The sequence below is a fragment of the Plecotus auritus genome, assembly GCF_963455305.1.
Source record: "Plecotus auritus genome assembly, chromosome: 10".
NCBI lineage: Eukaryota > Metazoa > Chordata > Mammalia > Chiroptera > Vespertilionidae > Plecotus > Plecotus auritus.
The window spans coordinates 54,190,752-54,255,415 of record NC_137785.1 but is presented as its reverse complement, the minus strand read 5'-3'; the positions used below and the strand labels follow the sequence as shown (position 1 = coordinate 54,255,415).

Here is a 64,664-nt window from a genome sequence, read left to right as displayed (position 1 = left end):
TAAAGGAACGCTACTGGGACTGCTAGGGAAATCTGAATAGGGGATATACGTTACGTAACAGTATTGTTCCAGGTTGTGAGGGTGAGGAATGTACTGTGGTTACGCAGGAGAATCTCTTGATGTGAGAAGTTACATGCCGGGTGTTTAGGGAAGAAGTGCCATCGGCTCTACAGCTTACTCTCCAGTGGTTCTCCGGAAACACATGGGCTCCTGGAGCAACCAGGAGACATGTCAGCCATTGGAGAATTCGGTTGGACCACAGGAGCTTGTGATATTTCGGCAGATTTGACCATTTTGAAAATAAAAACTGGAAGAAAATTAAGCATTTGTGAAATAAGTGGACTTTGGAATTTAATTCCCAAACCTGCAGACCTCCGTAAATCTCTGTCACACAGAAAGACACAAACACTCTCAATCTCTTTTTTAAATATTTGTTTACTTATTTTGAAAGAGAGAGAGAGAGAGAGAGAGAGAGAGAGAGAGAGAGACCCATTTGTTATTTCACTTATCTCTGCATTCATTGGTTGGTTCTTGTGCCCTGACCAGGGATCTGTGTATCAGGACTGTGGATGCTCTACTCAACTGAGCTGCCCCAGGGCCATTCTCAACCTCTTAACACAGCCTTAGGATTTCTTCCTGACAAGTTTTTGCAAACTAGTCAAGACCAGTTCTTCTTCTTCTTCTTCTTTTTTTAATCTTTACTGTTGAAAGTATTACATATGTCCCCTTCCCCCCTCCCCCATTGACCCCTTCCAGCCCACCTCCGCCCCCACCCAAGGCCTCCACCCTATTGTCTGTGTCCATAGTTTATGCATATATGCATACAAGTTCTTTGGTTGATCTCCTCCCACCCACCCTCCCCCACCTTCCTTTTGAGGCTCAACAGTCTTTCATCTGGAATCCTTGTATGAACTTTTTGGGTTCCAGAAACCCCCAACACTATGTGCAAAATTTATGTGTTGTGTGTGTGTGTGTGTGTGTGTGTGTGAGCGCACGCATGCACACACATATTCTTTCCTTAGCATCCATGACATTCTCAAAGGAGCCATGACCTAAAAATGGTTGCAAACCACTGGTCTAACCACCAGGTCCACCCCAACTGGGGCCCCATTCCTTGCCTCCACCCTCGCCCACCTCTGACTCCATCCACCCTCCCTGCACCGTCCTCTGATCCTCACCACTGAACCCACACTCCACACCCATCTCACGTAACCTGCTCCACACCTGCAGCCATGCCTGAGGGTTCACCCACACACCACTCTGGTGCAACGCGCTCCTGGATTGGGCTGACACTTCCCGACCTCAGCCCAGAAACCTGCAGTCAGTCCTCCCACGGCCGAATGGAACATGTTTGCATGGTTTGTGGGTAGGTAGGATGGCCACCCCATGGAATTGGCGGAGACGCACCACCTCTCCTTACCAGCCCTCCATCAGTGTGCTTGGTGCGAATTAAGATGGGCAATTAGCCCAGCCGGCAAGGCTCAATATATATATATATATATATATATATATATATATATATATACACACACACACACACACACACACACACAGTATCTACACTAATAAAAGAGAAACATGCAAATTGACCGTCACTTCGCTATGCCCACCAGCCAATCAGAAGTGAGTATGCAAATTAAGATGGCAGCAGCCCCACCCCCTTCTGCTCCAGGCCTCTGGGCAGCATGAATGCAGGCATGGAGTGGCCGGGCTCGGTGGGAAGCCTGCTATGAGGGGGAGGGCAGGGAGGCAGAGGGAGCTACAGGAGTGGGTCTCCGCCCAAAGAGAAGACTGAAGGCGGCGCAGAGCCAAGGCCTGGGTCCCAGATGCCGGAGGAAAACCGGTGCTGGCAGCCAGGGGAAGGAAGGCCTATTGCACGAATCTCTTCATGCAACGGGCCTCTAGTATATATATATTTAAAGATGGGCAATTAGAGATGGTAGCTTGCAACCCTCACTGAAGGCATAAGTCTTAAGGTGGCTCTGCAGGTGTGTGTGTGTGTGTGTGTGTGTATGTGTGTGTGTGGCAGGACAGGGTTACTCATTGAACCAGAATCAACTTCCCCTAATTACTCTGTGTGTGGGGGTTTGAGGGTGACTCTAATTCAGGTTATATAGGAGAGAGTGAAAGAGGGCATCATGAGTCAAATAGCCCAACAATTTTATACCAACTTCTCCTATGACTCCAAATTCTATCCAAACGCCCCTCTAAAAAAAACCAAACCAAAACCAAGATGAACAAAAATGTTAAATCCTCAGAAGAACACCTCCTATCTCCACAAGGCCTATTTCCACAACATTTAAGAGGTTCTAAGAACATAGTCTAAGAAAATAATGTCAATTATGATAAAAAAAAATATTAATAGTGGTGACAATTTACATATATGTTCAATATCATTGAGTTGTGCAAAAATCCTGAGGCTAAAAACCATTGCATTTAAATGAATGAATTTTATGGTATGTGAATTATATGTCAAGAAAACGGTGTAAAAAAAATTCGACAAGATTGTGTGTGTAGCCAAAACTGGTTTGGCTCAGTGGACAGAGCGTCGGCCTGCGGACTGAAGGGTCCCGGGTTCGATTCCGGTCAAGGGCACGTACATTGGTTGCGGGCACATCCCCAGTGGGAGGTGTGCAGGAGGCAGCTGATCGATGTTTCTCTCTCATCGATGTTTCTAGCTCTCTATCTCTCTCCCTTTCTCTCTGTAAAATATCAATAAAATATATAAAAAAAAAAAAAGATTGTGTGTGCTGTAAGCGCTCCCTTTTTGCAGTGTAGAAACTAAGACTCTAAGGACACAGATAATTGAGGGGAACTGGATTTGAACTTAGGTCTTTCTGACTACCTGGTCCATTTCCTTAACCCTCTTATGATTCAATATATCCCCCAAAAGACCCAAAGACATTCATCATAAAAATCATCATCTTTAGCCCTAGCTAAGTGGATAGAGCGTCAGCCTGAGAACTGAAAGGTCCCAGGTTCGATTCTAGTCAAGGGCATGTACCTTGGTTGCGGGCACATCCCCTGTAGGAGGTGTGCAGGAGGCAGCTAATTGATGTTTCTCTCTCATCAATGTTTCTAACTCTCTATCCCTTCCTCTCTATAAAAAATCAATAAAATATATATTTTTTAAAAATCATCATTTTTAATCATGAACATGTAAAACAACTTAAATATCCCAAATTGGGGTATGTCCCTAGAGTGAAGTAATAGGCATCACTAAAATTTATGATTGGGAATTTTTAGTGATGAGAAAAATGTTATTATATAAGGTGGGTTTATATATAGATATATTTTGTTGATTTCAGAGAGGGAGAGAGAGAGATAGAAACGTAAGTGATGAGAGAGAATCATTGATCAGCTGCCTCCTGCATTCCCCACGCTGAGGATTGAACCTGCAACCTAGGCATGTGCCCTAAATGGTTCATAGGTCAATGCTCAATCACTGAGCAACACTGGCCAGGCTAACAAGTATTTGTATAAGTTAACACAAGTAATTGTGATAAGCAGAATAATGCCACTCTCCCCACCTTTTCTACTCAATAAGGATGCATAACACCACCTATGTTCTTTTGTCTTTTTTTAAAAATATATTTTTATTGATCTCAGAGAGGAAGGGAGAGGGAGAGAGAGAAGCAGAAACATGAGTGATGAGAGAGAATCATTGATCGACTGCCTCCTGCACGGCCCCCACTGGGGATCGAGCCTGCAACCTGGGAATGTGCCCAGTCCATAGGCGGGTGCTCTATCCACTGAGCCAAACCAGCTAGGGCTGGTCTCTTGTCTCGTTTTGCTGTTTCAAAGCGGGAAACCAACGTGTCGGTTTACTCTTTTAGTAGGTTGTCCTCGGGCCTGTGACGAATGCATGGGAAAAGAACTGGAAGGGAATAGATTAATTGCCTTTGGATCTTGGACTCATTTGGTTTTACCTTTATAGTCCAGAAAAACTAACCAATGTTCGCAGGCTGTTGACTAGCCTAGCCCTTCCCCCAACAATGGTCAGCAGGAGGGTCTTCAGTTCTCTCTGTAACCCCAGGAGTCTACTGGGAATGCTGGACGCTCGCTCTGGGTGTCTCCTGCCCCAGGCAGGTTAATAAAGTGTGTCCATTGGAGCCCCATTGGCTGCACTCCACCTGGGGACATTTGCACACAACTTGTTTAGGGAAATCACTAGCTGATTTTTCCCCCAAATCATCCTCACAGTGTGACCCATTCTGCCCTTCACCCAGAAAATCCCCTCGAGTGGGGAGTGGACAGGAGGGGATGGGGCCCAGCCTGTCCAAGCTTGAAGCAATAGAAACAGAAATTTTCTGCTAGTGGGTCCCCTTCTTTTATTTTTTTAGCCTTGTCTGACTGGGAGAGCTTGAGTTCATTGAGCTTCTGGGAAGAGGTGGGAGCGGGGCATGGGGGCGACTACTCTCTGGGAAAGATGGATAAACTCATTCAAACCAAAATGTAAATGAGAGCTCTTTAAAAGGGATTTGCATTTTGAGGGGCAGGAGTAGGAATGCAGAATGGATCCTAAATGCTGGAGTTGTGAGTGCTAAGAAGGTGGAGGGGTATTAGGGAGGGCAGGTCTACTTCCTGAGGGCCACGCCCACTCGGAAGTTCCCGGGGGCGTTTGGAGGGGAGTGGGCTGAAATCTGCAGGAGCAGGCACCACGCCCCCTGGCAAAGCCATTGCACTCTGCAAACATTCACCCTCCCCCTGCCAAACTGCTCTTCCCAATTGTTCAGAATCACCATCCACTCCCACGTCCCAAGCATCACCAAGTCCGTCTGGCTCTCTCTCCAGATGGCAGCTCACTGCCACCCTTCTGTCTTGATGCCCAACGCTCTAGCGCTGATAGCAGCCCGCATCGTCTCCTAGGACACAGACTTTCTGTGGGTCCTTTCCTGCAGGGATATCTGCGTTGTCAGGCTTGCCAGGAGCTAACCCAGGAGTCCTTCACCCGGGTTGGTTAAAACTCAGCGCCTTCATAAACTTGGATGAAAAAGATTACATCTTTTTTCACTAACCTCTTTTTTTTTTTTTTTTTTTTTTTTTGGTCAATCCTCACTCAAGGATATTTTTTCCATTGGTTTTTATTTATTTTATTTTTAATATATATTTTTTTTATTTCAGAGAGGAAGGGAGAGGGGGAGAGAGAGAAACATCAATGATCAGAGAGAATCATTAATCGGCTGCCTCCAACATGCCCCCTGCTGGGGATTGAGTCCGGGACCCAGACATGTGCCCTTGACCGGAATCAAACCCGGGACCCTTCAGTCCACAGGCCAACGCTCTATCCGCTGAGCCAAACCAGCTAGGGCTCCATTGGTTTTTAGAGTGGAAGGGAGGGGGAGAGACAGAGAGAGAGAAACATCCACATTAATTGGTTGCCTCCCACACCCACCCCGACCCAGAATTGAACCCACGACCCTTCAATCCGTGGGCCGATGCTCTCACCACTGAGAAAAACGGGCGAGGGCTTCACTAACCTCTAAGTAAAAGGTAGCATTTCCTTCCGTTTATAATGTAGACAAGAGACAACAATGAAGCCGGTTTAAGTATTAGCACCTGTGAGTGTGTCACCAGTAGAAATCACAGGTATTTGCTTGTGACTGTACAGTTGGTGTTATTTTAAGGCAGGAATGTTTGCTCTTCAGAAGGACCAGCTGCTGTGATTGCCGGAGGCAAATGAATATGCAGGGACCCTCCTGACCCCGGGCATCCCCCCTGTGCTCCGGCCCCACTCTTCCTCGCCTTAGGACATTTGAATAGAAGACTCTGAGACGGAGATTTGAGAGCTTTTAAAATGGAGATGTAATTGACATTGCAGAATATTAGTTTGATATGTATATATGGGGAAATGATCACCACATTTAGTCTAGGTAACATCCATCAACACAAAGTTAAAGTTGTCCTGTTTCTTTAATTCCTTTCAGTTTAGAATAGCTCCTCAGTTGCTTTTCAAAGATCATAGGCCAGTGGCTTTGCAGCCCGTTCCTTCGTTTGCGGTTATCTGATGTTTCTTCATGGTTTGATTCAGATTATGTAATTTTGGCAGAAATATTACAGAAACTATGCTGTGTTCTCCTCCCGTGACTGGGAGCATGCGATTTCTATTCGTCCCATTATACTTGAGGTATGAATTCCAATCACTGTGACTATCAAGGTGGCATCTGCCAGATTTCTCCACCATGAAGTTACTTTTTTTCCCCCTTTAAAGAAATATATATTTTATGGGGGTATTTTGAAAATTGTGTAATTATCCCAGCCTTGCTCAAACTTTCTATTTACTTATTTACATTGGTGTGGACTTATGGACTCTTATTTTATTCAAAATAAGAGTTATTGTCATTGGTTATTTTTTAAAAATATATTTTTATTGATTTCAGAGAGGAAGGGAGAGGGAGAGAGAGACAGAAACACCAGTGATGAGAGAGAAGCATTGATCAGCTGCCTCCTGCACACCTCCTTCGGGGGATCCCACACCCCCTATGGGGGATCAAGCCAGCAACCCCGGCATGTGTCCCCAACCGGAATCGAACCCACAACTCTTCAGCCTGCAGGCCGCCATTCTATCCTCTGAGCCAAGCCGGCTGGGGCGTCATTGGCCATTTTGATGTTCAGTTAGTTGTTGTGATGTTTGGCTCTTCTTGCTGGTTCCTGTATCCTTTCCATGTGCTCCATCATCCTTCGGGCACTTTCTTATTTTTTGGTACAGAAGGCGCTCCAGGCCCATCTTGTACTTTCCCTGCCCCAGGCCTGAATCAACCAGTTCCCCAAGGTGGGGGCGGGGGGGGGGGCTACTCCCTTTAGTGGAGGATAGGATTTAGAAGCCAAGATCTGGGCTCCAGGTATGCTCACTGTTCTTGGACTGTTATTACTGCTCCCAGGCCTTCTCCAGGCGACTGAGCTAGAGCAATATGTATGTACACACACACACACACACACACACACACACACACACACACTGCCATCTGTATTCATGTCTATATATATCTGTGTCTATTGGAAACCATGAGTTCACTCTACATCCCCAATTCCAATCTAACACCATAGAACATGCTAGTTTCCCCTCCCTATATTTGTTCTTTTTTTAAAGTATATGTTTTTATTGATTTCAGAGAGGAAGGGAGAGGGAAAGAGAGAAATGTCAATGATGAGAGAGAATCATGGATCGGCTGCCTCCTGCACGCCCCTCAATGGGGATCGAGCCCACAACCTGGGCATGTGCCCTGACCGGGAATCAAACAGTGACCTCCTGGTTCACAGGTCGACAGTCAACCACTGAGCCACACTGGCCAGGCCCCTTCCTCTATTTGTAACCGTCTTTTCTGGCAGGGAGCGATCCAGCACACGCAGGACCCTTTCCGGTGGAGGATGGAGTGTTAAGAAAGACCTCTCCAAGGACGTGACATTTAAGCTGAGACTTGAAGGAAGTGAGGGGATAAGCCATGCAGGTTCTGGGAGAAGAATGTTCTGGGCAGAACACTGCAGCCCGCACAGGGGCCCAGAGCACGCCCCGCTGGTGTGTTTGAGGAACAGAACAGCAGGCGTCCTGTGGCTGAGCCAGAGGGCAGATGATGTCAGCCAGGTGAGGGGAGAGCTCAGGTAGCAGCTGGTAGACCATTGTAAAGACTTTGGTTTTCCCAGTGACAAAGATAGAGAGCCACCGGGATATTTCACATGCAAAGGATTGCTGGGACTCCAAGTATGGAAGCGGGAAAGCAGTGGGGAGACGTGCAGTAAGCCAGTGAGGGGCGTGGCTGGGCAGGAGGTGAGAAATGGTCAAATGGAGGGCATCTGTGATAAATCTGATGTGGCGTGGAGAGTGTGAGAGATAGGTAGTGGTATGTGGTCCTACACACGTGTTCGTTAAACAAATAAAATAGGAAAAAATTGGCCGGGCCGAGGTGGCTCAGTGGTTGAGCATCGACCTATGAACCAGGAGGTCACAGTTTGATTCTCTGTCAGGGCTCAATCCCCAGTAGCAGCCAATCAATGATTCTCTCTCATTATTGATGTTGATGTTTCTCTCTCTCTCTCCCCCTCCCTTTCTCTTTGAAATCAATAATATATATATATATATATATATATATATATATATATATATATATTTAAAAAATTGTCTGCAAACACTTAGCACAGCAGGTGACATAATAAACTAATCAGTTGATGAATGACGGTGAAAACTCTCCCAGCAGGATCCTGTTCGCCCCCTATTCACCTGGCCATCTTGGCATCCGGGGAACAATGCCCCTTGCGCAGTACTACCCCCCTTCAGCCAGACTCCCTCCCACCCCCTGCCCGCCCCTCCCAATGAGTCAAAACTCCCACTTTCCCCGAGCCCTGTCTCTGCAGGGTGTGGGGCGGCATCTGATAAGTTCATCACCATAAGCTAATGACTTCTTGCAAGAGGCCTACCCCTCCCAGAGGTATCCACATTTTTAAAAAGGCGGCACCTTATTGACGTCGCCGCGGGAATGTGGTAGGATCTCAGACAGCGGGGCAGCGTGGTGGAGGAGGTCATTTGATTCTGGGCAGCACTCAAATGACACCTTCCAAAGGTCGGGGCCGGAGGGGCCCAGACAGACCGCATTCCTCCGCCCCCTTGCCTCCAACTGCAATCTGGGCATTTCCTGTCTCTACTTACCCCCAGAACGTGATCCACATTCGGTCAGAAGATCACACATCCTAGGATGCTTTCCCCAAGGTGGGCAGGGCATGGTGTGGCCACCCTGCACCTCTGGGAGCCCTGGCTCAGCCAGCAGACTCCGCCCACTGATGGAGACTTGTAACCTTGAAGCCACTGCACTCAGGCCTCCATTGTGTGCAGAACTGGTTTCTGCGCCAGACAGGTTTAAGCAGCAAGGTCTCCTAAAACACAATGAGATGCCACTTCACACCCTGCAGGGTGGTGATACTAAAAAGGGCCCATCATAACAAGTGATGACAGGCATATGGAGAAACTGAAACCTTCCTACACTGCTGGTGGGAATGTCAAATGGTGCAGCCACTTTGGAAAACAGCTTGGCGACTCCTAAAAGGGTTAGCCATAAAGTCACCATATGACCCAGAAATGCCACTCTTAGGTACATACCCAGGAGACATGAAAACATACATCCACACACAAAAAAAGCGTGTAACTCATGTTTATAGCGGCATTTTTCATAACAGCCAACACAGTGGAGACAACTGATTAAAATGTGGCATATCTAGCCAATGGGATCTTCTTTAGCCATAAGAAGGAATGAAATACTGACAGATGGGACAACCTGGAGGGACCTTGAAAACATTATCCTAAATGAAAGAAACCGAATCCAAAAGGTCCGCATGTTCTGGGATTCCGCTTATAGAAAATGTGGCAGACAAATACATAGAGACAGAATGTGGGCTACGGGTTGCCAAGGCCTGGGAGAAACTGGGAGTGATTGTAAGTGAGTATAGGATTTTTTTGGGGGGGGGGAGGGGCAGTGATGAAAATGTTCTAAAACTGATGGCCCAACTATGAAAATATACCAAAAGCCATGGAATGGTACACTTTATGTTATTATTATTTTTAAAAGGTATAGAATAGTAAGCTAAGTACAGAATCTTTTTTAAAAAATATTTTTATTGATTTCAGAGAGGAAGGGAGAGGCAAAGAGAGACAGAAACATCAGTGATGAAAGAAAAGCATTGATTGGCTGCCTCCTGCAGGCCCCCTACTGGGGACTGAGCCCCCAAAATTGAACCCCAGACTCTTCAGTCCACAGGCTGACGCTCTATCTGCTAAGCAAAACCGGCTGGGGCTGGAATTGTACACTTTTGGTTTTTTTTCTAAAATATATTTCATTGATTTTTTTACAGAGAGGAAGGGAGAGGGATAGAGAGAAACATCGATGAGAGAGAAACATTGATTAGCTGCCTTCTGCACACCTCCTAATGGGGATATGCCCTCAACCAAGGTACATGCCCCCGACCAGAATCGAACCTGGGACCTTTCAGTCTGCAGGTCGACGCTCTATCCACTGAGCCAAACCTGCCAGGGCTGGAATTGTACACTTTAAGTGGATGTATGGATTTGAGTAATATCTCATTAAAACAGTTATATATTTGAAAAAATGAACACAAGGAAGAAGAAAGAGGAAGGAAGGAAGGAAGGAAGGAAGGAAGGAAGGAAGGAAGGAAGGAAGGAAGGAAGGAAAGGAGGAGGAAAGAAGGAAAGGAGGGAGGGAGGAAGGGAGGGAGGGAAGGAGAGAGGAAGGGAGGGAGGGAGGAAGAGATGGGAAGGAGGAAAGGAAGGAGGCAGGGAGGGAGGAGGGGATGGGAAGGAGGGAGGAGAGAATGGGAAGGAGGGAGGAGGGAATAGGAAGAAGGGAGGAAGGAAAGAACAGGCTCCTATGGAAGAGGAACCAGGGCCAGGTACTCTGACTAACTGGAAACACCCAGGCCCGTGGGAACTGATCTCACCTTTCTAGAATGTGGGTAGACGGGACACAGATGAGCAGTGCCAAAGGGACCACAGAAGGTATGGCCACTCTTTCTTAGGAAAATATCCCACAGAATTCGCTTGGGGAACCTAGGGAAAGAATGGGGATATTAAGAGACATTATTCCAGACTTGGAAATAAGACCAAAGGAGGCCGTATGTCCTTTGAGCTAATGCTGGGGCAGACCACGCCTGGGTTCTTTTGCTCGCTACAGGCTGTACCTTTGACTTGACCTTTCCTGTTGATCAGGGCCCAGGTTCTGTAAAGCTGTGCGCTAACCTACACAATTCTATTCCGCAGAGATGCAAATGATTTTTGTTGTTGTTGTCGTTAGAAAGGAAGGGAGAGAGATAGAAACATCAATGATCAAAGAATCATTGATGGGCTGCGTCCTGCACACCCCCTACTGGGGATCGAGCCCGCAACCTGGGCATATGCCCTTGACGGGAATAGAACCTGGGACCCTTCAGTCCACAGGCCAACGCTCTATCCACTGAGCCAAACCAGCTAGGGCTATTAATATTCTTAAAGTTACACTTTGACAGGGAACAGAGATCCTTTTCTCTACAGCAGGCCCCCCTTATCCACGGTTTCAATTACCTGCGTTCAACTGTGGTCCGAAAATATTACATGTAAAATTCCAGAAATAAACAATTCGCATGTCATCCTGCTCCGTCCTGCCTGCGACACGACTCGCCCCTGTGTCCAGTGTATCCTCAATGTAGACGCTACACACCCGTTAGTCTTGGTTATCAGATGGACCGTCATGGGATAACAGTGCTTGTGTTCAGGTCACCCTTAGAGTTGCCTAGCGCAAGGTCACAGTGCGTCTGTCATTCACTTCACTAGCTCGTCACGTAGACATGGTATCACCTCACCTAATCACAAGAAGTAGGGCAAACACATACACACAGTACGATGAGGTATTCTTTTTTTTTTTTTTTTTAACTGAGCCACATTAGCCAGGGCTATTGGCTTTTATTTTATTTTAATATATTTTATTGTTTTTTTACAGAGAGGAAGGGAGCGGGATAGAGAGTTAGAAACATCGATGAGAGAGAAACATTGATCAGCTGCCTCCTGCACACCTCCCACTGGGGATGTGCCTGCAACCAAGGTACATGCCCTTGACCGGAATCGAACCCGGGACCCTTGAGTCTGCAGGCCGACGCTCCATCCTCTGAGCCAAACTGGCTAGGGCACGATGAGGTATTCTAAGAGAGAGAGAAACCACATTCACGTTTTATTATGGCATATTGTTATCATTGTTCTATGTTATTATTAGTTACTGTTGTTAATCGCTTACTGTGCCTACTTTATAAATTAAAGTAAAAACAGGGTTGTATGGGAAAGTGAAAGTCCGTGGGCTGGTCCCTCCTGCCACTTGGCTGTAAGGATGCTGTCAGCCGGGCGCAGGTCCTCACTACGGTGGGAGACTGGAGAGTTCTTTCTGGAGAATCCCCAGAAAACTAACCTTTAGACATTAGGAGCCAAGCTGAGTTTCCATGGAGCAGCAAAGCCTCAGGAGAGAGGCTTTTAAAACAGATGTTAGCCCAGCTGGCGTGGCTCAATGGTTGAATGTCAACCTATAAACTATGAGTCATGGTTCAATTCCAGGTTAGGACACATGCCCCAGGGTTGCGGGCTCGACCTCCAGTGAGGGGTGTGCGGGAGGCAGCTGATCCATGATTCTCTCTCATCATCTCGCTCTCCCTTTCCCTGCCTCTCTGATATCAATAAAAATCTATTTTTTAAAAAAAGATGTTAAATACCACTATAATTAATATCCTTAGAGAGATAAGGTATTGTATGCATGTAATAAGAATAAGATTCTTTTTTTAATATATTTTATTGATTTTTTACAGAGAGGAAGGGAGAGGGATAGAGAGTTAGAAACATCGATGAGAGAGAAACACCGATCAGCTGCCTCCTGCACACCCCCTACTGGGGATGTGCCCGCAACCAAGGTACATGCCCTTGAGCGGAATCGAACCTGGGACCCTTCAGTCCCCAGGCCGACGCTCTATCCACTGAGCCAAACCGGTTTCGGCAAGAATAAGATTCTTTTGAAAACATTATTGTTGTTGACAAGATTCTTTTTTGTTAAGTGTCTTGTTTGCAAAGTAGCGGTAACTCCTCGATACAGAGACCAGAGTGATGCTGCCGGATGGGAAGCAGGTTGGAGGGCTGGCTGAAAAAGGTGACGGGATTCAGAGATACAAATCGGTGGTTACAGTGTAGCCACGGGAATGTAAATCACAGCATAGAGAATACAGTCAATAACATTGTAATAATCATGTCTGGGCCAGGTGGGTACTGGACGTTTTCAGGGGACTCCTTTGTAGAGTGTATGATTGTCTCACCGCTGTGCTGTACACCTGAAACTAATACAGATAATACTGAATGTAAAACTGTAACTGGAAAAAAAATGAAGAGTCTTTTTTGGGTTTCCCCAGAAGCAGACTCGAAGACAACAGTTTCAGTGCGAGCGATGGTGGGTAGGTAATCCCAGAAAACACTGGTTGAGGAGTTGAAACGGGAGACGGAGAAGGGAAAGAGGCCAATCAAAGGTTACTGCCGGGTCACCGGAGCCTGCTCTTGCTGGGACCCCAGGAGACAGCATGGAACAGCCTCGGAAGTATCCCAACCGGTGCACGGGGACCCGCAAGGGCTTCCAAGGGAAGTGACCTTCACCACTTCCAGTTTGTCCTACACCTAAGCTGCCAATGTTACTTGGAAGAAAACAGCCCCTGGCAGAGCTCTGCAGGTATTTGCAGTAAACAGCCCTGGGCAGGGGTGAATGCCAAGGGCTAGTGCCAACAGCGGCTGCTGCAAGAAAATCAGAAACAGGAAAGAGTCTTGTCAATTAAAAAAAAAAAAAAAGTAAAAAAAAGTAAATAAATGTGAGAGCAGAAATAAAACATTCAAGGAGCCCTGGCCGGTTTGGCTCAGTGGATAGAGCATCGGCCTGCAGACTGAAGGGTCCCAGGTTTGATTCCCCTCAAGGGCATGTACCTTGGTTGCGGGCACATCCCCAGTGGGGGGTGTGCAGGAGGCACTGATCGATGTTTCTCTCTCATCGATGTTTCTAACTCTCTCTCCCTCTCCCTTCCTCTCTGTAAAAAAAATCAATAAAAATATATTTTTTAAAAAAACATTCAAGGAAGGGTGAGAAGGAAAAGTGGAAAATAACTTGACTTCCCAGCTCTGGGGTGCAGGCTGGGATTTGGGATTATGGGCCGCTCCCCGGAGCTGTTGAATTGAGAACCACTATTGGGCAGGGGACAAAAAGGTCCTTCCAGGTCACAATCATGTAAGCAGAGGATTCTGATTTAACCAGAAAATCATCATGTAACCACATGGGAGGAATAGAGAGACGGGAAGCAAGTGGGTGGGGGCGGTGAGTGTAAAACATTCAATCCACACCTACCACAGGAAGATGGTAGACCCTGCCTCAGGTTGATAAATCAAGAAACAGCATATAAGCATCGCATTCTGAAATATGGAGGTAAATGCCGGAAGAAACAGCTGAAGGGTGGAGTAAGTCATCTTCTCAGAGGAGCAGGGCTCAGAGAGGCTTCATGTGTATGTATGCGTGTGTTGAGGGGGGATGCGTTACTGATTTTTGCTATAAACATTGTAATATTATCTGATGTTTAAATACCATGAACATGCATGAATTTGATCAAAATTTTATAAATAATCCTATATAATAAAAGGCTAACATGCAAATCGATTGAACGGCGAAACAACCAGTCGCTATGATGTGCACTGACCACCAGGGGGCAGATGCTCAACCACAGGGGGAGCGCCGCTCAGCCAGAGCCGGGCTCACAGCTGGCGAGCGCAGAGGCGGTAGCAGGAGCCTCTCCCGCCTCCACGACAGTGCTAAGGATGTCCGACTGACAGCTTAAGGGGAGGGACTTAGCCGTCAGTCAGACATCCCCCGAGGGCTCCTGGACTGAGAGAGGGCACAGGTTGGGCTGAGGGACCCCCTCCCCAAGTGCATGAATTTCATGCACCAGGCCTCTAGTCTATAAATAAAGCATAATATGCAAATTGACCAGACAGCAGAATGACTGGTTGGCTATGACCACCAAGGGGGCAGACGCTCAATGCAGGAGCTGCCCCCAGCCCGCAGGCCCTGATTGCCTGATCGGGGCCTGCCAGCCAATCTCTCGGTCCCTCCCCCCAGCCGGCAGGCTCTGATGATTGCCCGATGGGGAACCAGGAACTGGTGGACGTGGGCGGCATGCGGGCCCCAATCGCCCCACCAGTCACCCCACACACAGAGGGCGACTGGCGGCAGCGGCGGGGGGCGGGGCCGGCTGCCTGCAGCCAGGGAAGGTCAGCCCTGATCGCAGGCCAGGCCTAGGGACCCTACCCATGCACGAATTTCGTGTGCTGGGCCTCTAGTAATTGTATAAAGGTACTCAGAAAACAATAAGAAATAAAAAAGAAGCAACCTGATTAAAAAAAAATGGGTCAAACCTGAACAACACCTCTCCAAAGAAAATACTGAGATAGCAAATAAGATGTGCAAAGATGCTCCCCATCACTTCACTGGGGAAATGCAAAGTAGTACAACAATGAGATACCACCACCTGCCTAGCCGAATGGCCACAATTCTGAACACTGGCAACACCTAATGCTGTTGAAGCTGGAGAAGCAGGAAACTCACACTCATTCACTGCTGCCAGGAATGCAAAACAGTACAGACTCTTGGCAGTTTCTTGCAAAACTAAACATATTACTCTTACCATAAACTCCAGCAATGCCACTCCTTGGTATTCACCCATGTCCACACCAAAACCTGCACATGGATGTTAATAGCAGCATGACTCACAATTGCCAAAACTTGTAAGCAAACAAGATATCCTTCAGTAGGTGAAGAGATAAATAAACTGTGAAAGCCCTGGCTGGGTGGGTCCGCTGGTTGGAGCGTGGCCCTGTAGACCAAAAAGGAAGGCAACCAATCAATGTTTCTCTCTCTCTCCCTCCCTCCCTCTCTCCCTCCCTCTCTCTCTCTCTCTCTCTCTGAAAAATCAATAAACATATCCTCCGGTGAGGATTAAAAATAATTAATAATAATAAAATAAACTGTGATACTTCCAGACAGTGGAATATTACTCAGCACTAAAAAGAAATGAGCTATAAGGCCACGAAAAGATATGAAAGAACCTTAAACTGCACATTCCTGGGTGAAAGAAGCCAATCAGAAAAGGCTACGTATTGTATGATTCCAACTAGATGACGTTCGGAAAAAGGCAACGCTATGGAGACAGGAAAAAGATCAGCGGTTGCCAGGGGTTGCCAGGGGTTGCCAGGGGTTGCCAGAGCACAGAGGATGTTTCGGGCAGGGAAAATAGATGCCATAATTGTGAACACATGTCATTATACATTTTATCTAAACCTTAGGATGTGCAACACCAAGAGTAAATCATAACGTAACCTTTGGACTCTGGGTGATAACATGTATCAGGGCAGGCTCCTCAGTTGTAAGCAATGTTCACTCTAGTGGGGGATGCTGGTAATGGGGGAGGCTATGGGGGGGGGAGTATAAGGAAACCTTTGTGCCCTCCCCTCAATTTTGCTGTAAACCTAAAATTGCTCTAAAAACATCCTAATGAAGAAAATCGAATATGCATTATGCAGAGTCTGCATGTCCCACACGGAGCTGTTAGAAATGGTTTCCTCTGGGGGTGTGGATTGAGACCGGAAGGTAAGGAGGGAGGGAGGGAGAGCTCTCTTTTTCCTCTATGTCATGCAGTAATAATTGTCCTGCAAAGACTGTGATAGTCTGAGCGACTTCGGAACAGAATGGGGTTCCCGGTATTATTTCCGGCTGCCACGCGCCTCCTGCTTTTGACAAGGGAGAAGGGAGAAGGTCCTGGCTTGGCAAGGACGTGGCCCGCCTCCAGGGGGATCTGGTAGAGCCAGCTGTGACATCAGGAGGGAATGTTGACAGAGTGACTCACTTTCCAGGAGGGTGGAGACAGCGCCCTCCCCTCCTTCCAGGTGAGCTGCCAGGAGCGCCCTGCTCCCGCAGTCCTAAAGGAGAAGTCCCTTCCCAGATCAACAGAAGCGAGGGGCCCTTGCACAAAGTCCTCTCCTCGCCCGCCCAGGGGTGGGAGTTGGGGCTGGGGATCTGGGGACCCTTGGGCCTGGGGGGAGAGGTTGTAGTAGGGGATAGTGAAAGGTTTTCATCATCCTTTTGTTTGCAGGGAATTGGATACACACGCGGTGGAGGCGTGGGGAGGCCCAGGAGCCAGGCAGAGTGGGAGGCCACGGCCACTGTCAGCTGGAGGGGCAAGGGAGCAGGGCGGTCACTGGGGCCCAGGGGCTGGGGCCACCTGCGGAAGCTGGAACCAGGCCTGTCCGTGGGACCTGGAGCCATGGAAAAGGGTCAGCCACAACCAGGGGCATTGCCAAGGCAGAGAGAGGGAGCACCTCCTCCCGCCTCCTCCACGCTTCTTCCATTCTCCTGCCCTCCAGCTGACCCAGGAGCCTGGGAAACATACCCTAAAGGGCTCACTGCCACCCCTCCCCGCAACTCAGGGAAGGAGAGGAATCCATCTCAGGGCACGGTGGGGCCAGGACTGGCCCGTGGCCTTTCCACCTTGGCATTCCAATAGCTCATCCAGTGCCCGACTCAGCTCCAGGCTCCATAAATGCGTGTGAACAAGTGACCGGCTGCTGGGGCAGGGGGTTACGGTGCCACACGCCGCTGATTGTTTTGGAAAGTGAAAGCCTGGCCCTGGCTGGGTGGCTCAGCTGGTTGGAGCTTCCTCCTGTGTACAGGAGGCAACCCCTTGATGTTTCTCTCACACATCAATGTTCCTCTCTCTCTCTCTCTCTCTCTCTCTCTCTCCCTTCCCCTCTCTCTCTAAAAAAATCAATAAGCCGTAACCAGTTTGGTTCAGTGGATAGAGCGTCGGCCTGCGGACTGAAGGGTCCCAGGTTCGATTCCGGTCAAGGGCATGTACCTTGGTTGCGGGCACATCCCCAGTAGGGGGTGTGCAGGAGGCAGCTGATCGATGTTTCTCTCGCATCGATGTTTCTAACTCTCTATTCCTCTCTGTAAGGAATCAATAAAATATATTTTTTAAAAAAAGAAATGTAGCCGAAACCGGTTTGGCTCAGTGGATAGAGCATCGGCCTGCGGACTGAAAGGTCCCGGGTTCGATTCCGGTCAAGGGCATGTACCTTGGTTGCGGGCACATCCTCAGTGGGAGGTGTGCAGGAGGCAGCTGATCGATGTTTCTCTCTCATCGATGTTTCTAGCTCTCTATCCCTCTCCTTTCCTCTCTGTGAAATATCAATAAAATATATTTAAAAAAAAAAAAAGAAATGTAACTTAAAAAATAATAATAAAATAAAAAAATCAATAAAAAGATACCCTCGGGTAAGGATTTAAAAAAAAAAAAAAGTGAAAGCCTGGTATAAGAACTGTTGAACAGCATCTACGGACCTGGAACACACTTGGACCTCACTTGATCCATGACCCCTTGAAATCTGGACACGCTGTATTTCTCTCCTATAGCACCTACCTCACTGTCACTCTCCACGTCAGACTGAAGCTCCTTGTGAGCTTGCTGCTCATTGCTGCCTCCCTAGGGCCAAGCACATAGTAGGTGCTCGTATATTTATTGACGGAAGAGAGGAAAGTGCTCTGGAGCCATCAGATGATGGTCCACCTCCCTGGGCTGGTCTCTTTTCTATAACATACAAATCAGCACTGCCCATAAGCCAGTTCCTTTATCTGATTTTTTTAGCATCTACCCTTTGGGGGAAGAAGAGGCCCGGCACTTCTTTTTATTATTATTATTTTAAAATATTTTTTTTTATTGATTTCAGAGAGGAAGGGAGAAAGAGAGAGATACATTAACAATGAGAGAGAATCATTGGTCAGCTGCCTCCTGCACGCCCCCTACTGAGGATCGAGCCTGCAAGCCGGGCATGTGCCCTGATTGGGAATCAATCCGTGACCTCCTGGTTCATAGGCGGACGCCCAACCTATTTATGGTTGAAGCTTAATACTTTGGGTGGATCTGACCATATCATTCTTTTTTTTTTTTTTTTTAATATATTTTATTGATATTTCACAGAGAGGAAGGGAGAGAGATAGAGAGCTAGAAACATCGATGAGAGAGAAACACCGATCAGCTGCCTCCTGCACACCTCCCACCGGGGATGTGCCCGCAACCAAGGTACATGCCCTTGACCGGAATCGAACCCGGGACCTTTCAGTCCGCAGGCCGACGCTCTATCCACTGAGCCAAACCGGTTTCGGCATCTTTTTTTTTTTTAATATATTTTATTGATATTTTACAGAGAGGAAGGGAGAGAGAGTTAGAAACATTGATGAGAGAGAAACATTGATCAGCTACCTCCTGCACACCTCCCACTGGGGATGTGCCCGCAACCAAGGCATGTGCCCTTGACCGGAATTGAACCTGGGACCTTTCAGTCCGCAGGCTGACGCTCTATCCACTGAACCAAACCGGTTTCGGCCTGACCATATCATTCTTAAGTCAAAATGCAGAGTGCTACAAAAATAATGCTAGGCAGGGGCCAGCATCCACATGGAGATACTAGAGGCAGTCAGAAAGTGGTCCCAGAAAAGTGGAGGTGAGGATGGTCTCTAGACTTTAAGCTGCTCTGAGACCCTTTCTCTTTGCAACTGCCTGGATTAGCACAGGTGCATTCTCACTGCTTCCCAGAGAAGGCATGCCTCCCTCTAGAGCAGAGTTTCCCAGCCTCAGTGCTATGGACATCTGGGGCCAGTTCATTCTTTGTTGCGGGGGTGGGGGGGCCTGTCCCGTGAATGAAAGGGTATTTGACAGTGTAGTGGGTTGAATAGTGTCCTCTCTCCCCCACCCCCCAAATTCACATCCACCTGGAGCCTCAGAGTGTGACCTTGTTGGAAACAAGGATCTTGGCAGATGTAATTAGTTCAAGATCTTGAGGTGAACTCTTCTTGGATTTAGGGTTGGCCTTGAATCAAATGACTTCTGTCCTTATAGGAAGAGGCGAGGACACACAACGAAGAAGACATTGAGCATCGACCCAGGATCCAAGAGGTCAATTCCAGGTCAGGGCACATGCCCAGGTTGTGGGCTGGATTCCCAGTAGGGGGCATGCAGGAGGCAGCCAATCCATTCTCTCTCATCAAGGATGTTTCTATCTCTCTCCCTCTCTCTTCCTCTCTATCTAAAAATCAATAAAAACATATTAGAAGAAGAAGATGGCCATGTGAACATGGAGTGATAGGGTTACAAGTCAAGAAATGACGAGGATTCCCAAAAGCCACAGGATTCTTTCCCAGAGCCTTCGGAGGGAGTGTGGCTTCGCCAGCACCTTGAATCTGTACGTCTAGTCTCCAGAATTGTGAGATAATACCTTTCTGTGGTCTTAGGCCACCCCATTTGTGGTTGTTACAGCAGCTTCGGGAAACTAATACCAGTGCAACCTCTGGTTTCTGTCCGCTAGATGACAAACCCCCCTCGGTTATAACAAACAAAAATGTCTCCAGATAGTCCCTCCCCTATGCCCTACCCCCAGCCACTGCTCTCACAGGGAGGATAGGACGAGAAGAAAGAGCAGAGTGGGTTGAACCTGGGCTTGAATTTCAGCCCCACCCGGAATAGCTACGTGACCTTGAGAAAGTTGCTTAACTTCTCTGCAGCTGTCTCCTCCCAAGTAAAATGGGGGTTGAGAAGGTACCAGCATCTCCTAGAACCATCCGGCTGATGCAGGGAGATAAGGTGTGGGACGTGCTCAGCACAGCGTCTGGCACGTAGGTAGCACTCAATAAATAGAATCTGAAACAATAGTTGTTATAAGTGTTTTTATTGAGCAACAATATTACCTAAGTGACAATAAATATATTAAGAAATAACAATGGCAATTGTCGGTGTTTTTCTTTAAAGCTTGCAAACTGAGTCAGTTTTTCATGTGATAATCTGCTATGAACGGCTGCCAAACCGACCGGCCAGGAGCTGCTTCTCAAAAGGCATGACATTTCCTGCTGTGGACCGCATGGTCTTTTTCCACAATTCCAGGTATTGCACTGTGATTCCCCGCCCCGCCCCCCCCCACCCCGCCCCCGGGGTCTTCCTCAAAGCTGCATGCTACATCTCTCCCACCGCCGATACCTCTACCAGCACTGGGTCCGATGTATCACACAGCCCAACGGTTGACACCCGCTGCAGGGCCCTCTTGGGACTGGCACCCGTTTGTATGCCCGGGTCCATGAGCATGTTAAGTATTTCTGAAGGTCGTCTGTGTTGCCCAAAGAGCCTCCCAGCAGCGAGAAGAAGCGGGGGCAGGGCTCGAGCTCTCCGTCATCTCCAGGAATCCGCTCTGGCCCCCAACTTGTGCCCCCTCAGCAGCGAAACAAAAGCACTTTGGGGTTTAGTGGCTACGTGTTCCTCGTGGGGGAAGGTGGCCGACCCTCATCCTAAGCAGTTTATCACAGCAGCTTCCTACCCGCATCCAGCACCCCTCCCCCCCCTCAGAGAAGTTTGCCCACCCTGCCCTCTTCCATCCCAACAGGGGCAGAAGAGAGCTACCCTGCGGCTCACCCATGCCTGCCATGACACACGTCAGCGTACAAGTGAAGAGCTTGATTCCATTTCAGAGAGAAGAGAGAGGGAGAGAGAGATAGAAACTGCAATGATGAGAGAGAATCATTGATCGGCTGCCTCCTGCATGCCCCCTGCTGGGGACCGAGTCTGTAACCTGGGCATGTGCCCTTGGCCGGAATCAAACCTGGGACCCTTCAGTCCTCAAGCTGATGCTCTATCCACTGAGCCAAACTGGCTAGGGCTTGATGCCATGCTTGTGTGGGCAACTCACCTAATCTACTCTATCCCTCAGTTTCTTGATCTGTAAGATGAAGACAATAATACCAATTCCTTAAGACTTCTGAGGCTTCGATGAGATGATAGCTACGAAACGGTGTGAGGCATAACCTCTCGGGTTGCGCGGAGCTTATTTAGGAAGTGTTTCCATCATTTAACTGGAAACTCCTTGAGGGTGGGCGTGGTGTGCTCAGGACACATTCGGTGCCTGCTTAAGGGTCTCTGGAATGTGTGTGTACTGATTTAATAATCAGCCAGGTTTTTTCCCTTTCAGGAATGCAGGACACTGGTATCTAAGAGAAAGTGCAGTTCGTATGCAAGAAGCACCAGCTGGTGAGCCGAGTAGAAGCCTCCCCGGGAGGTAGAGGAAGGAAAACACGCCAACAAACGGATTTCACTTTCTGCGTCTCAGTTTCCTCGTTTGGAGAATAAAGAGAGTAATGGATATGATTACAAGGCTGCTGCAAAGGTGGCAAGGGCATAGCAAGTGCTGGAGAGCCAGTCGTTACTATTATTACCGTGTGAAGAATTACTGTTGAAGAAGTAAAAGCAAACGCGCTTAGGTGCCTGGTCAAGGACAAAGACCTCGCTCTGGTCAGCGCGGAGATGGGCGGGGGAGCGCTGGGCGGGGCCTCTTGAAGCCACGCCCCCCAGCCCGCGTCCGGTCGCCAGGCAACGCGCTGCCTGGTTGCAGACGGGGCGACGCGTAGCCGCTAGCACCGGGCGCTCTGGGTTGGCCACACCTGGCGTTGGCAAGGGCCACTTCGTTAGCGTGATGACTGACGATGACACCGAGACGACTGCCAGCGAATTTCCGACCGCGGAGGAGAACGATCTGCCTATTATCCAGCTGTTCAGCCTGGTCGAAGAGCTCAGGTACGGGCCCCGCTGGCTTCGGGGGCGGCCCCTACGCACCTCACCTCCGCACTGAACACTGAGAAACCGAGACCCCCACAGAGTGGGGGAAATACTCGCCTTTGCCTTTTACCGCTGCGTGTCCACCGCCACTGAACTAACAAGCCATTGATGGAGCCAGAACAACGTGGAGGTGTGAGGGCCTGGGGCCGGTGGAGCGTCATGGGTGAAGCCAGAGCCTCAGCCTGGTGGTCTGCCTGGTGCCAAAATGTATGCTTAGCCCATCCTCGGCTCGGAGGTGGCAGGTTGGACCAGGCGACCTCTCAGCACCTTTCCAATGCTAAGAATCTATGAGAAAATGAAAGTGGCAGCTGATATTTTTAGTATGAGTCAGGTTATGCCTGGATCCATCCTATAAGGCATGGAGAGGAACAACAGAGAGTGACTGGCCCAGGATTCTGTATTTTTAGCGGTCTGTTTTATACCTACTGTAGAAGGTAAATTGGATAGCAAGATTCCATGATGTAGTAGAGGTAATTGTACAACTTACTGGTCTCACACAGAACATCTGGCTCTGCCTACGCTGGTGTTCTGCCATGCATCTATAACCAGTTTAGGTCTGCACTGAGGTATGACTACTAATAGCTCTTTTTATTTTTTTAAATATATTTTTTGTTGATGTCAGAGAGGAAGGGAGAGGGAGAGACATCAGTGACAAGAGAGAATCATGGATAGGCTGCCTCCTGCACGCCCCTTACTGAGAATGGAGCCTGCAACCCGGGCATGTGCCCTTGACCCGAATCAAACCCGGGACCTTTCAGTCCCCACGGCGGAGGCTCTATCCACCGAGCCAAACCTGCTAAGGCACTAAGAGCTCTTATTTTTTGAGTGCCTATTCCGTGCCAAGTAATTTGCATATATGACCGTATATAATAGTGGTGCAGTAACTCCCAAGGTGGGTGAGGAAGCAAAGACAGAGGTTAAGCCACTTTCCAAAGGCCACACAGCTCGTCAGTGGTAGTGCTGGGATTCGGATGCAGGTGCAGCTCCACGACCTGCAGTGGGAATGTGACATATGCTGAAAAAGAAAGATACTTTGTTGTTGTTTTTTTAAATATATTTTATTGATATTTTACAGAGAGGAAGGGAGAGGGATAGAGAGCTAGAAACATCGATGAGAGAGAAACATCAATCAGCTGCCTCCTGCACACCTCCCACTGGGGATGTGCCCGCAACCAAGGTACATGCCCTTGACCGGAATCGAACCCGGGACCCTTCAGTCCGCAGGCCGACGCTCTATCCACTGAGCCAAACCGGTTTTGGCAAGAAAGATACTTTGATTTATCGGGTTTTCATTGAGCCGTTTCCACTAATCTTAAAATTCTGCCAAACAGGAATTAACTCAATAACATATGAAAATATCAAAGCTGTTCTCTCTCTGATGTAAACATATACATACACGTGTGTTATATGTATGTATGCCATATATATGTATCTGTGAAGTGAAGAAGTAAAGAGTCATACTCCTGGCTTATACAGGATAAACTAGGTTTGTCCTCTCTAGTTGTTTAAAAACCATCTGTTCAAAGCTTCTCCGCCGAAACCGGTTTGGCTCAGTGGATAGAGCGTCGGCCTGCGGACTGAAGGGTCCCGGGTTCAATTCCGGTCCAGGGCATGTACCTTGGTTGCGGGCACATCCCCAGTGGGAGGTGTGCAGGAGGCAGCTGATTGATGTTTCTCTCTCATCGATGTTTCTAGCTCTCTATCCCTCTCCCTTCCTCTCTGTAAAATATCAATATAATATATTAAAAAAAAAAAGAATTACAAAGCTTCTCCATCATTTATGATACATTTCCAGTGGTTACTTCATCTGTTGGTTGCTGGAAATGAAAAAAAAAAAAAAAAACCCTGAAAAATTAAACCAAAGGAAACATCTGAAGATTATGGACGTGACTTCAAGAATGAATTAATTCAGAAGGAATTTCACAAATGGGTTAGAAGATGCTTGAAGACAAAACTTGTAGCTTCATCTCAGCCACAATCTTCACTGTAATATTATTGCTTTGAATCCTGTGGCTCATTAGATGTGTTAAAAACATATCAACTACATAAATAGTACTTACTATGTGCCAGGCATTGTCCTGAAGGCTTTACATTCCTTACTGCAACCCTAAAAGGTAGGTGCTGCTGTTATTCCCATTTTACAGATGAGGAAACTGAGGCATTACGAGGTTAAGTATCTTGTAGAAGGTCATGCATAGCTAGTAAGCGTTAAATACTATTTATTTGGTGGTGACCTACCTACTCACAGAACTTACTCAGGTACACCTCTGTCTTGCAGCTATGGAAACTCTGCTCTCAAAACTGAGACAGAGATGTTTCAGAAATATTTAAATAAACTGGAATCCAAGGATCAGCGAATGCTGCGGCTGTCTGAAATTAAAATGTCAGGAACAGAGTTTGCACAGGTACACAATTGAAGAGCTGTTTTGTTCGATTTGTCCCTTTAGATGCAAGCGGTATTTGTGCCTCTGCCTTTGGCGTACCTTCTTTGGCCAAGTGACATATGACTTTGTCCCTGTTCTTACTTTGTTTCTTTCTCCCTTCTCAAGGTTTCTCTTTCAAGTCAGTGTGAAGGGAATCAGGTTTAATTAATAGTGGATTGAGTCTCCCAGAATATCTTAGTTTGTTTGAAATAGTTCCCTCAAGTTGGGAGACTCAAAATGTTTACAAGGCCCCGCCAGGCACATAAAGAGGTGAAGTGGGCCTGTGAGGGCACTGGAAAGTTCCTTCCTCGTCTACGAGGCCCAGCCAGGTGGCCTGGGGTTGTCAAGAGTAGTTGATTTTTCCAGAGAAGCTGGAAATCTGGATTATTTTGGTGGAATTTCTTGATTTTCAAGTGTGGGTAATTAATTTTTTAAAAATATATTTTTTTATTGATTTCAGAGAGGAAGAGAGTAAGGGAGAGAGAGAAGAAAACAAGATGAGAGAGAATCATTGACCAGCTGCCTCCTGCATACCCCACACTGGGGATCGAGCCTGCAACCCAGGCATGTGCCCTGATCAGGAATCGAACCGTGACCTCCTGGTTCATAGATCGATGCTCAACCACTGAGCCATGCTGGCTGGGCTAATTAATTTGTTTAAATTAAAAATTGTGTGTAAGCCTATCCTTTGAGAGCCAAACAATCCCATCTTGAGGTCCACATATTTCCTGGGCCACCTGCATATGAGCCGTGGCTCAAATGCATAGGAGATCCAACATTTTTGTCTCTTTGTTTTTGCTGACTACTGTCCCCCCGATCCAATTTCTCTTCTGTGTTCAGCTCAGGAAGCTCTGAGCTCCGGGCTTTCCCTGGCACAGACTTGAATGCTAGTCCAGGGCAGGTTCACCATCTCTCCATCCCGGAGACACTTGCCCTGATTTATTTTCAGTTCATTGTCAAGCTTAGGCCTTAGGTTGACTGGTGAAATGGGGGTCACCTCCGGCCTAATAGCCAGAATCCTCTCACTCTGAGTTTGTTCTCTCTGGCTGTCATTCAAGAGCTTTCTAGCCGGTCTGAGAGGTCATGTCGATGCCCGCCTGAAGCTGCTCTATGACCAATGCCTTCTTGACAGCGGCTTTGTTTTCCTTGAGGTATAGTTGCGAAGCAGGCGTAAGTCCAAATCCCGCTCAGGCATGGACCGTGCGACGAGCCTCAGCGTTGACCAAAAGTGCGATCTTGTACGGAAGGAGCTGGAAGACACGAAGGAGGAAATAAGGCACCTGAGGGCCAATGCCGAACGGGACCTGCAGCATCACGAGGTAACCCTTTCTCCCTGCAGGTCCCCCCACCTGGCTCCCTCCCTCCGTCCGTCCGTCCGTCCGTCCGTTCGTCTTACAGGAAGTACCTGTGGGATGATCAAGTGAGTGTTTGCACTTTGAAAGAAATACAAGTAGATTGAGACAAATTGAGGCCCTACCTTTTTTTTTTTTTTTTTTTTTGTCTATTGATATGATGGGTTAGGTTAATTTATTTTATTTTGTAAAAATGTTTTTACTACCCTAACTGGTTTTGCTCAGTGGATAGAGCATCAGCCTGCAGACTGAAGGGTCCCAGGTTCGATTCCGCTCAAGGGCATGTACCTTGGTGTGGGCACATCCCCAGTAGGAGGTGTGCAGGAGGCAGCTGATTGATGTTTCTCTCTCATTGATGTTTCTAACTCTCTATCCCTCTCCCTTCCTCTCTGTAAAAAAATCAATAAAACATATTTTTTTAAAAATGTTTTTAGCCCTAGCCGGTTTTGCTCAGTGGATAGAGCGTCGGCCTGGGGACTGAAGTGTCCCGGGTTTGATTCCGGTCAAGGGCATGTACCTTGGTTGCGGGCACATCCCCAGTAGAAGGTGTGCAGGAGGCAGCTGATTGATGTTTCTCTCTCATCAATGTTTCTATCTCTCTAGCCCTCTCCCTTCCTCTCTGTAAAAAAATAAATAAAACATATTTAAAAAAAATGTCTTTACTAGTATTGATTTTATTTTTGAGAGGTGGGAAGGGAGAGGGATAGAGATAGAAACATCGGTGAGAGAGAACCGTCAACATCGATTGGCTGCCTCCAAACACCCCTCACAGGGGATCGAGCCCTCAACCCAGGCATGTGCTCTGACTGGGAATCGAACCTGCGGATCTCTTGGTTCCTGGGTTGATGCTCAATCACTGAGCTACACCGGCTGGGCTTTTTTTTTTTTAATCCTCACCAAGGATACGTTTCCCATTGATTTTATTTTTTTAAAAAATATATTTTATTGATTTTTTACAGAGAGGAAGGGAGAGGGATAGAGAGTTAGAAACATCGATGAGAGAGAAACATCGATCAGCTGCCTCCTGCACACTCCCCACTGGGGATGTGCCTGCAACCAAGGTACATGCCCTTGACCTGAATCGAACCTGGGACCCTTGAGTCCTCAGGCCGATGCTCTATCCACTGAGCCAAACCGGTCAGGGCTCCCATTGATTTTAGAGAGAGGGAGGGAGGAAGGGAAAGAGAGAGAAACATCAATGTGAGAAAGAAACATGGATCGGTTGCCTCTTGTATGTGCTCTGACCAGAGATCAAACCGAAACCTGGGAATGTGCCCTCCCTGATCGGGAATTGAACCCGCCACCTTTCAGTGTACGTCCGGGAGGACGCTCCAACCAATTGAGCCACACCGGCCAGGGAGAGGGCCTACCTTTGAGGAACTTACCACCTCCTTGAAGAGAAAACAAATTTCAAACTTTTTTAATGGAAAATTTCAAAATTATACAAATGTACAGAGGCTAGCACAATGAAACCCCTGTATACTTAGCACCCACATTCAACAGTCATGAACATATGGCCAGTCTTGTTTCCTCCATATCCCTACCAACTTCCCCCTCGGAATAGGCAAGCGGGCTGTCATGAAGTGAATCCTAGACATCTTGTTCATCTGCAAATATTTCAGTATATGTCTCTAAGATATGGATTCTTTTTATTTTTTAAAAAAATGTATTTTATTGATTTTTTACAGAGAGGAAGGGAGAGGGATAGAGAGTTAGAAACAGCGATGAGAGAGAAACATCGATCAGCTGCCTCCTGCACACTTCCTACTGGGTATGTGCCCGCAACCAAGGTACAAGCCCTTGACCTGAATTGAACCTGGGACCCTTGAGTCCGCAGGCCGACGCTCTATCCACCGAGCCAAACCGGTTAGGGCTGGATTCTTTTTAAAAAACCATATCCGCCCTAACTGGATTGGCTCAGTGGATGGAGCGTCGGCCTGCGGACTGAGGGGTCCCAGGTTTGATTCCAGTCAAGGGCATGTACCTTGGTTGCGGGCACATCTCCAGTTGGGGGTGTGCAGGAGGCAGCTGATCAATAATTCTCTCTCATCAATGTTTCTAACTCTCTATTCCTCTCCCTTCTTCTCTGTAAAAAATCAATAAAATATATTTTAAAAAAGAAAATAAACAACCATAATAATCATAAATACCCTTAAAAATGTATACTAATTTCTTAATAATACCAGGGGGTTGAGGTTTAAGTCAGTGAGTTGGTTGAAAAATCCCTAAGTCTCCCTCCCTATGCAACATGCATGACTGTGGTCCATGTCTTGTTGGAGACCAACAAGGCCAGTTTTCCTCCAGAGAAGATGCGGGACTGTTAACGAGGTTGCCCAAGGGATGAAGTTGTGGGCTTATCCTAGTATTTGAGAGCCGTGTTGTATGAAAAATAGATATTTCTGTTCTAGCTCTAAATTGTTCTGTTTCTAAAGGTGGGCGCACACACAGGGACACGCTCACTGTCCGCAGAGGGACAGATCCGTGGATTCATGTTGCCATTGATGGCACCATCTGTAAGGCATAGACCCACCTCTCCTTCTCTGCCTCCCTCCCCTGTGCTCCCCCCTCCACTTTCCCTCTCTCTCTTTTCAAATGGGCATGGTTGATTCTAGTATGTTAAAGGAGCCCGGGATGTGGTAGCATCATCCTCACAGGCCAGGTCGTGTGATGTAAACATCACAGTGTGGGTGGGCCCAGGTGGTCCGAGAAGACTTGGTTGAGGTGGGGCTGGCCTAGGACTTGGCATGGCCGCGCAGGATGATGGCATCAGGCTAAGGGAGAGGACCAAAGGGGCCCCCGCTCTGTAAGGTGGCTGACACGAGCCAGCGTGGGAAGGTGGGAACGGTTCTTGACGTTGAGGGGGCTGGTGTGATTAGAGAAGAGGGTGTTTAGAGGCTGTAATTGGAAGCCGGGTTGGGTAGGGCTGTGAGGCCCTGGAAGCCAGGCTGAGGAGTGTATCTTGGATGTCTTAGAAAGCAAGACCCCACTGAGGAGGACTGAGCAGGAGATTGACATGTTGGAAGTGGCATTTCAGGTGGGTTGATGGTCTAGCAAGTGAACACGGTGGGGAGGCACGAGGCCGAGGCCGGAGGCTGGCCAGGGAAGGACCACACGTTTGCTTCTTGGCGTCCAGGGAAAAGGTCTGAAGCTACAATAACTTCTCATTTTATTCTTGAAAATAATGTGTGTGTTTCTGTGTTCTCTTATTAAAGACAATTTCTATTTGTTGTAGCAAACTTTAAACACATGGGTAAGCTAAAAGAAGCACATTTGAAAACATATTCATATGCATATATGAACTTCTTTATAAAAAGATACCATATTATCTTATCAACTCTTTTATCGCTGAACATTGTCTTTCCATGTTGATACGTATATTCATTTATAGCATCTTTTTCAAATTACAGAAGTGTGTAATGAGAGTGCTTTTTTTAAAAAAATTTATTGATTGACTTCAGAGAGGAAGAAAGAGGGAGAGAGAGACAGAAGCATCAATGATGAGAGAGAGTCACCCATCGGCTGCCTCCTGCACGCCCCATGCTGGGGATCAAGCCTGCAGTCTGGCCCTGATGGGGTATCGAACCATGATCTCCTGGTTCATAGGTCAACACTCAACCACTGAGCCATGCTGGCTGGGTTAAGACTGCTTCTTTGTCTCCCACTAATCCATCTCTCCTGCTGTGACGGTGGTTAATGTTTTGGTGCATATCTTCCAGATATATTTTTTTTAAATATTTTTATTGATTTTTTACAGAGAGGAAGGGAGAGGGGACAGAGAGCTAGAAACATCAATGAGGGAGAAACATCGATCAGCTGCCTCCTGCACACCCCCCACTGGGGATGTGCCCGCAACCAAGGTACATGCCCTTGACCGGAATCGAACCTGGGACCCTTCAGTCCACAGGCCGACGCTCTATCCACTGAGCCAAACCGGTCAGGGCGAGATATTTTTATATCATATCATATCATATCATATCATATCATATCATATCATATATCATATCATATCCTATTATACTAGAGGCCCGGTGCATGAAATTCGTGCAAGAGTAGGCCTTCCTTCCTCCTGCTGCCGGCACCGGCTTCCCTCTGACACCCGGGACCCAGGCTTCCCTCGCAGCCCTGGCTTCGTCAGGAAGGATGTCTGGTCCAATTAGCATATTACTCTTTTATTATATATTATATTATATTATATTATATTATATTATATTATATTATATTATATATTAATGTTATAATTTTAATGGATAAATAATATTTCAGACATGAAAATACATGTTTATAAAGATCCCTGAGGCTCTGTTGTTGCTTGCCGCCTTTTTATGTTTCCTATTAACTTTTTCGAGGCATGCTTTTACATAATAACATTCATGCAGCCACATCTGCATCTTGAGGGTATAATTCTAAGACGAAGAAGAAACATAGTATATTGGGCACCAAGAGGCCTGAGGAGGGGGGTTTCCTCAGGGGGATACATCCGTGAGAACTTTTGGAAACTGTTCTCTCTCTGTGCCGACTCCCCCAGGCTATCATTGAGGAAGCTGAAATTCGGATGGCTGAAGTTCAGAAAGCAATGCAAGAGTTTGAAAAGGATATTTTGAAAACCATAGCCAAGAAGAAAGGGAGTATTTTGGCCACTCAGAAAGTGCTGAAGTACATTGAGGACGCGAACCGCCGGAGGGTGAGTTGGCAGGAGGTTGGCGCTTAGAAAGGGAGAAGAGAGTCACTGAAAAGGATCCACGGGAGGCAGCCCCACTGCATGTGGTCCCCCATCAGCGTTGCTACATGTGAGGATTTTTTGTTACATCTCCCCAAGTGTGTGTGTTTTAGAATGCAAATTTATCCAGGCTGCATCAATCAGGCAGGGCGATTACCAATAGTTTCTCAGATGGATGACTTATTTTACTTTTATTGTTGCTATTTGTTTCAAGATCTGATATGTTTCCTTCCCTCCCTCCCCCTCCCTCCCCCCCTCTCTCCCTCCCTCCCTCTCTCTCCCTTCCTTCCTTCCTTCCTTTCTTTCTATCCCCACCCGAGGACATTCATTGATTTTAGAGAGAGAGGAAGGGAGGGAGAGAGAAACACTGATGTGAACAAGAAACATTGATTGGTTGCCTCCTGTATGTGCCCCAACCAGGGATCGAACCCCAAACCTGGGTATGTGCCCTGACCTGGAATTGAACCCGAGAAACCTTTTGGTGTACAGAACAATGCTCCAACCAACGGAGCCACACTGGCCAGGACTGATATGTTTTCTTGAGAAACGTATGAGCCTATCTAGTCAACTGACTGTGTGGAGTGAGACGGGTACATGTCTAGCTCGTTGCGTTCCGTTATTATAAGAATGAGTCCAGCTGGTGAGGCTCAGGGGTTGAGCATCGGCCCATGAACCGGGAGGTCACGGTTCGATTCCCAGTCAGGGCACATGCCCGAGTTGTGGGCTCCATTCCCAGTGGGAGGTGTGCAGAGGCAGCCGATCCATGTATCCATGTTTCTCTCTCATCGATGTTTCTATTTCTCTCTCCCTCTCCCTTCCTCTCTCTAAAATCAATACAAAAAATTTTTTTTAAAAAAAGAGTGAGTTAAAATGCTCCTTCATTTTCAAAGATTTTGCAGTGTATCAGCTTTGGATCCTGAAGATGGGTTGGCTTACTAACCCTAATCGGTTATAAATAATAAAAATTATGTAAACCAGGAGAACAAAAGACCAAAGAATCGTAAGATCATTGTGTCTGGAAAGGTTCCTCTACCCAAATTATCCTGAATTTAAAAGCAATAGAAAATCTGCAGAGGACAGACCCAGCTTCCTCGGCCACTTGGTGATGAATGAAATGCTATAGCAACACCACGTGCAGAGATGTCAAAGGACCTTAAAATAAGTGACTGATGGTTAGGGCTCAAGACTTACCAATGTTTCACACCAACAGGGAAGAAGAAGAGACGTGGATTAAAATTGCTTTTATTTTTCAGGATAATATGAAGGATAAATTACGTTTGAAAAATGTTTCTCTCAAAGTCACGAGGAAAAAGATGCTTTTACAACTGAGGCAGGTATGTGGCTTCTTCTGTTTTTTAAGTTACTGTGGGCGGTAGAACAATGTCCACCCAAAGATGTCTGTGTCCTAATTCCTGGAATCTGAATGCGTTACCTCACACGGCAAAAGGATTTGGCAGATGTGATTGAAGTCAAGGATCTTGAGATGGAGAGATAATCTTGGATTGTCTGTGAAGGTTCTACGCAATCTCAAGCGTCCAGTGAGGAAGAGAGAAGATGTGATAACAGAAGCAGAGGTCAGAGTGATGTGCTTTTTGAGTTTTTTTTTAATTGACTTCAGAGAGGAAAGGAGAGGGGGAGAGAGAGAGAGAAACATCAATGATGAGAGAATCATTGATTGGCTGCCTCCTGCACGCCCCACACTGGGGATTAAGCCCACAACCCAGGCATGTGCCCTGACCGAGAATTGAACTGGTGACCTCTTGGTTCATAGGTCACTGCTCAACCACTTAGCCAAGTCAGCCGGGATGATGTATTTAAGAGAGAAAAGAAAAGAAAGAGAGAGAGAAAGAAAGAAAGAAAGAAAGAAAGAAAGAAAGAAAGAAAGAAAGAAAGAAAGAAAGAAAGAAAGAAAGGGAGAGAGAGAGAGAGAGAGAGAGAGGGAGGGAGGGAGGGAGGGAGGGAAGGAGGGAGGGAGAGAGAAAGAAATTATTGATTTTTAGAGAGAGGAAGGGAGAGAGAGGGGGTGGTGAATTTGTTGGTCCACTTATTTATGCATTCATTGGTTGATTTGTGTATGTGCCCTGACCGGGGATCACACCCACAACCACGGCATATCAGGACGATGCTCTAAGACAGAGCTCTGAAGGCAGAGGAAGGTGTCCTGAGCGGAGGAAGGAAGGCAGGCGCCTCTAGAAGCTGGCAACATGGAGGAAACAGTCTCCCCGGCGCCTCCAGAGGAAGGCGGCCCTGCCAGCACCTTGATTTCAGCCCAGAGAACGGTCTTGGGCTCTGACCTCCTGAGCTGTGAGGGAGTAGATTTGTGTTGTTTGATAGTAGTTTGCGGTTATTTGTTACAGCAGCCACAGGGAACTAATACAGCTTCTGTGCTGGTAACTCTGTAGACAGCGCTGGCTTGAATCTAAAGGGCCCTCGCGTCGTTCTTGTTGATGGTTTTGGGGGATGTGGCCCGGGTGGCACGGTTGCCGTATTCCTTGGTGCGTCCTCGGACAGCTGACCTAGAGGCAGTAAGGCGGACGTGCAGAGGGCCTCCTGGGCGTGATGACAGGGCTCCGTCCTCTCCTCGCTCAGTGGGTTCGTTATTAGCTTGAACCTGGGCACCGAGGGCACGCATGTCAGAGGTGGCCCCGGACAGGGACACAGCATTGGGCAGGAGAGTTAACACGTCCAGGGACTCGGGCTTGATTGACTTGGGATCTCGAAAGACTCCACAGGCTGGGACGGCACAAAGTGACCGAGGACAAACGTAAGCTCCTCTACCTCGATCCCCAACATTTCTGCACGGGTGCCAGATGGCTTAGCCGTGGTTCACCCGCTGAAGGCAGCTCAGCTGGCGGCGCTGCTGGGGCCCAGGCCGCACTCCAGGAGCCACGGTGCCCCACCAGGAAAGGATCACGGGAAGAATAGTTCACATGATCTAGCTCGCCCGAGTCTGTTCTGCGTAGCCGGACGGAGCCCCGTGCCTCCGTAGGAACTCCAGGCCTGAGAAGATTGGTAACTGGAGTTCACGTAGGAGAGGGAGCTGAGAGGGAGGGAGCAGAAAGCATGGGGAGGGCTTGGGACCCATGGGCCCCAGTGGGGAGGACGCAGAGGGGCCGGGATGTCTCCCAGAGCTCGGGCACTGCCTGCGGGAGAGGGGGCACCACTCGTCAGAGCCCTGAGGGCATCGCCGGTGTGGGGGCTGGAGGTGCCAGCGAAGGAGTTTCCAGTTCAGCGTAAGGAAGGACCTGGCCTCCCAGAGCTGCCCCCAGGCAGTGCGCCCCTGGTCCCCTGGGCATCACGCGAGCTCAGCATCGTGAAGGGGGCGTTTCGGGGTGAGGTGAGGACGCCGTGGATGGCCTTTAACCTGAAAGCCATGCGGCACCACCATGACTCTGGTTCTGCTCTTGCAAGCTCACAGGCAAGCAGGGCATGGGGTGGCCTGGCTCAGGGGTTGAGCGTCGACCTATGAGCCAGGAGGTCACGGTTCAATTCCCGGTCAGGGCACATGCCTGGGTTTCAGGCTCCATCCCCAGTAGGGGGCGTGCAGGAGGCAGCTGATCAATGATTCTCTCTCATCATTGGTGTTTCTATCTCTCCCTCTCCTTTTCTCCCTGAGATAAAGAAAAAAAATTATTAAAAAAAAAAAAAGGCAGGATGTTTAAAAACAATGGCAGGGTGTGTAACTGCACAGAGGCACCCGCAGCCGGACCGCGGAGCGGAGCGCCACCTGGAGAGCTCAGCGGGGGGGGAGGCGCCCCCTCTGCTGTCAGGCTGGGAGCTCGGCCTGGAGGGCGGGTCACACGGGGCGAGCTGTCGTGGGAAGGAGGTGGTCCAGCGTGAGTGGAGCGTGGGGTGGGGAGCAGTCCTGAGTTTGGCCGCTGCCGACCACAGATGCAAGATGGCCCGGACCTGGTGGGGCAGGGGCAGGGGCAGGGGCAGGGAGGGAACCCAATCTACTGCTTGGCCCAGCTTTTCCAAGTTAAGAACCACTTTCAATGGCCTTCTTCCTACTCTTCCTGCCCAGCTGTTTGGGCGCGTCCCCCCCCCTGCCCCCCGCCCCCCGCCCCGTGGGAAGCCTTGCCTGCCCCTGCCTGGCCCCGGGGCCTCCACGTGCCCGATGCTCCTGCCCGTCCCACCACACCGCACCTGTCTGTGAACCCTCACCCAGGATGCGCTCCGTGAGGCCAGGGAGGAGCCTATACACTCACATCTCTGTCCCCAGGGCCTAGTGCCACGCCTGGCCCCACGCAGATCCGCAGGCTGTGTTTGCTGAATGACTGAATGATGCCTGACTTCCAGAATCTCACCCGGAGTCGCAGGGTGTGGGCCATACACTCGGAAGTCACTCCCTCATGTCACTTCTTCCTCTTCTCTGACCGGTAGAAGGAAGAGGTGGGCGAGGCCCTCCATGACGTCGATTTTCAGCAGCTGAAGATAGAGAACGCTCAGTTCTTAGAGATGATCGAAGCAAGGAATCAGGAACTGATCCGGCTGAAGCTGGCGTCCGGGACCACCCTGCAGGTCCTCAACTCTTACAAAGTAAGGTCCACCCCGATGCCCAGGTCCCTGCCACAGGCCGTTCCCAGGCACCACTGCCGCTTCCCACGGGGAGGAGTGGCCTTCAGTCCCCCTCTGCTCCCCGACTTCTCCTGTGAAAGCCACGTCTCCAGCAGCACCCCAATGTTCTCACAGCCCTGGCTGTGCATTAGGACCACCCGAGGAGCTTCCACTTTAAAAAAAAAAATGTTTTTATTGATTTCAGAGAGAGGAAGGGAGAGGGAAAGAGGGATGGAAACGTCAATGATGAGAGAGAATCAATGATCGGCTGCCTCCTGCACTTCCCACCCTGGGGATAAAGCCCCCAACCTGGGCATGTGCCCTGACCGAGAATTGAACCATGACCTCCTGGTTCATAGGTCAGTGCTCAACCACTGAGCCACACCAGCCAGGCACTTCTACTTTTTTATTGATTTTTTTTTACAGAGAGGAAGGAAGAGGGATAGAGAGTTAGAAACATCGATGAGAGAGAAACATCGATCAGCTGCCTCTTGCACACCCCCTACTGGGGATGTGCCCGCAACCAAGTTACGTGCCCTTGACCGGAATCGAACCTGAGACCTTTCAGTCTGCAGGCCGACGCTCTATCCACTGAGCCAAACCGGTTTTGGCCACTTCTACTTTTTTAAAAGATATAAGGACACCCTAGTCTCACCCTGACCAATTGAATTAGGGGGTGAGGGCCATGCATCTTTATTTTTTTTAACTCCCCGGATGATTTTATGCACAGAGAGTTTTGAGAGCTAACCACACTTAGGGCCCTATTTTGCTTAGGCATATAAAAAGCATTCCCTGCTTAAAACGCCGCAAAGGAAAACCATCTTAGCTATAAATCAGAACACAACTAAATAAGTCCTCACCCACACCGAACCCTTTTTGGAGAAAGAGAGGCGCTATTAATAACTAAGCAGGGCCACAGGCATGAGCAGGGCCTGTCCCCAGCAGGCTGGGCTGGGGTCACCCCGTTAGCAGCCGGCCAATGCGGTGGTCAGCCAACCGTGGGCCCGTGGGCCCGGCCCACTAGCCGGTGAGCCAGGAATGGTTTTTACGGGACATTTGCAATCTGTTTGGTAGAGAACACTGCCTTTGAAACCCAATGAAGCAAAACCAGTTTCTCCCCCAGAAATTCCATTCTTCTCCTTAGTGGACCTGTAGTCCAAACTATTGTACTTAATTCCGACATTTGAAATCTTACCAATAAAACATTTGTGGAAAATTGTTTTTTTTTTCTCTTGTTCATATAAGTAACTATATAACATCCTCAATTTTGCCTCTGGGCCTGCAAAACTTAAAATACTTCCTGTCTGTCTGCGACCCAGGCAGCAGCCATGGCTACGGGTGTCGGTGGCTCACATAAGGTCATCATGTGGCCCACACAGTGTCACTTTAAAATGTGAATTGGGCCCGGCCAGCGTAGCTCAGTGGTTGAGTGTCGACCTATGAACCAGGAGGTCACAGTTAGATTCCTGATCAGGGCACATGCCCGGGTTGTGGGCTCGATCCCCAGTGGGGGGGCGGGCAGGAGGCAGCCGATCAATGATGCTCTCTCATTATTGATGTTTCTATCTCTCTCTCCCTTCCTTTCTGAAATCAATAAAAATATACACTGAGTGGCCAGATGATGATGATCTCTGAACGCATAATAATCTAGCCACTCAGTGTTTATCCTATATAATAAAAGGCTAATATGCAAATTGTCCCCTTGACCAGGAGTTCAACCAGCAGGCAGGCCGGCCAACCGCCCATATCCCCTCCCCCTGGCCAGGCTGGCCGGACCCCACCCATGCACGAATTCATGCACCAGGCCCCTCTCTCTCTCTCTCTCTCTCTATATATATATATATGTGTGTGTGTGTGTGTGTGTATATATATATATATGTATATATATATATATACTGAGTGGCCAGATTATTATGCATTCAGAGATCATAATAATCTGGCCACTCAGTGTATATTTTTTAAAACGTGAATTGGAATGTGTTCAGACTAGGCTGATGCTCGTCCAGGATTTTCCGTTCACGGATAAAAAACCAGAGGCCCAGAGAGGCAGAGTAATTGCCAGGTTCAGACAGCACGTTTGTGGCCCGCTGGGACTCCTGGCCCAGCGCCTGTCCCACCTAAACACGTGTCTCCCCCCGGCACGAGGTGTGTAGGCAGTATGGTGCTGGCATTCTGAAACTCGTCACCCACAACAGTGTCGTAACCATCCAGCAGGTCGTCACTTGGAGCTTATCTCGTCCATAGTTAGCTTATCTGATCCCTGCTATTTGGAGACGGAGCCATCCTCCGGACTCCCAGGCCCTCGCTGGTGGGGGCGCCGGCCTGCTCGAGGTTACATCACGTCATCACGTCAGGCCTCGATCTTATCCTGCCCACCCAGCTGCATAGCACAGGGCCTGTCTGATCTTGTGGGGAAAGGCCAGGGCTCTGGAGTGGAACTTCTGGTTTATAAGGTGAACCTGGCCGCTGGCAGGCCGGCGCTCCTGGGGACATGTCTAAACACACGTGAGGGTGGTTTGTGTCTCGGAACCCAGGCAGCAGGGACATGGGCTGCGGTGGGCAGAACAGGAGCCGTTTCAGTCCGAACCCCAGGGGCCACTGCGCTGGTGACAGATAATAGTCAGCAGATGACGAACCACTCCCAGGAGCCCTGCTGTGGACACAGCGAGGGGCGGAGAGAGAAGCAGGCCCACTCCCTCCGCGGCACAGAGCTCACCTCCTGGGGGAAGGCAGGCAGGCAGCTGTGCGTGGTGAGGTCAGGCCTCCCCTGGGGACCCCGGCGCCATGCTTCACGTCCTGGAGGTGGGTCTGTGTGCCTCGGGGCTCCGGCTGGTTGGTGCTGTCCCCCCAGCACCAAGGGCAGTGCCTGGCCAGCAGGTGCTCGGCTACCATGGTCCCAGGAACTGTTGGTGCTTCAGGTGTGTTTAGGGAATGGGAGGGGGGCGGGAGCGACCACGTCATGTGAGTATCACACACCACATGGGCGATCTTGTCAAAAACACGCAGGTTAACTTTCCTCTATTTCCACATGGACTGAGCACCATGCCAGGCAGAGGGCTAAGTGGGTGCTGAGGGCACAGCCGGGAAGGAGGCAGACACGGTCACTGCGAGTTTTGAGTGAGCCTCCCTCTAGGGGGCACTGCTTTCTCCCACTCTGTGCCCACAAGCCCCTAGTGGGGGAGTCTGGTATATTACCATTGTTTGAGGACAGCTGTGATGTGCCACTCTTTCTTTTTTTAGTCGATATTAATTTTTTAAATATATTTTTATTGACTCCAGAGAGGAAGGGAGAGGAATAGAGAGATAGAAACATCAATGATGAGAGAGAATCATGGATGGGCTGCCTCCTGCATGCTCCTCACTGAGGATCGAGTTCACAACCTGGACATGTGCTCTGACCTGGAATCAAACCGCGACCTCCTGGTTCCTAGGTCGATGCTCAACCACTGAGCCACACTGGCCAGGCATAGTAGATATTAACTGGGTTTTAAGAATTAAATTTATTGGAGTAACATTGGTTAATAGCATTGTATCAATTTCAGATGTACATTCTAATTCAACATCTGTATACTCTATTGTTTCCTCTCATTACCATACACTTGACCCTCTTGACCCACTTCACCCTCCCAGGTCACTCTTCACCGACTGTAATCTAGTGGTGCCCTGTGGTAGGGAGAACTCAAACTATTGTACTTAATAGTTTGCCCTGGCCTTTCCCCACGAGATCAGACAGGCCCTGTGCTCTGCAGCTGGGTGGGCAGGATAAGATCAAGGCCCGACGTGATGACGTGATGTAACCTAAGACCCCCCGCCCCCTGGTGTATCCCCCTGCCCAATCCCCGGGACTGAGGACAGCATGGGTTCTGTTAACAGGTGCTATTCTGCCCTATCATTAGAGGACTAGTGACCCGGTGCACGGATTTGTGCACAGTGAAAGGAAATTAATTAAAAGATGGCTGGCAGGGCAGGACTGGGCTAGATGGGCCAGACACACCCTGGAGCCAACCTCCCGCAGTCCCACCCCGGCCAGCCGCACCTGGGGCAGCACCGCAGCTCGAAGGGCGTCTACAGAGTGAGCGGGGTCCCTCCAGCAGGTGGGGTCCCTCTGCCTGGACTGCAGGGCTCGGGCTGAAATCGGCTCTTCGACATCCCTCTACAAAGTTGCTGTCGTACAGGGTGTGGAATGCAAACGCTAGTGTGCAGGAAACCAGATTCGGGGCTGACAGTGCCCCAGCAACAACATAACCCACGGCCGAAGGTGGAATCGGGGCCCCGCGAGGAATCGGGCTCCCTCCTCTCTGGTTCCGGGTGCGTCACCCGAGAACCTCCGCTGCCAAGTCACTGCAGCTCGGCAGCTCCTGCGTTGAGCATCTGCCCCCTGGTGGTCAGTGCATGTTCTAGCGACCAGTCAGATGGGCAGAGGGACACTTGTAAGTGGTAGGGTGGGAGTTGGGTCTCAGCATCTCGCCCCCTGCAGGTGAGGATAACACTCCCAGGGCTCTCTCCTCCCCGCCACCTAGACACCAAGATGCTGAAAACCTGGGCGTGTGAGAAGGGCAGGCCATGGTCACGTGGCCCTGCTTCCCTCCCGCCTCACAAAGAGCTGCCTGTCCTTGGTGGAGCTCCCCATGGTCAGCCTTGCTCAAGACGGGCTGCGCTGTTCTCTTTCAGACCAGGCTACAACGAGCAATAGAAATGTCCATCAATCTGGAAAAGGAGATCCTGCTGAGACACGAGTTGCTTGAAAAAATTGAGAGAGAAGCCCTGCAAGTAGAGGAGGTAAGAGAGGGTTAAGTGTGCCATTTCTGGGGTTTGCAAGGGCTTGAGTCATTGTCCCCCAAGATCCAAGCCACCTAGATTTTTTATTTTTAATCCTCACCGGAGGACATTTTTTCCATTGACTTCCAGAGAGAGTAGAAGGAAGGGAGGAGGGAGAGAGAGATAGAAACACTGATGAGAGAGACACACACATCAATTGGTTGCTTCCCACACGCGGAACCTGCAGCAGAGGTACACGCCCTTGACCGGGAATCGAACCTGCGACCCTTCGGTCCTCAGGCCGACGCTCCAACCACTGAGCCAAACCAGCCAGGACAAGCCACCTTGAGTTTTGTCTAGAAAAGGTGACACCATAAAAAAATAAAAATATCTCTGGGCTGTCAAAGGAGAAAGTGGTACCTGGAGGCTTGCAGTGTAGCAGTGCGGCCTTCCGCTGCTGGGTTAGGGTCTAGAACTCTAGAGTCAGCTCACAAGGTAGAAATCGTGTAGAGTCCAAATAATCCTCAAGAATTCCTTCAATGCCCCATAAAGTAAAATATTGAAAGTGTTGCATGTACAACCTTGCAAAAAATATAACATGCTTGTAATGATGTAACTGATATGAAAAAACGTACACACACCAAGAGGCAGTACCCTATGGAAAGGAGAGGGAGCCCCTTAGGCACCTCTTACTCGGTACAGCGGATGCTTGGACGGCAGACCTGACCTCCGTCCTGAGCTCACTCCGGGCGCTGTGGTCACTGTGTGAAAAGATGTGGCATCATCCACATGGTGAGTTAGCACGCTCAGTGTTTTGCTGAGCACATCGAGTTGAATTTCTACAAGTTCAACGCACCCAGGATGGGACTCGAGGAGGACTTTTTTTTTTTTTTCCAAATTTTTATTAAGGTATTATATGTGTACATATCTTACCATTGCCCCCCCACCCCACTCCCATACATGCCCTCACCCCCCAATGTTTTGCATCCGTTGGTTACTCTTATATGCATGCATACAAGTCCTTCAGTTGATCTCTTATTTCCCCCACCTCTCCCTAACCTTACCGCTGTAATTAGATAGTCTGTTTGATGCTTTACTGCCTCTGTAACTATCTTTTGGTTCATCAGTTTATAATGTTTTTCATTATCCCCAAATGAGTGAGATCATGTGGTATTTTTCTTTCATTGACTGGCTTATTTCACTTAGCATAATGTTCTCTAATTCCATCCAGGTGCCTACAAATGGTAGTAATTCCTTCTTTTTTATGGCAGCATAGTATTCCATTGTGTAGATGTACCATCGAGGAGGACTTTTTTAGGAAAGTGGGGGATAAAGAACACTGGGCTTGGCCCCACCCGTGTTGCTCAGTGGTTAGAGTGTTGGCCTGCACACTGGAGGGTCACGGTTCGATTCTAGTCGAGGGCACGTACCTGGGTTGCAAGTCGGGAGGCAACCAATCGATGTGTCTCTCTCACTTCAATGTTTCTCTCTTTCCACCCCACCTCCTCTCTCTATCTCATCCTCCTCCCACTCTTCCACTTTCTCTAACAATCAATGAAAAAATATCCTCACTCCTTGGGTGAGGTTTAAAAAAAAAAAAGAACACTGGACTTGGCCCGACGGGTGTGGCTCAGTTGGCTGAGTGCCATCCCATGTACCAGGAGGCTGCTGGTGCCATTCCCGGTCAGGGCACATGCTTGAGTTGCGGGCTCAATCCCCAGTAGGGGGTGTGCAGGAGGCAGCCAACTGATGTTTCTCTTTTTTTTTCTTTATAATAGTTAACATTTATAGAGTATTTACTGTGTATGAAGACTCCTTTAAAAATATATATATTTTTATTGATTTCAGAGAGAAGGGAGAGGGAGAGAGAGAGAAACATCAACAATGAGAGAATCATTGATCAGCTGCCTCCTGCACGCCCCACACTGGGGATTGAGCCCACAACCCGGGCGTGTACCCCTGACTGGAATTGAACCCGGGACCCTTCTGTCTGCAGGCCGACGCTCTATCCACTGAGCCAAACCAACTAGGGCGATGTTTCTCTCTCTTAATAAAGGAAAGAAGGAAGGAAGGAAGGAAGGAGGGAGGGAAGGAAGGAAGGAAGGAAGCAAGGAAGGAAGGAAGGAGGGAAAGGGAAGGGATGGAAGGGAGGGAGGAAGGAAAGGAGACTTTTAGAAAAAAAACAAGATGGCAGCATAGGTAAACACCTAAACTGCTGCCTCGCACAACAATTTCAAAACTACAACTAAAAGACAGAACGGACACCATCCAGAACCACAGGAAAGCTGGCTGAGTGAAAATTCTACAACTAGAAGGAAAGAGAAAAGCTCACAGAGAATTGGAGGTACGGCAAAGGGTCTTTGTGCGCGCAGAGAGGAAGGGCGGCTGAGAGCCTGGCTGACTTTCTCTGGCGGAAGGGGGAAGGAAGTCCCCGACCGCACTGAACCCCAATTCTGACTGCACTGAACCCCAGTTCCGGGCGAGCCCCTGGGAACCCACGCTCTTACAGGGGGAGTCTGGACTCTCGGGCGGAGACTCGGGAGCCGGGAAGGCAGAGGTCTGAAGGCACGCACGTGCGCGTAAGGGCAAGGCTGACGGGAAGCCAAGACTGAGACTCCACCCCATCCAAGCTGAGCACAGAGGCTATTGCAATTTGGCAAGTCTAATCCTATAAGGCTGTCTCCAGCACCGGACTTCTCCCAGCATAGACACAGCTGATCCTTACAGCCAACTGGCCTGGAGGTCAATTCTTCCCAGTGATACCAACAACAATCAAGACTTAATTACAACAAGGCTGTACACACAGTCCACAAAGGGGTGCACCAAGAGTGTCCACCTCAGGTTAACTGGGGAGGCAGACCCACTGGGCCATATTGGAAACCTAGCACACAAATCTACCCTACCAACTCAGGGAAGCAATAAAAATGCGGCGTCAAAGAATCAGATCACAAACGAAAGAAATGGAGGAAAACAAACGACTGGATATAGAATTCAAAACCACGGTTATAAGGCTTTTTAAGAATATCCTAGAAAAGGCCGATAAATATAACGAGACCCTCGAAGATATGAAAAAGGACCAACTAGAAATTAAACATACACTGACTGAAATAAAAAATATTATACAGAGACCCAAAAACAGACAAGAGGAACACAAAAATCAAGTCAAAGAATTGAATTACAAAGAAGCAAAAAACACTCAACCGAAAAAGCAAAAAGCAAAAAAAAAAAAATCCAAAAAGTTGAAGATAATGTAAGAAGACTCTGGGACAACTTCAAGCGTACCAACATCAGAATTATGGGGGTGCCAGAAGAAGAGAGAGAGCAAGATACTGAAAACCTATTTGAAGAAATAATGACCGAAAACTTCCCCCACCTGGTGAAAGAAATAGACTTACAAGTCCAGGAAGCCCACAGAACCCCAAACAAAAGGAATCCAAAGAGGACCACACCAAGACACATCATAATTAAAATGCCAAGAGCAAAAGACAAAGAGAGAATATTAAAAGCAGCAAGAGAAAAACAGTTAGTTACCTACAAGGGAGCACCCATACGACTGTCAGCTGACTTTTCAACAGAAACTATGCAGGCCAGACGGGAGTGGCAAGAAATTTTCAATGTGATGAATAGCAAGAACCTACAACCAAGATTACTCTACCCAGCAAAGCTATCATTCAGAATTGAAGGGCAGATAGAGTTTCACAGACAAGAAAAAGCTAAAGGAGTTCATCACCACCAAACCAGTATTATATGAAATGCTGAAAGGTATTCTTAAAGAAGAGGAAGAAGAAAAAAGTAAAGATAAAAATTATGAACAACAAATACATATCTATCAACAAGTGAACCTAAAAATCAAGTGAATTAAAAACCTGAGGGACAGAATAATCTGGTGAATATAATAGAATCAGGGGCATAGAAAGGGAGTGGACTGATAATTCTCAGGGGGAAAGGGGTATGGGGGGCTCATGAAGAGACTGGACAAAAATCATACACCTATGGATGAGGACAGTGGGGGGGAGGTAAGGGCAGAAGGTGGGGTGGGAAATGGGTGGAGGGGAGCTATGGGGGGAAAAAGGAGAAATAATTGTAATAATATGAATAAAGATTTATTTAAAAAAAATAAAAAAAATAAAAAAAGAATTGCTCAAAAAAAAAAAAAAAAGAAAGAAAGGAGACTTTTAAGCTATACTTGGTGTTTCTGAATTGGATGAAAACATCACAATCTATAAAAAATGAGATTTTTGTGATTCCCCCCACTCCTTTGAAAATTTAAACATTGTTTTCAGAGCTACACTGAAACTGGGGAGAGATGGGAGGGCCAGCAAGTCCCAGTGGGCCAGATGCAGCAGGGATCCGGGTGACTTGGTCCTTCCCAACCCAGGACCGGGCCAAAGCCGAGGCTGTGAACAAGAAGCTGCGGAAGCAGATGGCCGAGTTCCGAGCGCCGCCCGTGATGATGTACGTCAGGGAGAAGATCTTCAACGGGGAGCTGGAGAAGACCATCCGCATCTGGGAGAGGAAAGTGGAGATCGCGGAGGTAGGCCCCGAGAGGCCCCGGGTGGGCAGACTTTCACGCCCTTCCCATTTTCGTCTGCGATTCTGTTTTTGAGCTAAAGATACAGATGCTTGGACACGTAACATCTGAGAGGAATCTCCACGGTTTTTTGAGCCTTATATTGAAACAAAGGATGACTTTATTTTTTTAAAATAGAATTTTTATTTTATTTTATTGATTTCAGAGAGGAAGAGAGAGGGAGAGAGATAGAAACATCAACGATGAGAGAGATTCCTTGATCGGCTGCCTCCTACACACCCCCTACTGGGGATCGAGCCCGAAATCCAGGCATGGGAATCAAGCCATGACCTTCTGGTTCATAGATGATACTCAGTATGCAACCTGGCCGGGGTCAGTCTGTGCTCCCTCAGGGGGCGTGCAGGAGGCAGCCACTCCCTGATTCTCTCATCATCGATGTTTCTCTCTCTCTCCCTCTCCCTCCCTCTCTGAAATCAATAAAAACTTGATGGAAAAAAGGTTTTCTGAAAGACATACTTAGAGGACGGCAGCGCTGTCACACCTGGACCCTGGCTCTGCTTCCCACCGCAGGAAGTAAACTAGGATCCAACCTCGGGCCCATCAGACCTGAAGCTGAGAAGTAGCAGAGAATCCCAGCAGGAACCTGCAACTTCTCGCTTTACCGACCAGAAACAAGCTCTTTAGAGCAGCGGTCGCCAACGGGTGGTCCGCGGACCCCTGGTGTTTCGTGAGGTCCGGAAGGTTGGCGACCGCTGCTCTAGACGACTCTCCCAGGTGCCCCTGGGGGGAGCCACACCCTGCCCCGCGGGTACCCGGGCCACCATCCAGGGTTGTGCTCTGACTAGTCACAGTCCGCATCTCCCAAGTGACTCTCCCCTCTTCCCCTTTCCTTCCGCAGATGTCCTTAAAAGGCTACCGCAAGGACTGGAATAAGATGAAGGCCACCAATGAGAAGCTGCAGCTAATCAGCCCCCCTGGGAAGTAGCCAGAGGGAGGCCATGGGCTGTGGACCAAAAAGCAATCCATTAAAAGAACCAGCTCCCTTGTAGTCACAGGGGCCTCTCTCTGTTCCCCAGGCCGGCTGGTGTCCCCGACTCTCCAGCCAGGCCAACTGCCACCTCCCCGGCCCGTCGGCGGCCTGTGGCGGGTGTGGTCCCAGCCTGGCCCCTGGAAGCGCTGACACTGAAAGAACCACAGGGCACTGGCGCGGTTTGACTCGTTAGCCCACCTTTAGTTCAAAGCACAGGTGACGGTGCTGTGGGAGCACGTGGCAGTGAGACAGAGGGGGGCGGGCCGCGGGCCGGGCCGGGGCGGCCGGGGCGTGCGGCGATCAGGCACCCACGCGGCGTGGCGGGGGCCGGGCACTCAGCATTCTGAGCCTACTCTTCCGAGGGCGAGGGGTTAGCTCCCAGACTCTCTACCGTTCCAAAAGAAAACAAGCGCAGAGCAAAGCAAGAGCGTTTCTTGGGGCTGATGCAACCTGTTCTGACCCGAAATGGACGCCCCGTGCCCGGCCTCCTGCTCACTGTAATAGTCATAGTACGCGGGCTGCTCCTCCTCCTCCTCCTCCTCCTCCTGCTGCACCGGAGAGCTGCCCGACTCCCTCATGCCCTTCCTCCGGGACTCTGCGCCCTCGAAAGAGCTGTTGTCCGGCCAGGGAGATCTGGCCATGAAGATGGCCATGTTGGTTGGCTCTTGGAGCTGCGTCCCTGTGGTGGGCGCCGAGGGGCCCTGGGCGGGGGCCGCGTTCTCCTGGTGGTGGTGGTAGTGGTGGAACACGGACAGGGGGAGAAGGCTGTCCGTCTGCGTCTTGGACGTGATCCAGTCGCCGTAGTCCTCCACCTTGACGTACAGGAAGAGGCCAGGGCACTTCTCGCCCCCCTGCGACAGGATTCCTCTCAGCACCCACAGGTCTAGCCCCTGCAGCTGGCACATGAGCGGGTTTCCCGGGTCCCCCTGTGACAAAGGACAGAAGGCTTCAGGTCTCAAAGAACTTTTCGTTTTTATTTTTTTTTAAAATACATTTTTATTGATTTCAGAGAGGAAGGGAGATGGGGAGAGAGAGATAGAAACATCAACGGTGAGAGAGAATCATTCCAGCTGCCTCCTGCACGCCCCACACTGGGGATCAAGCCCGCAACCCGGGCATGTGCCCTGACCGGGAATCAAACCGTGACCTCCTGGGTCATAGGTTTACGCTTAACCACTGAGCCACACCGGCCGGGCTAAAAGAACTTCTCATTGTTAACACATCCTTGTGAAATTTATGGTTCGCTCCAGAAATGCTTAACACCGGTTCTCGCCGGAAATGGGGCAGATGGTTGGGCACTCTTTCCAATCTAGGCAGCCACCGCCACAGATTTCAACAAGATAACTTTTCCTTTCATTGTACCAATTACCTGCCGACTCCTGCACTTTGCCTGTAGCTTCATTGTCTTGCCCCTTCTCAGTACTTGGACTAAATCCCTCTTTCGGTTTCTCATGCCTCAAATGTTGATATTCCTTTCCTTTCTGGCCTGGAATGGTCACTTTCCCCCCGCTCCTCTCTCTCTCGTTTCCATCCTTCATTGAAGCGGCTCGCGCCCACCCACAGTCCTGAGAGGGTCAGGGTCACGCTGGCCGAGGGTCACCTGGGCAGCTGCCGGTCCCTGCGCGTGCTCCCGGCGTTCCCTGCTCCTGTGGGAGCGGTCCTGAGGCCACGGGAATTCTGCCACACAGACCCCTCTCCCTCCCCTGGTGTGTGGGTGGGAGCTTGGCACACTTGGCTAGCTAGGTGACCCTGGCCAGTTACCTAGGTTTGAAAGGGGAATTGCCTCATCGTGTTCCACTGACAACGGTGACGGGGCGTCCATTCTGTAGGTGTTTGATTGATCACTTGCTCTCTGCCAACACAGAGTCAGTCCTGACAGCCACGAGTCTCAAGGGACAGTCCCTGCCTCAGGAGTTCCCCATCTCTGGAAGTGACACTGCTTCCTCTCCGCATTGAGCTTCTACTCCATCATGTTCTTTTTTTTGTTTTGTTAATCCTCACCCCAGGATATTTTCCCATTGATTTTTAGAGAGTGGAAGGGAGGGAGAAGGGGGAGTAAGAGAGAGAGGGAGAGACAGACAGAGAGGGAGAGAAACATCAGTGTGAGAGAGAGACATCAATTGGTTGCTTCCCACACAGGCCCTGACCTGGGCTGGGGATCGAGCCTGCAATCGAGGTACATACCCTTGACCGGGAATCGAACCCACAACCCTTCAGTCCGCCAGCCAATGCTCTAACCACTGAGCAACCCGGCCAGGGCGAGTCCGTCATGTCCTTACCAAGCAGACAGTATCGGTCTCCTGCTCCACGTGGCTGCCACATCCTGTTTTCTGGAACTCGTTTAAGGGACACAGGTTGATGTCTTGCACGGAGATTTTCCTCAGGATACTCATCGTCATTTGCTTTCCCGTCTGCACCATGCAACAGAGAGCCCAAGAATTATCAACACGAAGACACTCCCCTCAGCCAACGCAACTACAACTCACACGTCCCGATGGGAGTGAGTAGACACCGCGCTGATGAACCCCTTTTCCTCCTAGACATCAGGCCCGTGGCTGAGATTTTACTGAAAACGACTTTTGCTTTGAACTTGAAGGTGAATATAGGCAGAGAACATATTTATCACTTTTCAACATCTACAGAGAATACATGTCTTTGTTCGTGTCCCAAGAAAACAAGGATGACTTAGACAAGAGGACAGTTCACTCTAGTTCAGGGAGTAATGTCCCTGGCCCCCCTGTAACTCGCTCTGATTTCAGATTGCCAGCTGCCTGTGTACTTCCGATTGTGGTCTATGTAGGACTAGAAGAAAAAAGGACCAAATGTAAGATTGTCCACAGAAAGGGCAAGCACTGGGAATCTTGACTGATTAGCTGTGGGTTCCCGCCCAACTCTAGAACCTCGAGCCACCTGCATTCTTAAGATAAGACCCGCATGGCTCTGTGGTTGAGTGTCGACCTATGAACCAGCAGGTCATGGTTCAATTCCCATCAGGGAACATACCGGGGTTGTGGGCTTGATCCCCAGCGTGGGACGTGCAGGAGGCAGCCAACCAATGATTCTCTCTCATCATTGATGTTTCTATCGCTCTCTCTCCCTCTCCCTTCCTCCCTGAAATCAATAAAAGTATTTTTTATTTAAAAAAAGATAAGCCCTAGGATGGTTCATCCAAGTCCCCCCACTGCTAGTGCACACAGCCTCCGCCAGGAGAAGGACGGCGTAACTGCAAACGTGGGGTTCCAGCCGGCCACCCAGCAGTTGCGCGAGGCCAGCGGCATGTACAGCTTCCTGCCCAGGAAGCAGATGGGCTGGACCAGGCTGGTGAACTGCATGGCCGTGTCTGTCTTCAGGAGGGCTAAGTTATTGGTCATCGTCTTGTTATCAAAGTCCTCGTGGACGATGATGGTGTGGACCGGAAACTCTTCATGAGAAACCACCGTGGCGTTCATCCTCGCGATCCCCACAATGGCCACTGCGTCCTTCCTGGAGGGAGAGCGAGGGGTCTTGAGAAGCCAAGGCACTAAGAAGGCTGCATTCTTCCCCGTTTTCATGCTGACTGTCCTTCCAGCCGGCGCCTATCCCGCTCATCTGCCCTGGGCTGAGTGTCACCCACCCTCTGCACCCAGTCCCAGGGCACCTGCCCCGCTGGTGGGCTCCATCCCCAGTAGGGGGCGTGCAGGAGGCAGCCAACCAACGATTTTCTCTCATCATTGATGTTTCTGTCTCTCTCTCCCTCTCCCGTCCTCTCTGAAATCAATAAAAAAAATATTTTTTAAAAAGCAAAACAAGAAGCCACTTGAAGACAGATTTAGTCAATTCTAGAGCTGAATGGAGGAAATCCAGCAAAAGAACTGTCAGTAAGTATGGAATTCATTATAATTTTTTACTAAATTAAAATAAAGACTTTTAAACATTTATATGGGAGTAAAAATGTAAACCTAGGCAATGATCAAATGGTTTCACCAAAGCGGAAAAGAGGTTTTTAAATCATCTTCTGTAGAAGTCTAAACATATGATTTATTTATAGGCTATATAATAAAAGGCTAATATACAAATTGACCTATTGGCAGAACGACCGGTCGCTATGACGCACACTGACCACCAGGGGGCAGACGCCCAATGCAGGAGCTGCCCCCTGGTGGTCAGTGGGCTCCCACAGGGGGAGCGCCGCTCAGCCAGAAGCCCTGGGCGGGGCCCACAGCTGGCGAGCACAGTGGCAGTGGCAGGATCCTCTCCCGCCTCCGCGGCAGCACTAAGGATGTTTGTTCCCCACGGAGAGTGGGCCTAAGCCAGTGGTCGGCAAACTGCGGCTCGCGAGCCACATGCGGCTCTTTGGCCCCTTGAGTGTGGCTCTTCCACAAAATACCACGGCCTGGGCAAGTCTATTTTGAAGAAGTGGCGTTAGAAGTTTTAAAAATTTGGCTCTCAAAAGAAATTTCAATCGTTGTACTGTTGATATTTGGCTCTGTTGACTAATGAGTTTGCCGACCACTGGCCTAAGCCATCAGTCGGACATCCCCCGAGGGCTCCCGGACTGTGAGAGGGCGCAGGCCAGGCTGAGGGAACCGCCCCACAAGTGCATGAATTTTGTGCACCAGGCCTCTAGTAAATATATAAAGTAACAAGGATGCGTAAATATGCATATGAATTGAGGGAAACATTAAAGCACATATGTAATCTATTAAAATTGGGCAATGGCCCTAGCTGGTTTGGCTCAGTGGATAGAGCATTGGCCTGCGGACTGAAGGGTCCTGGGTTTGATTTCGGTCAAGGGCGCTATATTTTATTTTTCTTTCTTTTATTTTTTTATTTTTAAAATATATTTTATTGATTTTTTACAGAGAGGAAGGGAGAGGGATAGAGAGTTAGAAACATCGATGAGAGAGAAACACCGATCAGCCTCCTCCTGCACACCCCCCACTGGGGACGCGCCCACAACCAAGGTACATGCCCTTGACCGGAATCGAACCTGGGACCCTTCAGTCCGCAGGCCGACGCTCTATCCACTGAGCCACACCGGTTCCGGCAAGGGCGCTATATTTTAAAATAATATTCACATGGACCACAAAGACAGCCTCAACAAATTCCTAAATCACCACACAGGAGAACTCAGAATTAAATGGTGCGGAAAATAGAACAACACTTTACCACCTGGGTATTTTAAAACTCTGTCGTTCACAAAACCCTGGGTCACACAGAAAAGCAAGCCAAAACAGCAGACTAAACAGAAAACCGCAATATTGGGAACTCTAACACAAAGCAGAAGCTCTCGAAGGGCTGGCGGCAGTCACTGGGAATGTCTAAGCCCGTCTTCCCCTCCTCGGTCACTCATGCTGCAAGACGCCCGCATGTGTGGGGAGTGACGTAGGTACCGCTCCACCTACTGCCGCGCTTGGGGCACTGGGAAAAGGTCGAAAACCATGCAAATGTCCATCATTAGAGGACTGGGTGATGGTACACCCGTCATGGGATACTGTGCAGCTGATGAAAAGAATGTTGCTCTTGCCTGGCCAGCGTGGCTCGGTGATGGAGCATCGACCTATGAACCTGGAGGTCATGGTTCGTTTCCCGGTCAGGGCACATGCCCGGGTTGCAGGCTCGACCCCCAGTAGGGAGTTTGCAGGAGGCAGCCGATCCATGATTCTCTCTCATCATTGATGTTTCTATCTCTCTTTCCCTCTCCCTTCCTCTCTGAAATCAATTTAAAAAAATGTTTTTAAAAAAAGACTTCCCAATATTCATGATAGAGTGAAAAAAGCTGAGAGTGAAATACTGTGTATGGTGTGCTACCAGTTGTATTTTTTGGGGGTGTGTGTGTTATGAACTGAATTGTGTTCCCCCAAATTCATTTGTGAAGCTCCTACCCCAAAAGCCGCTGCATTTGCAGATAGGGCCTTCAAGGGGGTAATTAAGATTAAATCAGGCCATACGGGTAGGAGTCTAATCCAAAGGGACTGGTGTCCTTATAAAACGAGGGAGAGACATGGGAGTGTGGACACAGGGGGAAGGCCATGTGAGGACGCCGAGAGGGGGCAGCAATCTGTGAGCCAACGAGAGAGGCCTCTGGAGACCCAACCGTGCCAGCACCTTGATCTTGGACTTCCAGCCTCCAGAACAGTAAGAAATAAACTGTTGTCTGAGCCACCCTGTCTGAGGTCTTTTGTTATGGCCGCCCTAGCAGACAAATACCGGGGGAAGCAAATTCCCCCTCTGTCAGTAGATATAGACCTATAGGACATGTGGGTGTATAGCTATATAGGATATGTATAGAGATAGCCATACATGCATTGGGCATTTAAGGAAGAATTCCCTAGAAACTGGTGACAGAGCTCAAGGGACGGATACAGTAAATGACATGCCATGGAGGGAAGGGATCCCTTTCCTTGTATATCCTTTGGTTCTTCATGAACATTCTACTTTGCATATGTATTTTCAATTTAAAAATATAAATCATAAGAAAATCAGCAGCTGCACAATATTCCATTCAAAGTTTATACTATAATTTGTTTTGCCAATTATAGTAATTACTAGAGGCCCAGTGCACGAAATTCATGCACTTGGGGGGTGTCCCTCAGCCCAGCCTGCGCCCTCTCGCAGTCTGGGAGCCCTCGGGAGTGGGCCTAAGCCAGCAGTCAGACACCTTTAGTGCTTCTGGCTGAGCAGCGCTCCCCCTGTGGGAGCACACTGACCACCAGGGGGCAGCTTCTGCATTGAGCGTCTGCCCCCTGGTGGTCAGTGTGCGTCATAGCGACTGGTCGTTCCACCGTTTGGTTGATTTGCATATTAGCCTTTTATTATATAGGATAGTCTCTTCCCATACTCTGTATGTGTATATCTATCCTGTATAATAAAAGCCTAATATGCTAAGTGTCCAGTCATCCATTCAACCAATCAAAGCACAATATGCTAATGATATGCTAAGGCTGCTCAACCGCTTGCTATGACATGTACTGACCACCAGAGGGCAGACACTCCAACTGGTAGGTTAGCTTGCTGCTGGGGTCCGGCTGATTGGGACTGAGTAAGATAGGCCGGACACACCCTGGAGCCCTCCCACAGTCCCTCCCCGGCTGGCCAACCTCCTGCGTCCCTTCCCGGCCCCAATTGTGCACCGATGGGGTCCCTCGGCCTGGCCTGCACCCTCTCGCAATCTGGAACCCCTCAGGGGATGTCGGAGAGCCAGTTTTGGCCTGATCCTGCAGGCCAGGCTGAGGGATCCCACTAGTGCACGAATTCGTGCACCGGGCTTCTAGTCTATATATATATATAAAAGCCTAAGCGACCGAAATGACTGGTAGCTATGATGCACACTGACCACCAGGGGGCAGACACTCAACACTGGAGCTGCCCCGTGGTGGTCAGTGCACTCCCACAGCCAACCTCCCCTGGCTGGTCACCTTCCTCGGTCCCTTCCCCCAGCTGGCAGGCCCCAATAGCCTGATCAGGGCCGGGCCCCAGGCTGGGACGGGGAACCAGGGATGGGTGGCAGGGGATGCGGCCCCTCTCCCAGGGGAGCTGAGGGCCAGCTCCCTCCTCAGGGCCACTGGCCAACCTCTCATGCCCTGTCTCTCCCCGCTGACAGCAGGCCCCAATCGGCCCACCACCCGCCCACTATGGTGGTGGCGCAGCAATGAGGGAAGGAGGAGGGGGGGCGGGAACCACATGGGGGTGGGGCGCCGACGATGGCAGCACTGGTGTCCGGCGTCCATTCCTTCTGCACCCGGCCCAGTGACCGTCACCTCCTCTCCGGCCCAGCCCTGATTGGCCTGGCCACAATTGGCCCTGATCACCGACGAGGCCTAGGGACCCCACCCATGCATGAATTTCATGCACCGGGCCTCTAGTACTATATAAAAGAGTAATACACTATGATTTATTTAGCCATAATAATTGTACATTATGTCCCAGCGTTTTGTTTATTAACCATCCCATGAACAACTCTGCATACAATGTTTCCAGGGGTTGAAATTATTTCCTGAATGTTGATTCCCAGAAGTGAAATCATTGGGTCAAAAAGTAAGATTTAAAAAAACACACAAACAAAACACAAACCACACTGTTATTCCTTTAATAACATTTGCGGGTTGTTTTTTTTTTTTCTGGTTTAAAAGAATGCACATTAAATGTAAAGAATTTGGAAAACGCCCTAACCGGTTTGGCTCAGTGGATAGAGCGTCAGCCTGCGGACTGAAGGGTCCCAGGTTCGATTCCAGTCAAGGGCATGTACCTTGGTTGCAGGCACATCCCCAATAGGAGGTGTGCAGGAGGCAGCTGATGGATGTTTCTCTCATCGATGTTTCTAACTCCCTGTCCCTCTCTCTTCCTCTCTGTAAAAAATCAATAAAATATATTTAAAAGAAAAAAAAGCCCTAACCGGTTTGGCTCAGTGGATAGAGCGTCGGCCTGCGGACTGAAGGGTCCCGGGTTCGATTCCGGTCAAGGGCATGTACCTGGGTTGCGGGCACATCCCCAGTAGGGGGCGTGCAGGAGGCAGCTGATCGATGTCTCTCTCTCATCGATGTTTCTAACTCTCTATCCCTCTCTCTTCCTCTCTGTAAAAAATCAATAAAATATATTTAAAAAAAAAAAAAAGAAAAAAAAAAAAAAAAAGAAAAAAAAGAATTTGGAAAACACAGACGTTCAAAGAAGCAAACCATCAGATCCCTACACTTAAAGGGCTCGCGTGTTTCCTTCACATGGTTAAGGCCCCAGGCGAGCTTTAAAACCAGGTCTCCTACCAACGTTAGTGCCTCTGTGTCCCCAGTGAATCGGACAGGAAGGAACGACCTTCCTGCAGAGGATGAGGAGCACCATCTCGCTGTGCGGTGGGAGGCAGCCGGCTGCTCCAAGGCTGGCATCCGTTGACCGAGGACCCAGGACTCGAGGCAGCACTGAGCCGGGAACAGGCCTGTCGCTCCGTCACCAGGAGTCCACCTTCCAGGCCTCCCCCAGCTGAGCGGGGGAACAGCCCCCCGCCCGCCCAGGGCGCCGAGGCCCCAGTCAGGGTACTGGCCTGTGCTGAAAGGCGGACGCGATGCTGAGGATCCAGAACTCACTGAGGATGCTGCCGAAAGCCAGGTGGATGTGGTGGGAGCTCTGCAGGGACACCACCCACGGGAACTCCCTTTCGCTGACCAGACCCTCCTCGGAAGTTCCTATAACGTTGGTTTTCTGGATGCCACAACCTGCCGAGGGGGGTGCGGGGGGCCTCACTGCTGGGGCAAGGGGTGGGGGGCCTGTGGCCACCACCCCCACGCCCGACCGCAGGCCCCCCTCCTGCTGGCCGCCCACTCTGTCCGGCTCGCCGTAGTGGTCACCGTGAACTCTCCCACCCCCGTTTCTTTTCCTAGTTGGGTTCCTTCCCTATGAAAGAGAGGATGGTGCCCACACAGGGGGTCGTGCTCTGCCTGGCCGCCCTGTGTCCTCCCTCGCCAGTCACGGTGTCCCCGAGGGCCCTCTCATCCCCACCCCTGCAGAGTGGGGTGCAAGGACTCCCCACCTGGCTGCACACTCCATCCACCTGCCCCGGGCCCCCCTCGCGCACCCCCGGGGACATGGCCTGGGCACGGGCATTTTTTTAAAAGCTCCCATGCCCTGGCCCGTTTGGCTCAGTGGACAGAGCCTCGGCCCGCGGACGGAAGGGCCCTGCGCTCCGGGGTGGGCTCCGCGGTGACAGAGAGAGCGGGCACTCACTGGCAGCGGCGTGGGAGGCGCAGAGCAGCAGCACCAAGAGCACCCCCGTGGTCCCCGCCATCCCCAGGCGCGGCCGCAGCAGACACCATGGGCGGCTGTGGGAACAACAGCAGCGTGTTTCCTCCCCTCCCTGAGCCGTGCCTTCCCCCAGCGTCCGAGGCCCTGCCCTGCCCTGCCCTGCCCTTCCCGCCGGCACAGCTTCAGGGCGTGAGGGACACACCTGTGCTGTCCCTGGGGCCTGGTCCCGTGCAGTCTGGAGGCAGGGATCAGGCGCCGGGCACCGAGACTCTGCGGGGACCCGTGAGATGGCCCGAGGAGAGGAGGCCGCCCCTGCCTGTGGATCCAGCCAGGGTCCCCGCTTCCCAGAGAGTCGGGGCTCAGGAAGGTGTTGGTGTTTGACTCGTGGAATTCAACCCCTGCCTTAACTCTGTCGCTGTAAAATGCTGCCGAAAGGAAAAAGCAGGGGTTCAGTGTGGGTCCGCCCTGGTTTTGTCCCTCCTACCAAACGCGGCTGGATTTAACCAGGGACAGCTTGTGCTTTGACATACGGCAGCCACAGGCCTGGCATTTTGCTCCGTGCATTTGCACCACAACCCTGTGATGTAGACACTGATTACCCCCATTTTACAGATTCAGAAACTGACCCTGGGAGACACTGAGAAGCCCGCCCGAGGGCACGTGGCTGCCAAGCGGGGCGGCTGGAACCCAAGCTCAGGTGTGTCTGCATCCCAGCCCACGTGGCCCAGCTGGTGTAGCTCAGAGGTTGAGTGTTGACCTGTGAACCGGTCAGGGCACCTGCCTGCGTTGCAGGCTCGATCCCCAGTGTGGGGTGTGCAAGAGGCAGCCGATCAATGATTCTCTCTCTCTCTCTCTCTCTCTCTCTCTCTCTCTCTCTCCCCCCCTCTCCCACTCCCTCTCCCTTCCTCTCTGACATCAATAAAAATAGATTTAAACCCCAGCCCACGCGTCCTGGCCATGCGCCCGCCTTACCTCCGGCCTCCCCTTGCCTCAAACGATGCACAAGAGCCGGAGGAAGCCATGGGCGCCGTTCTCAGTCACCATGTCTCACTCCCGACACCGGGTGTCTCTCGTCGTCCGATTGTCCTCAGAGTCCTTCTGTGAACTGCTCCCGCTGAAGGAGAAATGAGCTCACTCCGACCTGCCACAGCAAGAGCCCAACACAGGGATCCCTTCTACCACCTCGGGAAGAATGTTCCATTGTGGCCTCACGGTTACCATGGCGCCAGCGGGCAGACGTCTGGACCTGGGGACTTAGGAGGCAGGATGAAAAGCCCGCCTGTTTCCTAAACTTGGCAGGTCCCTTCTGGCAGCCTGGCTGTCCCCGGGGCTGACCAAAAAGGACATCCCCCTTGTCAGATCACAGAGTCCTGTCCGGTCTCGGCCCTGGTCTGTCCACCTCCTCCGCACCCGGGTTTGTCAGACTGGGCGGAGGAAGCCCACGGCCAGGGTGCGTTTGGCTTTTCCGGTCCCTGTCAGCATCTCCATACTCCCAGCATGGCTTCCTGGGAGGCTCAAACCTTTCTTTTATATAAAGTGAATTCTTTTTTTAAATATATATATATATTTTTTAATTGATTTCAGAGAGGAAGGGAGAGGGACAGAGAGATAGAAACATCAATGATAAGAGAGAATCACGGATCAGCTGCCTCCTGCATGGCACACGGGGGATGGAGCCCACAACCCGGGCATGTGCCCTGACGGGGAATTGGACCGTGACCTCCTGGTTCATAGGTCGACACTCAACCACTGAGCCTCGCCGGCCAGGCCTCAGTCCAGTTGTCTTTAGCGGCTTCAAACCAAGCTCCCCGAAGGCTCTGTCAAAATCGTGGGGCCCGGTGGGAGCTGCACTCGGGCCACTGCGAGGAGTGGCTTCGGTTTCGGCACAAATGCCAGGATGGAGAAAAGTGCTGAGAAAGGAAACCGGGCTGCCTCCTGAGGAGGACAGAAGAGCCCAAGGCAGGCGGGCCCTGGGCGGTTTGGATTTTATCTTCAAACGTTAGACCTAGAGAGACCTCCTGGCCAGGATAGGGTCTCCGATGCAGCATTAATCACAGTAGCCAAGAGGTAGAAGCAATTCAAGTGTCCACCCCAAGATGAATGGATTAAAAAAAAAGTGGTGTAGACACACAATGGAATATTATTTGGCCTTTAAAAATGAGAAAATCTTGACACATGCTACATCATCACACATCCCTTGCCTGGGAAAGTCCAGCCAGCCCCAGCTGGTGTGGCTCAGTGGATAGAGCATCGGCCTGCAGCCTGAAGGGTCCCGGATTTGATTCTAGTCAAGGGCATATGCCCGGGTTTCAGACTCGATCCCCAGTGTGGGGCTTGCAGAAGGCAGCCGATCAATGATTCTTGCTCATCATTGATGTTTCTATCTCTCTCTCCCTCTCCCTTGCTCTCTGAAATCAAGAAAATTAAAAAAAAAAAAAAAAAAAAGTCCAGCCAGTGAAAACTTGGATTTCATCCCAGCCGCCAGGCCAAATGCCACCCTGGCGTTTGTGTGCGATGATCATTTCTGCCTCTAGGTGGCGATCTTGCTGCAACAATCTACATTCACGGTTTCTCTAAAGGGCAGCCAGCTGGGGGCACTCAAGAAAATAAATAACATAAAAAAGGGTTTCTACGCTGAAGATTCCTTGGCAGAGAATTTGCAAACAGCAAGAGAAAAAAAATGCTCAAAAGCAAACGTGTTTTCCCTGGTTTCTGATCACTGTTTTTAGAAAGAACTGGGTTTAGGAAAAAAAACCCTACCTGCCCTCGTTAACGTATTGAAAATGTTCAAACTTAAATTACAGTGTTGGTGTTTCCTCTTTTCTTCATTGGTGTCGGGGGCTTCCTCGTTGGTCTCATTTTCCAAGGCGGCTTGGCACCTGGACTGTCTTAACGAACTCTCAAAGCAGAGGCTGCACAGCCTGACTGGCCCCTCAGGAAAGTGTCTGTCTGCGGGGTCACCGCCCTGGGTGACAGCCTTAGACCATTACTTCTGCATCGCTGAAACTTGGGGTTCCAGCTGCTCTTCGGTTTCCCTTGCAGCATCTTATGGACGGGCTGGCCGTGAGCCCAGGAGACTTGTTAGCCTGAGTGCCTGTTTCTGCCCGGGACCCCAAAGGTAAGATTTTATTTGATAGAAACTCTGACGCTATCAAAACAAACAAAACACCCTCAAAAGCCACTATTTCACAAAGGCCCAGGGATTTCAAGTGGCTGCGGATTGCACTTCAATGCTCTCTTTTTCTTAAAAATGTGGTTTTTTAAAAATTGATTTAAGAGAGAGGAAGGGAAGAGAGAGAGAGAAACTTTGATGTGCGAGGCACTGGTCGGCTGCCTCCTGCACGCCCCCTACAGGGGATCGGCCAGCAACCTGGGCATGTGCCCTGACCCCGAATGGAACTGACAACCTTTTGGTGCATGGAACCACGCTCAACCAACGGAGCCACACCGGCCAGGACTCAACCACATTTTAGAGGTTGGAGATGAAGATTAAAATAAATTTTTTCTTTCTTCTTGATGTTGCAAGCTATCCGAGTTCAAGAAAAACAAGTGTAATATATTTTTCATCTGTAGGTGGCAATGTTTCTACTATCAGCGTTATCTTTATTACAGGGAGATCATTAGGCATAATCTTTTTACAAAACATTTTTAGAATTTTTTACTTTGGAATATTTCAAGCATTAGCCCATTAGCCCCTTCCTTTCCAGCTGGGTAATTTTTAAAAAAACAAAAACAAAAACAGACCATAAAATATTACAATAGAAAAATAAAGTTATGATACCACCTGTAAAACACCCCCCCCCCCAAGGAATTCTAGGAGCATCCATGGGGCCCTAAAAAATAAATAAATGGGCAACTAAGAAACAAATAAAAAGCAGCTTCCTGTTTATGAAGATGAAAGGCATTGAAAGCCATATCCTATAGAACATGGTGTGGTAAACCTGTCTATCAAATGATGTAAGGGTGTTTACATTATATAGGCAGAGAGTGAGAAGGTGAAATAAACAGTGTTACCTTGTGTCTGAGGAAGAGAAGCTTTTAATTATTTTAAAAGCAATGATGAGCCCGGCTGGCATGGCTCAGTGGCTGAGTGTTGACCTATGAACCAGGAGGTCAGGGTTCGATTCCTGGTCAGGGCACATGCCCAGGTTGCGGGCTTGATCCCCAGCAGGGGGCCTGCAGGAGGCAGCCGATCCATGATTCTCTCTCATCACTGATGTTTCTATCTCTCTCTCCCTCCCTGAAATCAATAAAAATATATTTAAAAAAATTTTTAAAGCAATGTTGAAGTGACAGAAATGACAAACTACGAAAAGAGAGACGATATGACATGCACATAGTCTAGGCAGCCGTGGGCAAACTACGGCCCGCGGGCCGGATCCGGCTGTTCTATCCGGTTCTCTTGCTCTCCCCTCCGCTCCTTTACTTTGAATTTATATTAGTTCACACAAACACTCCATCCATGCTTTTGTTCCGGCCCTCCGGTCCAGTTTAAGAACCCATTGTGGCCCTCGAGTCAAAAAGTTTGCCCACCCCTGGCTAGGGGTTAAAAAAGTGAGAAGACCAAGTTAGAAGTTTTCGCAGAGTGACTGGACATAGTAAGGGAATCCGAGTAAACAAAGGGAATGGAAAACTGCCGACTTGTGAGCACACAGCAGTGACAGCTGCTGGCTCTAAAACTGGGAATAGAGACACGAAACTTTCAGAGCCACACCAACACATCACAAAGGCTCAGCCCACCAGCACCTCTCAGAGGGCTGTAACCCCTACACGAACACATCACAAAGGTTCAGCCCACCAGCACCTCTCAGAGGGCTGTAACCCCTACACGAACACATCACAAAGGTTCAGCCCACCAGCACCTCTCAGAGGGCTGTAACCCCTACACGAACACATCACAAAGGTTCAGCCCACCAGCACCTCTCAGAGGGCTGTAACCCCTACACGAACACATCACAAAGGTTCAGCCCACCAGCACCTCTCAGAGGGCTGTAACCCCTACACCAACACATCACAAAGGCTCAGCCCACCAGCACCTCTCAGAGGGCTGTAACCCCACACCAACACATCACAAAGGCTCAGCCCACCAGCACCTCTCAGAGGGCTGTAACCCCTACACGAACACAAGGCCCACACGGCCGTTGCCAGGAGGGCACCCGTGGCTGCTCACTTCCCCAAACCTCCATGCTCACTGAGTCCGGGGCCATTTCTCTACAGAGGGCGGCCCTTGAACCACAGCTCAAATGGAATCCAAGGACAGAGAACCCGGCCAGCATGGCTCCGTGGCTGAGTGTTGACCTATGAACCAGGAGGTGTCACCAGTTGGATTCCTGGTCAGGGCACATGCCCGGGTTTCAGGCTCGATCCCCAGTAGGGAGTGTGCAGGCGGCAGCTGATCAATGATTCTCTCTCATCATTGATGCTTCTCTCTCTCCCCCTTCCTTTCTGAAATCAATAAAATATATTAAAAATTAAAATCATGCCCTGGCCGGTTTGGCTCAGTGGATAGAGCGTCGGCCTGCGGACTGAGGGGTCCCAGGTTCGATTCTGGCCAAGGACACATGCCCGGGGTTGTGAGCTCGATCCCCAGTAGGGGGCGTGCAGGAGGCAGCCGATCAATGAATCTCTCTCATCATTGGTGTTTCTATCTCTCTATCCCTCTCCCTTCCTCTCTGAAAACAATAAAGAAATATATTAAAAAAATAAAATCATGCATTTTTCATAAACCTGAGATTTGTTGCTTCCCTAGTGTTTTGTGCATTATTTCTAAATGTGCTAGCTGCCAAAGGTATCGCTTTTCTATGTATATATAATTTGTCATGCTGCATTGATTGCAGGAAACCTGAATGCTCAGTTTCTGGCACTGAACACGTTTTTCTGGAATTGCTGTCAGCACAGCCACCGAGGCTTCTGTTAGCCGCCCTCTGCAACATGGCTTGTTGTGTGCTAGAACAAGAACAGTAGGTTTGGGGAGGTGTCATGTTCTATTTGCATTGGCTTTCCTGCAGCTGAGCATTCACGGCTTTGAGCATCTCTCAGGTCTGGAACATCTTAGATCTTTAGTGCACTGGAGGTGGGGGAAGAGAAAGAGATCTTTAAAAATAATAAGTACTTGCCTGGCCAGTGTGGCTCAGTGGTTGAGCATCGACCTGTGAACCAGGAGGTCACAGTTCGATTTCCCAGTCAGGGCACATGCCCAGGTGGCAGGCTCGATCCCCAGTGTGGGGTGTGCAGGAGGCAGCCCATTAATGATTCTCTCTCATCATTGATGTTTCTGTCTCTCTCTCCTTCTCCCTTCCTCTCTGAAATCAGTAAAAATATATAAATAAATAAATTACAATAATAAAAAAATAAGTACTTGATCTGCTCATCATGGAATGAAATCAGACTTTTTGTACTTTCAATCTCACATTTTAAATTTCAACTGTGTGACCAGGCCTTTTGTCTGCTGGCTGTGGGGGGTGCAGAACATGTTAAAAGTGTATTTGCATAGATGGTTCAGTTACTTTTTCTGTTTGTTAAATAAACACGTTTATCTCCTAAAAAAGAGGTTTAACCAACAAATATTAGGTGAAGGAGATCAATTGTAAAGAAGTTAAAAGAGCCCTGGATGGTTTGGCTCAGTGGATAGAGCACCGGCCGGCAGACTAAAGGGTTCCAGGTTCGATTCCAGTCAAGGGCACCTGCCTGGGATGGATCTCCGGTGGGGGGCATGCGGGAGGCATCTCTCATCATTGATGTTTCTATCTCTCTCTCTCCCTTCCTCTCTCTGAAATCAATAAAGATATTAAAATGAATAAAAAATAATTATGAAAAAGAAAAAGAAGTTAAAAGAACTCAGTAACGCTGGTGGGATGTTGATCATCGTAAACCCTGCAAACAGGCAAGCGGGTCTATTTCTGAAAGCCCCTCAGCGGCTCACCGTGAGGATGGGGATCCGCATGCAAGGAGGGCGGTCTGGTTCCTGGGTTCCTGCCGGCAGCGTGGGCTTCCTGCCTTCAGCGCCCCTACGACTCAGCATAATGACACCTACGTGGCTGGGACTGAGCATTGATTTGCAGTGTGAAGTTATGTGTAATGATAATTCAGAAGAGGAAAAACTTCCCCTGGGACTGAGCCATGTGGCTCGAAGCAAAGTCACAGGGCTGCATACAGCCAGCAGCAGAACGTAGGCAAATGGGGGTGCCACTGTCAGTTCATGGGGTGCAGGGACACCCCTCCCACCCTGAACTTGTAAGTTAGGAGATGCAGGTGGCCTTGTCACAGAGCTGCCTGCTGCTGCCGCTTGCCCAGTATTCATTCGCCTCCCAATAAAAGTCCTGATTTGCCCCATTAAAAGGCACCATTGGATCCTTATGGGACATAAAGGGATGGCTATAAGGCAGCCATGGGCAAACTATGGCCCGCGGGCCGGATCCGGCCCGTTCGGCTGTTCCATCCGGCCCGCGGAGCCCTCCGCTCCTTTACTTTGAATTTATATTAGTTCACACAAACACTCCATCCATGCTTTTGTTCTGGCCCTCCGGTCCAGTTTAAGAACCCATTGTGGCCCTCAAGTCAAAAAGTTTGCCCACCCCTGCTATAAGGGCTCACCTTTGCTTTTACTACAAAAATATATTTAAACTTCACATTTGCTTATTTATTTATTTTTAGTCCTCTCCTGAGGATACGTTTTTATTTCATTTTATTGCTTTTAGAGAGAGAGGAGGGGAAAAGGAGAGAAACATCAATGTGAGATAAATATTGATCGGTTGCCTCCCACACACACCCTGACTGGGAATCAAACCTGTGACCTTTGGGTGTACAGAATGACGCTCCGACCAACTGAGCCACACCGGCCAGGGCTGGTCTGTCAGTGTCACCACCTCATGTGACTATTCCCTCCACTGGGCACCAGGACGCAGCCCCAGGGCATCTAACAGGCATGGGAACGTCTTACTGACAACTCTTCCCCCCCCATCAGTCTCCTCAAACTAATGAGTTCACTCGCCACTCCATCGCCCTTGGACTGAGACGCTGGCCCTCCGATCATGGATTAAATGATATAGTAAATGACCAGGAAAAGATGACCGTACAGGGATGGGCGGAAGGGTGTTATTTTTTTTATGCAGCTGGGAACACAGAAAAAAAGAACGCTGGATTAAACAAGTACCTCTATCAAAATGATGGGGTAGCTGCTGCTTTGCCAACTTGGGAGGGTCACGCGCACACAAACACAAAATGTCTCTGATACTTAAGATGGGTTTACCACACTGCTGCTACTGCCGAAGGCTGTGGGAAGGATCTAAACTTGGCACTACCCACACACAAGGTCGCATCTGCCCATCACTGTATTTTGATCTCATTGAAGGCGTCTTGGATCCGAGCTCGAGAAATAGCTCAACCAAAGGAACAGTTAAAGTATGTAAAAATGCACTCCAGTGGTTTAATTCCATTAACCTTCCATAAGATTCCAAACATAATACTCTAATTTCCAAATACAAACAACCCCCCCCCACAACTGCTGGCCAGCGTTGCTCAGTGGTTAGAGCATCTGCCTGGGCACTGGAGAGTCTTGGATTCGATTCCAGACAAGGGCACGTACCAGGGTTGCAGGTCTGACCCCCACCCCAGGTCGGGGTGCATCGGGGTACGTGTGGGAGGCAACCAATCAATATGTCTCTCTCACATCGATGTTTCCCTCTCTCCTCTCTCTCCCCCTCCTCCCTCCCTTCCACTCTCTCTTAAAATAAAAAAAATAAATAATAAATAAAAAAAATAAAAAATAAAAAAATGAGAAAAATATACTCCAAAAACGACAACAATAAAAAACTTTAATAATTTGAACCCATAGGAGAATTTTGCAGGAAAACACTGAAGAATCATATAATTTACCAAAGTACATTTAGAAACCTGAATTGGGAGGGGGCAGTGTATCCCAGCTTAGATGATCATGAAGATGAAGACGGTTATTTAACAAAAGTTCATTGAGTGTTTGCTACATGACAGGCTTTGTTCGAGGTGCTGAACAGACACGTACGAATAACGATGAGAAGAAGGGCACGTACGAAGCCCCTCTATAGGCCAGGCCCTGAGTAAGTGCTCTATGTATATGGGCTCATTTGACCCACTCCCACCACAACCCTGTGAGCTACTATTATTACCTCCATTTCACAAATGCAGAGACAAAGTTTCTGGGCAGGTAACTCACCCGAGGTCACAAAGCCAATGACAGTGATGGAAATTTCCTCCCATTGCTTTATATTTGACCTGGGGGTTATACAGATATCAATTATAATGTTGTACACCTGGGATTTACATAATGTTATAACTAATGTTACCTCAATAAAAAAATAAATATAAC

General features: G+C 49.3%; 2 protein-coding genes across 3 annotated transcripts; one reads left to right on the top strand and one right to left on the bottom strand.

The window, feature by feature from the left end:
* Positions 1-22,016: 22,016 nt before the first annotated feature.
* On the top strand, positions 22,017-45,676 carry CFAP263 (cilia and flagella associated protein 263). Its single transcript, XM_080644617.1, has 9 exons — positions 22,017-22,200; positions 24,521-24,647; positions 25,823-25,984; positions 30,543-30,698; positions 31,988-32,068; positions 35,118-35,273; positions 39,963-40,070; positions 44,428-44,583; positions 45,479-45,676. Exons 1-9 carry the CDS (start codon positions 22,100-22,102, stop codon positions 45,563-45,565), a joined length of 1,134 nt encoding a protein of 377 aa, XP_080500743.1. The 5' UTR covers positions 22,017-22,099; the 3' UTR covers positions 45,566-45,676.
* A 110-nt stretch (positions 45,677-45,786) lies between these two features.
* On the bottom strand, positions 45,787-56,417 carry PRSS54 (serine protease 54). Of its 2 annotated transcripts, XM_080644615.1 has the most exons (7): positions 56,294-56,417; positions 55,524-55,746; positions 55,304-55,398; positions 54,624-54,795; positions 48,835-49,093; positions 47,890-48,021; positions 45,787-46,536 (listed from the first exon to the last, which is right to left on the bottom strand). In XM_080644615.1, the coding sequence occupies exons 3-7, from the start codon at positions 55,362-55,364 to the stop codon at positions 45,982-45,984; spliced, it is 1,179 nt and encodes a 392-aa protein (XP_080500741.1). In that variant the 5' UTR covers positions 55,365-55,398; positions 55,524-55,746; positions 56,294-56,417; the 3' UTR covers positions 45,787-45,981. The 2 variants fall into 2 exon arrangements, with proteins under 2 accessions (XP_080500741.1, XP_080500742.1); XM_080644616.1 differs by lacking the exon at positions 56,294-56,417 and having other exon boundaries at positions 45,848-46,536; positions 54,667-54,795; positions 55,524-55,600.
* Between the last annotated feature and the right edge of the window lie 8,247 nt (positions 56,418-64,664).

Bases quoted from the DNA above. Each gene is read 5' to 3' on its own strand.
- CFAP263 (XM_080644617.1), top strand. From the start codon at position 22,100: ATGACTGACGATGACACCGAGACGACTGCCAGCGAATTTCCGACCGCG. The intron at 24,648-25,822 runs GTACACAATTGA...CTTGAGGTATAG, and splicing joins CAGGAACAGAGTTTGCACAG to TTGCGAAGCAGGCGTAAGTC. The intron at 40,071-44,427 runs GTAAGAGAGGGT...TTCCCAACCCAG, and splicing joins AAGCCCTGCAAGTAGAGGAG to GACCGGGCCAAAGCCGAGGC.
- PRSS54 (XM_080644615.1), bottom strand. From the start codon at position 55,364: ATGGCGGGGACCACGGGGGTGCTCTTGGTGCTGCTGCTCTGCGCCTCC. The intron at 48,022-48,834 runs GTTACGCCGTCC...TGCATGGTGCAG, and splicing joins GCTGGAACCCCACGTTTGCA to ACGGGAAAGCAAATGACGAT. The intron at 46,537-47,889 runs GTAAGGACATGA...CCTTTGTCACAG, and splicing joins AGACCGATACTGTCTGCTTG to GGGGACCCGGGAAACCCGCT.